Raw genomic sequence first — 72,089 nt, forward strand, 5'->3', positions numbered from 1 at the left:
TGGACCTAAGATTGTCTACTCTCCCTATCCCATATTCTTTCTATCCTTTCTTATAATGTGTAGTCATCGTTAAGTTACGTCAATATTTTATATTAATTTTTTATATAAATAATAAGACAAAAAATAATAAAAATATAAAATATTAATGTAACTGAACCGTGATCATAAAAATAAAAGAAGATGAGAAGAGTATGAAATAAGAAGGGCAGACCATCCAAGTTTGGGAAGCGAATCTTGTATTCTGATGATTTATTTTGTTTGGCTGCATGAGTCAATAGCACGTGTAAAGAATTATACTGTCGATGGAAACTTCAATGTCTCTGAGTATATTAGATTGCAACACAATTTCTTAACGGCATGGGTTACCCAACATTCCTAAATTCTATATGCTATATTCTTTCTTTTTCTTTTGGGCCACTTCAGTACTGCTTTTATGTGCTATATTTACCTTTTCACTAATTTTTCATTTAAGGTGATTAAGTGGTAAATCCAATTATCTCAACATGTATAGAATTACCTAGAACTTTGTGGCTTAGCCTAGTAACTGTGTCAGCTAGAAAATTAGTTTTACAGTACGTAACTCCATGAAAACTGAAGTAAAATCATTTAAAACCTAGCAAATGTCTTTCAGGGATGACACGAAGTCTCTACAGAGTCTCACACTTCTCAATAATGACTAACTAACCCACAATAAGAACTCTATATGCTTGCGGTTATGTTCTTTGTAAAGTCCGCACTCTACTTCAAATTAATAGGCCTATTTTTCAAGAATGAAGAAAGCCTATATAGTTGTTCTCCCCTTGGTGCTGGTTGTTAGAGGTTGGATTGTTGGTTGCTGTTGTTTTCAACCTTCCTGTATTTTTTGTTTTTAACTTGGCCTTTATTGCAGTTGTTGTGTTTGCTTCTGTTGGTTCTCTTTTTAATATAATCTTTTTTTTTTTTTTGGTAAAATCTTTTAATATAATCATTGAATATACTTAAACTCCTTTGTGTACGAAAACCATTTTCTTTGTCAATTTGCACCAAATAGAAAGATTTTAGGTCAATGGGGCCAACAATACATGAATTATCCGATACCGAAACCTAAAACACCACAGTACAAGACAAGTTTAGTTAATTGTCATTATATATATATATAATATAATGTTTCTAAAAGCCGCAGGAGTCGCTTTAAGTCGAGTGCGTGGACAACTCATATTTAAAGACATGGAGCACCTAGATCATTGGGTTCAATATATGGAGATAACCTCATTTGATACAATGAAAGAAATTAAGATTCTACTTAAAAATTAATTGAAAATAAAGGAAGCGATTCCACTGTTTGTAAGCTTATGCGAGATCCTTTGATTATCCAATGTGAAGTTCATTCTTAATATAGAAGACCACCACCAATTTCATTACATCGTTTAAGAACATTCACCACTCCACACAAGAATTTCTCTTTGTTTCCTCGTTCTCTCCGTATTAATTTTTATTTTAAATAAAAGAACAGATTCACTGCATCCAAAATTCATAATGTTACACAACTAAGCATGTAAATAATTCAGATTCATTACAAACGAAGCCAACTCCCAGACACATTAAGTAGAAGATTAAGGAAAAAAAAAAAATCAAGGCTCTGCTAATCAACACCTAAACTTACACAACTAATTATGTAGCAAGCTGGAATAATTTTCAGAAAACATAATGTAAAACATCATATGCTGCCCTGGAAACTATAATTACTACTACTTAAACCATAATTAGTTGTCTTTGTGCTTCAATCCTTAATTCTTCCTTCATTCTTCTAATGAAGTCTTCAACTTTCTTGTTCAATTCTTCAGTACTATTACCAAACCTTCCTGTTCCTTCTTCATCTTCCTCGGCAAGTTTTCCATCTTCTTCTTCCTCTTCTTCTTCTTCTGAAACTAACAAAATACTTTCTGGTTCTTGTTCTTTTTGTTCTTCATAATCTTCAATAACCTTCTCTGCATGTTTTTCTACTTGGTTGATCAAAGGCTCACTTTCATGTTCTTCTTCTGCAGCAACATTTTCTAGCGAGTCCATACTTCCTGCTTTCGCATCTTCCTTTGGCGAAACTGGCTCTTCTGTCTCTAACATTGGCGAACCGAATTCCAAACCACCTTCTCTATTCTTCAAGCTTGTTTCTTCATTGCTAGGATAAGATGACTGCGCCGGAGATCGGGTTAAGCCAGAGTGTTTTGCAAGGAAAACGAAGAGCAGGTTGCATATGAGGAATATGAAGTTCTTGTCAATGGTGTGGGTGAAAAGTTGGTAAGGGAATGTTGAGAAGTAGAAGTTGAAGGAATGGAGGAATGAGAGCATGGATGAGCGGGAAAAGCAGAATGAAAACACAGAAGCTGAAAGCAAAAACTTGGCAACTTTTTTCAGAAGCTGATTATCTATGGAGTTGTAGTAGTAGTTTGTCAAGGTTTGTTGGTTTTGATCATCCATTTTTCTCTTTAGCTAGTTTTAATTGCTAAAGAGGTCTTTGGAAAATTGAGAAAGATAATGGGGTGGTGGAGATGAGTTTGAACTTTCAATTGTTGGAGTCGTCTTTCCAAAGGTGTACATATGCTATATGTGGAAGTTATGGAATATGGAGAGTTATATATAGTAGTCTAGGCTTAAAGAAATTTTAGGTTGGGTGGGCGGTTTTTCAGCACGTGATGTTGTTGATTCAAGCGATATTTTAATTAATGTAATATAAATTATTAGGAGAAGAAATTTAAATTTGGGTATGGTGAAGAAGACATTATTTTAATCAATTTAGCTATGTTTATGTTTGCTTTTAAGATCTTCCTAGCCATCGTATATATGTAGCGGTGAATTCACATATTGAGGAGTCATAAATGAGATAACTTACATGGAACAAGTTCATCACTACCGTAGTGTTATGATACAATAATTCATTGTTATGTATAAGTTTAGAGACAAAACGTCATGGTAAATTCGTTTCATATAAATCATTATCTTTAAATGTTCATCCATTGCACAAGAATTCTCTCTGAAAGATAAAAACTTGCATGCAACCGTTGGATAAAGCGGTTGTTTCACATTCATATTCATGTACTCACATGATGATGTAGCAATTGTGAAACAATTTCATCTTATACAATGGGTGCATACTAAGTTTTGTTCTATTTGGAGGGAGGAGGGATGTTGACATGTTTTTTACTCGACTATGTGGAACTTTCTAGCTGTCAGCCCATTGAGGCATCAGGTAAGAGTAATCTTCACGTTCACCATTTGAGGTGTGACTGCTTTATAAAACTTGATTGAGATAGATGGCAACGACCAGAGAGTTGGGACCACGAAAGAAATTAAATATTGATCAAGTGTTCTATAACAAACCCATGATAGCACCATCGCTTAATTAATACGAGATTGACAGAAGATAACCTAATTAACATCATTGTCAAGTCACATAGTAATACAGTGATATTCTTCTTCACTTGTAAGTTAAAGGTCTTAAGTTCGATTATAGCGAAAGATAAATTTGAACTAAATTATTATGACTAGTCCATTGTAAAGTTTTATAGACACTCCCCTACTCTTATTGTAAATAATATCGAATGTATTACAAATATATCATTTTCATAGGTAAAAAAATGATAATTACACACAAATTTTTCCTCTTATATATATTTTGTCATATTTGACATCATATTGAATAAATCAAATATGAAAAAATAAGAACAAGATTATAAATAAGTGTTAACAAGAAGAAAAAAATGTGCTTAGATATCATTTCAATTAGAAATATATTTTTTTTCTTTCTTCCAATCAAAGATTCGAAATCTCTTCTAACACTAGAAAGAAAAATACAATTAAGCTAAGAGCTACTATCTTGAATATATAATTGACAACATACAATTTGTACTGGTGCAAATAGTATTATTCCTGTGACCCAGAGCAAAAGGTGATAGTTGGTGAAAAATATTGGTTTTTGCGGTTGTTGGAATTAACAGGTTATAGTTGTGGTTGGTTTTGAATTTCTATCGTGTTCAATCCTTCAACTCTAAGCAAATATCATGCAATTTACATTCAGAAATGCTAAGAGATAAAATTTGTAGATAAAATTTTGTAAATTAAATGATATGAAAGATAACGATTGAATTATTATTTAAGCGTTGATAAACGTGTTCATTTCTTATTGATGATACATCATTTGATTTGTAAATTTTAGCCATAAATTTAGTCTCTTTATTATTATCTTCCAGATGAGCTCTTTTCAGCTTCCAAGCTTCATTAATATACACCCAACCAAATCTTTTCATTTTTAAATTAGGATTTACCCTAAATCACTACTCCTTTTTAAGTTTGACCATGCCCACGTTCGAGTCGCGTACGTGTTTGGCATATTATAATTTCGGAGAATTAGTTGTCTTAATAATTCTACGGCATCAAAGAGCATTTTCAAATTAGATGTCAAAATGTCCAAATCAGTAATAACGTTAATGAAAGACAACATTAATGTTTTCCAACCGAGAAACCAAATCTGATGTGGCATGACATGTATTGACATCTCTCTCCATTGCTACCAAATTTGATAGCACCTTCAGATTTTTTAATTAATTATTAAATGCTTTTTATTAATTTTTTATTGGTTTAAACCATTATCATTTTGTTTCTTTTCATTACCAATGGTCCAATGCAAAGAAAATACATATGAATTATTATTATGTTTAAAATTTAACATATCGGTTGGAGATAAAAAATTTAAAAGATGCCAAAGTGCCACGTAAACCTTCAAATTTAAATTTTAAGTTTAAAATTTGACATCTCCTTTGGAGATGGTCTAAGTGCTAAACTAACTATTTAAATAAAAAGGGTCCATAAGAGAAAAATGTTGAGCTTATAAGGGTGATATGATGGATCTATAAGGGCGTTTAATCTTTTGTATACAATTTTACTTCGGCAATTGCAATAACGCTAATTTCATATCAATAAATCTAGGGGAAAAAAAAAGATGGAGCCTTAACGAAATATTTCTGATACTGTTCACTTTTAACGTTAATTACATTTTTACTCTAAAAAGTCACTCTTGATACTTTTCACTTACAACATCTTTTTGTCATTTTGCTTAAAACTTAAAGTATTCAAGCTATTTTCATTAGTTTTCCTAAAAAAAAACTTAGTTATAACTTATAAGTCCCAATTAAAGTTACATGTTGCACATGCTTTGTTGGGGAAGATTATTGCAGAACAAATTATTATTTAGGAAAACTAATGAAAATGACTTGAAAACCTTGAGTTTTAACGATAAAAACAAAATAAAGGGTAAAGTAAATAGTACCCGGATTAACTTTTTAGTGTAAAAATGTGATTTTTCATTAAAGTGAATAATACTAGGAGCTTTTCGTTAAAATTCCTTTTATTCTTTTCTAGTTGGATGTTTTGACTGATAATTTTGTAGTATGATTTTTATTTATTTGGCAATTTAAAATGTTGAGTTCAATGTATTTGGGCTTGGAATTATCTATATATTAATTGGAACTTCTCATGAAAATGGTTTTCCACAACATATTTTTAATAAAAAAACACTTGATAATTTTTTTGTTAATAATAAGAACAAAAAAAAGAGGCCATGACAATATTGTAAATAAATTAAAAGTAGAACTATTATAAATAAGTTGAACGTTGGTTGCAATATTGTGAATAAGTTAAAGTTTGGAGGATATGGTAGTATCGTAAATGAGTTGAAGTTTAGACAGTATCGTAAATAAGTTTAAGTTTGGGCCCATCTATTTCTTCATAATCAATTGTTTCATAAGAACAATTAGTAGTGTCTTTAGAAATAGTTATCGATGCAAACAAATTTTAATTTAATTACGATAATGCCAGAGTCTCCTGTGCATTATTTAAGCTAGAAGTCAATGTGGGTAGCAAGTCCTAGATCTTCTTCTATACTAGTAGTAGCAGTAATGGGTGAATCGCTATCTTAGGTAAGGTTTAGTTTCTTTATTAGAGCAGTAGCCGGCGAATCATTTTTATCAGTCTTCCAATTTCCCTCATCATCATTAAGGCCCTCTGGTTTCACTCTCAAATTGGAACTGGAACCGAGAAATATCAACGGTTTCGTTTGGTGCCGTTCCGTTTAAATTTATTACTAGAATCGTACGATTTGATTTACACTAATTCCGTTTCGGTTCTTGTCAGTTTAAGGTTCCGAATACTGAATCATTTGACTACCAAATCAAATTGGTATTCAAAGTTTACTTGTTTTTTTTCTTCTTGTTTTGCATGCTTGCATTCAAATACGTTTTGTAAAATACGGTTTACAGTTTAATAAATTAAAACATGCTATTGTTTTGTAGCAAATATCTTAAAGATATGTAGTCCCTTGGTGTGATGCCTACTCTATTTGTTCCTTCCCCTTGTTTATCCTTTTAGGTACCGAGCTTTTAAGTAAAAATACATTAACCATTCAAAGATCAAGCAAACCCAAAAGACCCAAATCCTAAGATCAATGAGTCTTTGCGACAATAAGAGAGAACCCAAACCTTCCTAAACACACAAAGTAAACCAAAATTCAACAAATTTGAGCCAACATAAACTACATGAAACGATAAACACCCAATTCAACTATTTAATTTAATTAATTATTTATATTTACTGTTCGGTCCGGTTCTAACTGGTTCTGCCAATATGAAAATCAAAATCGATATGAATGGTTTGGTTTGGTTCTTGAACCTAAGTTGACTTTCTTTTGTCAACAAGAGATTTTAAAGATTATTTTGTCGCAATTTGATTTGGTTTAGCACTTCCACGGTTTTTAGGCCCACCCCTGCTAGTAGACTCGTTTTTTAGACGAGTCCTGCTAGCATTTCTTAAAGATGAATTACTTCCTCTCAGTCCTAACATTTTTGTGGAATTGGAAATTTTTTTAAGTATTCAACTATTTATATTATTATATTTAGCATACTGGATCGTATTTTGGACACACTGAAAAAACTCTATAAGTCGGGAACCAAACAGAGAGTCTCTTGACGAAACTAGAAACAACTAGAGGATAACCGACGTACAAATACCCCTGGAAATGTTCATGACAAATTCCATTCCAATACCCAAACAGCCCCTTCTTTCTCTCTCTTTCACTTTCAGTCTCTCTCTCTCCTCAAAACCCTACTCCAATCCCAAACCCCCACACAGCGATCACAACCAAAACCTCTCTAAAACCCTAGCAATGTCCTCGATACTGCTTCGTTCCCGTTCACTCTCTCGGCTATTAAAGGCCAATGGACGCCTATTGAGCTCCGATGTGTCTTCAACGCCTCCCAAAGAACCACTCGTCGAAACCCAATCCCTAATCTCCAATCCCACATCTCCACCTCCGCCTCCACCGCCGCCACCAAGCGCTCCGGCTCCGAACGCTTCAAGTAGCAAATCTTGGAACTTCCTCAAGTACTCCCTCATTGGCGCGATCACTGGAGCCACTGCTGCTGTTGGTTATGTCTCGTATGGTATGAGCTATGCTGGTCTGGAAATGTTGGTTTATTTTTGTCTGCTTGGTGTTTTTTAAGGGTTTTGAAGTGAAACTTGATGTGGGTTTTGGCTGCAAAGATTAAGAAAGGCTCGCTTTTTGGTGTTTTAGATTAATTCGTGATAAGGAATTTGTATATATCGGCGAATTGATTGAACAATGTTGAATTGCAAGATTTGGGATTTGATTTGGTCGTGATAATTGGGTTTCTCATTTTTATTCTTTTACTTTTTGGTTTGTGGAAGAGAAACTTAATGTGGGTTTCTGATAAACAGTTATTCTCTGTGTTTGTAATATTGGGTTAATGTGGTCGGTCTTATGTTTCTTGGTGAAAGATAGAGTGAATCTTGGATTTGCATTCATTTTGCAGCATACTCTTTGGATGAAATTGACGAAAAGACCAAGGCTCTCCGAGCAGCACCTTCAACTATCAAGGTGGCAGATGATGCGTCTGCCCTTGAAGTAAGTATGACATAGAACTTTGTTTTAGGAACGCAATTACTTAGCTGTCCGCATGACTTAATAGTGCAAAATAACAATTTTATTCAAGTAACTTAACCTGAAAAAGACACGAGGAAGAGAAAGAATGTAAGGATTCATTTGTATTGTGATGCGGAACAAGTTTTTAGATGATTACTTTGGTTGTAGTTTTTTCAATTATTAATACTTCAAAACATGTTTGATATGAAAATGGAAAATTGCCTGCAAATTTAGATAAATTTAAAACATGTTTGAGATGAGTTTATGAGAAGAGTGAAAATAGTCTAAAGCATTTGATTGACATGGTTTGGAAACAATATCCCGTCATTTTCTTAATATTGAATCCATTCTAGTGGGTTTAATGCGCATCATGTGATTGTCAGACACATAGGACTTGAAAATTCTTGACCTGTACAGAGGATGTCCTTCAACTGGTAATAGTGTTTGGTCAACTACCTTTGGCCCGGTCATCTGAGCTAACTTTGGTCAGTCCAGTGGGAGGGCTTGAACCATGAAAAAAAGTATTTTGTTAAAATATGGTCCAAGCCTTTATTTAGGACTGTTTTTCAAGGATTCAAATCCGCCTATCCGGTTTTGGCAACTCTATATACACCTATTCTATGCTGTAGTTTGCATGAGCTGGGTTGCTTATTACTAAATCTTTGAACAGTTAGTTTATGTGTTCTAAGCTGTCTGCTACAGAAGACAGATAAGTAGTAGGTTGCATTTAGTTTGCATTGTATAGGTTGTTGGGCCTTGCTTTTTATTATACATTATATTATCATTATTACCTCCACAATTTGATGAGTCTTCAATAGACTAACATTTAGCGATCTATTTCTTCTGCAGAAATTTAAAAGTCGGGTATACTCTTCTGCAGTTACAGGTGAGATCCTTAACCATGCAGTCTGAGAACCTTTTCCAGTCTTTTTTTTTTTATCAATGATCGACTTTTGTTAATTTTCTTTATTCTGGGTCCTGTTACGTAGATGATGCATTGAGTTAACTGCAACCTCTTTTTCTTTTACTTTTGTATTCTAGTAAATATATGTTATCTCCTGAGCATATAGTTACCTATTTCATTATGACCAACATTAGAAAATGAATGACAGAACTAGTCATTAATCTTTTGATCCAACTCTTTATCACAGAGTGGTGAATTGTTTACCAAAGCATAATATGTTTATATATTTTGATGATATATTTTCAAAAAAGTATATTGATTGTACACATTCTATAGTGCTACTCCACGCTATAAAATTTGACAGAGCTCATTTGGTTTAACTTCTCACGGGATGAGCCTGACGTTTAGAAGCAGACGAATTAATTCTCATATTGTTGCTCACAGTATGATGATTGTTTTTTGTATATTTCAGTTCCTGCTAAAGCAGTTGAAGCTTACATTGATGCAAGGAGGACGATTGAAGAACAAATTCGAGTATGTTTTTATTTTCTTTTAACCTTTTTTCTCTGCTTCCGCGTTGTGATTTTGATTGTAACTCTTGTCTAAAGAGCTTATGGTTGCTTGATTCAAATGTTTCTTACTTTCATATAGGGCTATACTGAACCATATGCGGAGAAGCTTCTTCCAGATTTGCATCCCATGGAGAAACATGTTTTTACCCTTGTTCTGGATCTCCAGGAGACATTACTATACTCTTATTGGACGGTAAGGCTGGTTGAGGCATTTTTATCTCCAACACAAGACATTGCACTCTTATGCTGGCAAGATTTGGCATGTTCTTAGAAGATTTATTTGGTAGTCTTATGTACATGTTTATGCAATCTCATGATTTCTAAGCAATGAATTTTTTCCACATTTGTTCGTGTCTTCGTAAAGTGTTCTGCATTGCAGTTTGGTAGTGTTATGTTCATGTTTATGCAATCTCATGATTTCTAAGAACGATTTTTTTTCCACATTTGTTCATGTCTTCGTAAAGTGTTCTGCATTACAGTTCAGAGCCTTGAAGGCTTTTTTTTTTCTTTTCGTTTTGGTGTGGTTAATGACACTCATGTTTCTTTTTGGCATATAAAGCGAGAAAAGGGCTGGCAGACTATCAAAAGACCTGGAGTTGATGCTTTTTTGGAACATCTTGCTCAGTTTTATGAAATCATCGTGTATTCAGACTATTCAAATATGGTATTCAGTATTTCACTTATACGTTGTTGTTACTTGTTCTCTTGGAAATTACTGACAGAGTTGTACTGTATTTTGGTAAATGTAGTATGTAGATCCTGTAATGGAGAGACTGGACACCAAGCATTGTGTACGATATAGGCTGGGAAAGGCTGCCACTAGGTATCAGAATGGAAAACATTATAGGGTAAGTTTGTTGGGCACTTGTTTCATTACATGATGTTCAATTTCCTCTTTTCTGTACCTTTTTGTTGATTTACAGCTTTGAACATGGTATTTATTTTGTATGTTTTGTGGCTCTAGCCTTTGCCAATGCAGTATCTCTCTAAGCAAATTGCTATTAACTGTCTCCCGCAACCAATAAGCTTACTTGTGTGCCATGTCAAACCATGAAATAATTGATGAACTCCAATGTGCATTCATTCGAAACCAGTTTCCTCCCTTTCTTGGTTAATTCATATTCTATTCTGATTTTGACATATGTGATTAGTAAAGATATGAGATGTAGTTCCTCTTGGCAGGACCTTTCAAAACTTAACAGAGATCCAAAAAAGATCATCTATCTGAGTGCACACGCACGAGAAAATAGTCTTCAGCCTGAAAATGGTGCTATAATAAAGCCATATAAGAATGAGTTAGATGACACAGCTCTTGTGGATTTCATACCATTTCTTGAATGTAAGTCATCTGTGATTTTCATTTCTTGTAGCACCAGTGGACTTCACATTATTTCTATGTTAAATCAACTCCTGAAGCTTGTGAGAAATGCGTTACCACCTCATTGTGCTTGGTTTATGTGCAGTTGTTGCCCGCAATCCTCCAGCAGATATTAGGCAAGTACTAGCATCGTATGAAGGGCGTGATATTCCTGCAGAGTTCATTAGGCGATCTAAAGAGCATCAAAAGTAAGTCTTAGTGTTTGTATTTAATTTTGTGATTAAAAAGGTCAACTGTGTCATTTTCATGTTTATTCACTTAATGCTACATTAACAAGTCACTAACACAATAGCTGTTGCTAATCCTCTCCTATTTGTACATAGAAATCCTAGCATCCTCAATACGACATGTTTGAGATTCATTGTATAATTCTTAGGGTGAAGTGCCGATTTAGTCCTTGAACTATTACCTCAGTGAAAATTAGGTCCTTGAATTTATTTTTCGGTAAAATAAGTCCCTAAATTCATTAAAAATTGCTAATTTTATCCCTATTATTATATTCAAAGCTATTTTATCCAATTTTTCTTCAACTTAAGTTACTTGACACACTTTAGAGTGTAATACCGTCATTTTCTCGCCTATAAGCCCTTCACATTTCATATAGGTTGCGAATCTAACATCTAATTTACCCTCCAAAGTTAACTTACACTAATTCTTAAGTAAAACTATCAATTTACCCTCCAAAGTTAACTCCATACACTATTTCTTTATGGAAAACTACCAATCTACCCTCTAATGTGTATCACATGCAAGTAACGTGACTTAAATTGACGGAAAATTGAATATAGTAGCTTCAAATATAATATTATGGATGTAATTGGCAGATTTTTATAATTCAAGAACTAATTTTTCTGAAAAAATAGTTCAGGGACCTAATTTTCATTGAGGTGATAATTGAGAGACTAAATTGGCAATTCACCCTAATTCTTATACTACTGATGTTACTATTGTGTGATGTGAGAATCTGTCTCAATCTATGACATTGCAGGCGAATACAAGAATCGAAGCAGCAGGGTCGATTTTGGCGACGTTGAGATCAGGAGGCCGAGTCAAGAGTATTGTAAAGACTAGGTGATGTTTTCAAGTACAACTGGCTAAAGGATTTTCGAGTCAGTGTCAAAGTAGCTATCGAGAAAGTTCCGGAGAAATGAAATTTTGAATCGATCATAATTCTTTTGCGGCATGGATTTGACATTACAAAGTGATATTTTGGCGGAAAATTTCTATGAACAGCAGAATTTTGGCTCACAGCAATTGATATTTTGTAATGCCCTGTGAACAAAGGATTTGTAACTCGTTTATTTTCGTCGTTTCCAGCATCTGTGTTGTCTGGACTGATTAACTGGAAAAATCTGCTCAATTAGTCACTCAAGCTTATACGTTGTGGCAGATGGGACTCTGTCGTATTTTTATTTTTTATTTTTTATTTTATTCATCAAATGTCTTCCATTTGCTTAATGGCAGAAATAGGTACACCTTCCTCACCATTTTGTTTTCTTTTTGCAATCTTTTTGATTTTTCACCTACGTTACTAAACGATTACTACAGTAGAGACCAGTATTTCTGTAACTAGCCAAACTCATTTCATAATTAGGTAATTCAAAACTCTCCAACTCATTTTTAGTTTTCTTTCATAGTTCTTAGATCCTTAATCATGATTTATGTAAAGCCAACAGTAGCAGCTGAGGTATTGGGTAATATCAGAGTGCCTGGCGAATAACGAATACAAAATTATGATATTATTCATTCCATTGAAATCAAATGGACAAGAGTAAAGACAACTATAAACTAAGTTATTTCTCAAACTATATTACAAGCATTATATGTAGAGACTTAAATTTAAGAAACCCTACTGTGCAAAATTCCAAATATACCCTGATATAAAATCAAATCAAATCTTTAATTAAATTCTTAAACAAACTTACAAATTTCAACACCCTTTGTCACGCTCAGATCCCAAGATATGTTCAGGATCGACACATGATGTCACTTACCTATGTACTTATCCAGCTATCATGTCTTGCCTTTGGGACATGACCAAAAACAAACTGACAGTTCAACAGTTTCCTCTTATTTCATGGTTGCATCTAATATTTGTGTTAGACTGTTAACATACCCAAGACAGGATCATGCCATCGTAATTCACCAATCCAAACTTTCTTGTGGCATTTCATCTTCCACATATCTTATAATGATTTCCAACACAATCCTACAATCACAATAAATAATTGATTCAAGGGTCCACAATTAACATACAACTACGTTGATCAACCAACCAGATTAAATATCACTTGACTAGTTTTAATAAAGCTAACCTCCATAACGTTTGCCATATTTCTCTACTTGAAATCCAGATATCCAGCATTGTAACCCTAAGTTACAACCACAATTGGAAATTTGAGCAACTTCTGTCACGCCCTAATCCCAAAATATGTTCAGGATCGACACGTGACACCACCACACACATGTTCATCTTTCATGCCTCGCCTTTGAGACATGACCCAAACACAAATAAGTGGTTCGACAACACATTAATATTTTCTTTTTATGTTATGGCTGCATATAACCTCTGTGTTAGACTACCTATGTACCTTAAGGCAGGATCAAACCATTCGTAACTCTGACATTTGTCATGGTACTTTATAGCAGAAAACATAGAGTTCCAGAATCACTCAATGTAACCCGTCGAGCATAAATCACTAGATTTCAGACTACATAACAAAACCATATGACAACCAGGATTTTCATTTTGCTATCCACATCCATTACAATGTTTTTCAACATCATTCCATACTCACATCAATTAATCGATTTAATGACCCAAAGATGAATAATATAGCTATGCTAATCCACCAACCAAATTAAGTATTAATTCACAAAATTTAGTAAAGCCAATCGCTGTATTTCTTCACTTGGATCCCAAGCAATGTTGTAATCCCTAATTTACCAACACAAATATTTATCCTGAGCAATTTATGTTCACACTAATCTAGGGTTTTAGACTAACTCAACATAATTGACCAAAAGCTGGGATTTTGGACCGCTCAACGAAATCTCACTAGGAAGTGGTCGTCCATTGCAGATTTACCAAGCAAAACCATAGGTATGCATCAAATGGTGTGGCCCCCAATGCCGATTAACCAAGCAGGACCACCCATGAGCACCATGTAACCAAGTAGGTAGTGGCCCCCAATGCGGATTAAACAAGTAGAGTCACCCCTAGAATGTGTATGGTCCCCTGATGCAGATTAACCAAGTAAGATCATATCCTATAGTACTAGGTAGTGGTCACCCATCGCAGATATACCAAGCATGATCACGCATAGGATGTGTATGGTCCCCTATTGTAGATATACCAAGCAGAACGATAATCTATAATACTAGGTAGTGATCACCCATCGCGGATATACTAAGCATGATCACCCCTAGAATGCATATAGTCCCTCATCACGGATATACCAAGCATGATCAATCCTAGAATGCGTATAGTCCCTCATCGTGGATATATCAAGCATGATCACCCATAAAATATATGTGGTCCCCCATTTCGGATATACCAAGCATGACCATAATCTATAATACTAGGTCGTGATCACTCATCGCGGATATACTAAGCATGACCACCCTAGAATGCGTGTGGTTCCTCATCATAGATATACCAAGCAGACAGTGGCAAAGCCAGAAATTATCGGGAGAAGGGGTGGAATTTAAAAGGGTAAAAGATTCCAAAAATGACATGCCCCAACCCTGATATCCCTACATACCAGGGTAGGAACGTGCTGACCGACACTCGAGGGTGATGAAGCCATTTTAACATGCATGCAAGTAAAGAATAAGTAATTAGAACGATCATGCAAAAGCAGGAATGTGTTTAGAGTATACACCTACTAAAAATAATATGGAAGAATTACTAGGAAAAGATACGAACAAGTGAATGATACCGAGATTGAGGAGACTTGAGGATACCTTTTAGAGTCCTGACGCCGGGATCATATACCTTGATCCTAAATCCTGAGGGGGCGCAAAAACAGAAAAGGTGAGTGGACCAAAGTTTATAATAATACTAATAATAGGAAAACCATTTCTATTTTTGAACATAGTAACCTCCTGTTTTGAAAACTCATATATAATACTACATATAGATTTATGAAAAATCCTATTATGCCATACAAAACATTTGTAAAACATGTACGTGTAAAATCATGCTCAATAATGCTGAAAACGCCGCCCGAATGCAAATTCGTAAATCTCATCAATGATGTACTCAACTAGGGGTATCATAGTCACCCGAAGGCAGTACCTGTCCATCACCCGAAGGTGAAGTTGAATAACATGTCCATCACTTGAATGTGAAGCTGTATAAAATAGCATACATCCACACCGACACTAGTTGTGGCTAGTGAAACTGTCCGACACTGCTTTCGGCAGTGAAGCTGGGGGTATATCATATATCATATCTCTCTCCTCCTCATCAACTGTGTCCTATGGCCATAGACATCTATACCCGTGGTGTGCGGGTGTGTCGTATGATAACCCACTAGGTAAGTACCAAAAACATATCTCAAAATCTCGTATCAAACATCAGAGCTCAATAGCTCAAACCTTGTCTCATAAATCCATGATAAACCATAATCATAAATCCATAATAAACATATTTTTGAATCCATAGAATTTCATAACTAACAATCCAATGATTCATAACCCTTAGTAATATATAAATCCGATAAATCATAATTATTCGGTAAAAACAATCTAAATAAATTATAAGTATGAAAATCCGTAAAACATATTATAAATCATGCTCCATTCATAAAATATGCAATGCATGCTAGGCTACCACTCATAGATATTTTATTGCCTGATAGCCGCTCGAACTAGCATGAATGGGATCCCTTCCACCGATGCACCTAAAGGCACATAAAGACCATTTAGTAAAACTCTACTAAAAGGGTCGAATTTGGGAAAACGGACGGCGGATTCGGACTCGGCACGTTGAGAAACCTAAAGAGAGTCCTTGAGTTCCCCCCATACGCCATCAAGGGGAGGTGGCCGGAAGGCCACGCGCCGCCGCATGTGATGGTTTCCAACGAACGGAAACCCAATTTTTTGACTAACTCTAAAAATTACCAAATTTTACAGGCAAGTAGATCTCAATGAGAGACATAATTTTCATACCTGGGCCAAAGTCCAATTCGGTCAGGAAACACCTCAAATCACCCTCGATCTGCTGGAACCCTAGAAATGGGTGTTTTCCAATTTGTCTTCAAATCGAACTTTGACGCCCCAAAACTTATGGGTGGTGGTACTTGCAGAAATGGTGAATTTTTGCCGATTTCCCCACGGTGCTGCCAGCGCTATCCCCATGAAACCAAGACAAAAAATTGTCGGGTTTGTGGTGGAACTTGAAGAATGAGGGTCGTGGAGTCGAGTGCAGGTGGTGGCAAGCCTTGGATCACCGGAAAAACGACGGAAAAATTGACGGAAACCGTCATTAGGAACCAAGTCGCGACATGGAGCTGGTGGGGGGATCCGGTGCTTCTCATTCTCTCTCCCTTCCCTCCTTTATTTCTTTCCTCATTGGTCACTCTCTCCTTTCCTCCTTCCCGATTAGTCAGCACCTTCCTCATTTTTCTCCTTTCTCTTTTCTCCTGTCCATCCATCTCTCTTCTTTCTCTTCTTTCCTTTCCATCCCAGCCACAAATGTGGCATCATCTCATGGCTCCAACAAAATCTGGAGCCTTCCAGATTTATGGTCAAATGATCATTTTGCCCTCGACTTCGTTTGTTAATAACTCCTTCTTTATAACTCAAAATTACGTTTCGTTTACGCCCATGCGTTCGTAACGATGAGTACTATGAGGATACTCCAATAAAATGGATCTTACATGACACAACAAGACGGTCAACAAAAGTCAACGTTTTACCTCGGAGGGCATTTTCGTAAATTTACATATTAAAATTATAAAAACCGTAATCTTTGGGGATGGTTCGTTACAAAAAAAATTTAGACAACTAAATCCTTTTAGATAATGGACAATATTAATTTCGTTCAACACAAATTTAGACAATCGAATCATTTTTGTATACTCTGATCCACCATTACAAACCAATAGACATTATTGATGAACTTATAATTTCAAAACCCATTTAATTGAGAATTCAGGAGCAACAAAAATTAGCTAGGATATTAACTTCCGCTCAAATATAATCTCTCTCTTACCAAAAACAAATGGACTATCAAAATATCAACAAGTTGTAGCTATCCTAGCAACAAAAGGCTCCATTAATAACCGAGTCGAGAAGTAAAAAATGACACCCAAGATTAGAGATATGGGCAGAGCTGGCAAAGCTTGATGTTACACTGACCACAAAATAAGAGTGCACTCGAGTCCCAAAATAATGGCAAGATAACACTGTAGAAAACGAAATCCCCTAGACCAAGTTTAATACCTTTGTATTGAACATTTTGCTACCTTCCCTTCATCTCTATTACCGTCACTTTCCTCGTTCACTACCTCAACATTAACAACGGTATACTCAGAATTACCACCATTTTCATTCCCATTTTGATTCACATTGCCCCTGGAAATTGATTCTTTAGATAATTCTTTGAGGCATTAAATCAAACACATGGAGTGTGTATAAAGACTAGCAAAAAGCAGTACGAGAGATAGATGGAGGAAGATTATCAAACACCTAGAGATAGGTGGAGGAAGACTATCAAACTCTGTCGGCGACCCACTCCTAATTCCGTTGTTCGACGACGAAGCATCAGACGCCTAGAGTTTCAATATTAACTGATCAATTAAGCAATTGGCAATCCCCAAATGAAAAAAAAAAAAAAAAAATCTTTCAACTCGAAATTGCTTATGAAACACAAAATTCAAATACCCAAAAACCCATTTGTGCAAAAACTAATTGAATTGGAAAAGAACGAACCCTTGAGCTTTTGGGGTTGGGGGGGGGGGGGGGGGCCGAAAAGAACGAACCTCTGAGCGTTATGTGCTTTGATTTGTTCTGGAAATAGGGGAATGAGGTGAAAAGGTAACGGGCTAAAGGCTTACACGTCGTCCCACATACTTTTTTTAGATCACAAAACGAAACGGTGTCATTTTGCTTAAGGATTAAAAATAATAAAAAATTAACGCACTCTGCTGCAGCAGCAGAAAACCAAAGAGCGGGCTGAGCAACTATCACTTCTAACGGGACCAGAGGGGCAGAAACCACCACTCCTAGGCTTGATTTCCGGCGAGAAGAGGGGTGGCCATCCTCCTTGCTCCTCTGTAGCTTTGCCAGTGGAAGCAGAACCATAGGCATAGTCTAATAGCATAGGTAGTGATCACTCATCGCAGATATACCAATCATGATGACCCTTAAAGAACGTATAGTCCCTCGTTGCGAATATACCAAGAAAGACCATCCATGTACTACACTGCTACATGGTGCAGTCACATCATCACACATCACACCTCCTACTTCAACTCAACACCTATGATTTACACTTGAGTAAATACACTATCAATCCCACGTGACTAACAAAATATATTGTCATACAAACATATAAGTTCTACATAATACTTCTAATAAGGTTTCATGCTCGTCTTTCATACTAGCAATCACACATATCGTTATATCATCTAGAAGTTCAATAATCACATAAATTTCAGTAAGGTGCCAATCGCATACAAACCGAAGCATACATCCCTCAGGATGGCTCGCTGGCCAAGGTAGACCCACTAGGCTCTATGAGATATCTAGTAAGGTTAATTTCAGTACTTAAGAACGACTTAGAACATTTTGACTAGAAGTCAACCCTCAGTCAACTGGGTCAATGGTATGGTCAACAACCCTAGTAATCCAATCCGGAAGATTCGTATGTCAAATTTCCATTATGTAAATTTCTAAGGTCCTCATATAATGCGTATAGCAACATACTATAATTTCATAATGACCTAACTGTCAGATCCTCGTCTACTACAAAGGTTAATAATCTAAGATTATTCAATCCGGAAGATACGTACATCGGATTTATGATCCGTAAATTTCTAAGGTCCTCACATAATACATATAACAACATACTATAATTTCATAATGATCCAACAATCGGATCCTCGTCTACTGCAAAGGTCAAGTGGCGGCCATTTACGAAACTATGATCAAACAACAGAATCATGCCAAACGGACAACAGAATTGAATTCAGGGTATGAAACTAAGCATAGAAACACAAGGTCAGTTTTTTGCATCCATTAGTTCAGACTATTTATACAGAAACCAAAACTAAAAACGCGTTTATTCTTAAAAACAAATACATGGAACCATAGTTAATGGTAGAGTTTGTTCTTGTCGATTTGTTTATTGAAGAATTCCACACAGGGAATTAGCTTTGCCGTCAAGCAATGCATTTGCACAGTTGTGCCGTTGAGCCAACGTCCAATTGGTACTCCATCAGTTTTTTGGACATTGACATGATACATACTTTTCAATTGCCATCTTAACGTTATTAGTGATATGTATATTAAACGTCAAACAACCAAGTGTGTATTCGACAATGATTAAACATACGAAAATCATAGATAAGGGGCACATGTTCGGACAAAAATGACCAAAAAAATTATAGAAATTGTGTGTTGTGTCCCGACCCAAGAAAAAGTCGGGTGTGTGTCTACATTCTTAGAAAAATAAACCATTATTAAATTGAAAAAAGAAAATATTATAAACATTGTCGGTTTGGTTTGAGCCAGGCAATAGGTTCAAACCCTGTGATATTTCTTGCGGATCATCCCATAGTTTATAGGTGTAGCTGTGATATTCAACGTAAGTTGTAAATATGGTAGATATTATGTTTTAATATAATAGATTGCAATTTATACTCCACTTCATTGAATAAATAATATATATCGTTGTACGTAAAATAAATAAATAAAGGAGATTGGGTTTGTCAACTAGTTTTCTCAAAGGTAAAAAACATTTGATTAATTAAAAAAAACAGTGAACATCATCGATAAAGAATACAAGTCCATAATAACAAATGCAACATAAAAACAATACAAACCTAACTACATAACATCCAAGCAACCAAAAAATAACGCCCATAAAGACAAAACTTACATCACTTTCTAAAGAACTTGAAAAAAATGACGCTTTCCATAAAGATGTTACCTTATGATAATATTCTTATAGAAGTGGTAAGAAATGTTCCATCGAATTATAGAAAACAAGGCTGGTTCTTGTGAATTTTTTTTTTTGTTTGATGCTCTTGTGAATTTCTGTGTGTGACGAGATATTTGTCATTTTATAAAGAGTAATGCTATACTAACTACCTGGTTATACCTTCAATTGTACTCTCTCTCTCATCGAGATAGAGCCCATCAACGCATATGAGTCTCCTTTTTATTAGAGATGGTACAAATAATTATATAATTTGATGGTTAAAGTAGCATTTTTGTTTTACAAAATAGGGTTCGTGGAATCTTCCCCAACAAAACAAAAAATAAAATAAAATAAGTAATTCATAAAAATCTCCAACCCCACACAAGAAACAGAAAGCGATTGCGTCCGTTCATTCCAAGTCAAGTTGTGGATAGATGTTTGAAAACCAAAATCCACCACCCATTTCTTAAAGGGAATTGTTATTAGCACTCTAAAAATCTCATTTTACATTTCAAACTTTTTATATTTGGAAAGAAAAATATATTGATGAGAAGTGTAGAATGAGATTTTTGAAGTGCCAATAACATTTCCCTTCTCAAATCCTATGTCACAAAAGATTCTCCGGAAAATAACAACTGTTGAGTCGTTATCATACAACAACTGTATTGCATAGATTGTAGTACAAACCCCTCTTCCCATATTTTCCACTTTCATCTTCTTCGTACAACTCTTTTTTTCTTCCACCCAATAAGTATGTACTACAACCAAACCTTCACACTTCAACCCCCACCATTTATAACCACACCCACAACTAAATCCGTTTAACCCAATGCCCCTCTCTCCGTCCTCTCCAAACCCAAAAGTCAACAACGATGGCTCCACCTCTCCCTCGCTTACTCCTCTTCTGTTCTCTCCTCCTCCTTTGCCTCACCATCCCCGTTTTAGCCCACAGCGGCCACGACGACGACGACGAAACTGAACCCGCCACCAACGACAGCGAAACCCCGCATGACCTCCGTTCGAGGCCTCTAATACTAGTCAAGATTTGGTGCCTCATCATAATATTTTTTGGGACGTTCGTACCCGGAGTTTCGCCTTATTTCTTCAAGTGGAATGAAGGGTTCTTGGTTTTGGGTACGCAGTTTGCTGGAGGTGTGTTTTTTGGTACGGCGATGCTGCACTTTCTAAGTGATTCCAATGAGACTTTCAAGGACTTGACCAAAAAAGAATACCCTTTTGCATTTATGTTGGCTTGTGGGGGATTCTTGCTTACAATGCTTGCTGATTGTGTCATTTCCTATGTGTTCCTCAAGAATAAGAGCGGTGTGTCTGCTGCTGATCTTCAGGTTCAGGGTAAGTGCTTTTGGTGTTTTAGATTTTGTTCTCTTTGCTTGCTTAGTGAGTGAAATTTCTTGAACGGGAAATGATTAAGACGCACGCTTTTCAGCCTTTCACACGCCCTCTTTAATCATTTCCGTCGATTTTGTTTGATTCTTTCAAATCCGATGGCTAGAAGTATAGAAATATACTTTCTGCCTGTTTTCGTTTGAATTATTCAGTTCGATGACCAGAAATATAAAATTATAAAGGGACTAAAAGTGTGTTGAAAATCAGTCCTTGAATAAACAACTGTTTGATGTTGGATTTTTGTTTTTTGGTAACAACTGTAGTCTATGAGATTTGAACTCCGACCTCCTCAAACTTAACAAAGTGGAGATGGGGGTGCCACTAAACGAACTGTATGTGTGTTTTTGCTGAGAATTGTGATTGCGACAATAATTTATGAAGCAAAACTAAGCTTGAGGTTGACTGTAAAACTAAGACAGTCGTGATAGTTTATTTTTCACTACAGGTAATATTGAGCAGGGAAAGGGTGGTCAATATGGCACTCAGGTAAGATATATACTTGCTAATTTCATATATCTTCTGGTGGTAATCGTATCAGGATTTCCATACGTATTGGGGGATTACTTGGTGGCCGTTCTGACACTAACTCGAAACTTGTTTTTGATTGACCCGGCAGAGCCATAACCACTTTGCAAATGCAGTGGTTGCAAGCGCTACTTCACTTGGGGACAGCATCTTGTTGATAGTAGCCTTGTGTTTCCACTCTGTGTTTGAGGGCATTGCAATTGGAGTCGCTGAGACTAAAGCCGATGCTTGGAAAGCCTTATGGACAATTTCTCTTCACAAGGTATTTGCGGCCATTGCCATGGGCATTGCTCTCCTTCGAATGATGCCTAACCGTCCCTTCTTATCATGCGCTGCCTACGCTTTTGCATTTGCTATTTCAAGTCCTATTGGTGTGGCAATCGGAATCCTAATAGATGCGACAACCCAAGGAGCTGTGGCTGATTGGATATTCGCGATTTCAATGGCTCTAGCATGTGGAGTGTTCATATACGTAGCAATAAACCATTTATTGGCAAAGGGCTATACACCCGACAGAGCAGTTTCAGTTGACAAGCCCCAGTACAAGTTTCTGGCAGTTTTGTTAGGCATTGGAGTAATAGCTGTTGTGATGATTTGGGACACTTGAAGTCATTGTTCGTGCATGATTTGTTTGTGGAAGATTGCGTTCGGAAGTATAGATTCGTTAGTAGCAAGGCAAAGGGTTGATATATGTGATTTTGGTTTTATTTTGATTTTTGCAATCATAAGTTATTAGTTCAGGATAGAGAGCAGTGTTGTAATGATCGCCAAATGTTTTTAATTCGTATGCATATTGATACAGTTATAAACAGATGCTTTCCGGGTTTATATATATAAGCAATATCTGGGGCAGAGGATTCGAGCTCAGTACCTCAGGCGCAGGAGTAAACATCCTTAACCACAAGCTCTCGTGCACTTTTCAGGTTGATTCAAACAACACTTTCTGTGGTTTCGTATGTGTATACTAAGCAGGACAGTGACCCTCAAGTTTAATGTTTCTGGACCATCCCTTCTTATCATGCCCGGCATATGGTTTTCTGCCTCCATTTCCATTCCAACGGGTATCGGAGTTGGGCACAACTCAAGGTAGAAGGCAGATTGGATCTCCGCCATTTCGATAGGTGTGGCATGCGGTCTGTTCATATACGTATCCATAAACCATCTGCTTTCAAAGGGCTATACAGCTCCCATGGCAGTCTCCGTTGACACACCCCATTACAAAGTTTCTGGTTGTGTTGTTTGGGATTGTAGTAGTAGTATCGGTTGTCACAATCTGGGACACTTGATATAATCGTGCCAAGCTCGATGTCTATTTGATTCTATCCTCGATATCGCTGGTAAAATGAATAAAAATAATGCTAACTATTGATTATCCTGTTCACCTTGATTCATGACTAGATTCCCACTAAAGCACAGATTCAGAATGGAAAAATTGGCATATATATGCAGCACAGACAATCAATGCAGTCTGTTCTTCAACTAATCACACAACTCATGATTATTAACACCAAAGTGAAACAGTTTATTTGAAAAGCTTCGCCGTAAACAAACGGAAAGACATAATTTCAGAAAGGAGAAACTCCCAACGGTTGCGAAACTTCTCCTTCAATACCTGTTTTAACTGATTTCAAGCAGGTGGTATTGCTGTTAAGAACTCTATCATCGTATTGTAAAAACTGTCTCGTTTAGCCACTAAAAAAAATGACGCTCCGAATGAGAGATTCTTGATATATTCTTATAAAAATAGTAAGAAATGGGGTTTGGGGTTTGTGGAATATTCTTCAAGAAAACCAAAAAATTACAAATAAATAATTCATGGCAAATCTACAACCCCACACAAAATATAGAAAGCGATTGCGTACGTTTACTCCAGGTCAAGTCGTCGATGGATGTTTGAAAACCAAAATCTACCACCCATTTTCTCTTCTTCTATGTCATCAAATATTCTAATAGTCCTCCGAAATATAGTCATTAAATCTTTATTTTTTTACGTTCTAACTAAAAACTTGGAGTTTAAAAAGTTAGAAGTATCCGACAATTCAGATAACCATATTAAATCCTGTCAATATCATACAATTGTATTGGGAGTGTATTCAATTTCATCTTCATAGTACAACTCTCTCTTTTTCTTCCCCCCATAAAGTACGTACTACAACCAAACCCATTAAAACCAATGCCCCTTTCTCCCTCCTCTCCAAACCTACAAGTCAACAACGGTGGCTCCACTGTTGGTATATGGTCCAGCCCATGATGAATGTTCTAGATTATCTAGTAAGCAAGTGAGGTGGCTGGAGCATGCTAGACAATTCGAGCATGTTATTAAGTTGATGGAGAGTACTAGCTTCCTTGGTTGCAAATGGAAAGATCTAGAAGCTACAATTTTGTAGCTAGTCTAGAATTATCTAAATTAGAGGTTGGTAGAATATTCTAGAAACTAGAAACTAGTTCTAGTTTGTAGAAGGAATTATAAACTAGTAGAATGGCAAGCCCTCACCTATAAATATGGGTGTAGTGTTGTAATCAAGTAACCAAGTGTGAGTAGCAAAGGATCAAGTCCAAAGCTAGAGTTCCACTCCAAGAGTGAGAGTGAAAGTGTTCCACTACACATTGTGCGAGTGAAGTTTAGAGTGATAGAAAATGTGTGTTATACTTTCTTGTATTCATCAAGCCTTGTCTTTGGCTTGGTAAGACTACTCTTGTTGTACTCATCATTTTCATATAGTGAAGATTGATTGTTGTTCCATGGACGTAGGCATAAATTGCCGAACCACGTAAATTCTTGGTGTCCATTTTCTACTTTACTTTGTGCATTCTCTATCTTGTAGTACCGACATTCCTAACATCCACCTCTCCCTTGCTTACTCCTCCTCTCTTCTCTCCTCCTCCCCTGCTTCACCGTCACGCCTTAGCCCACAACGGCCACCACGACGACGATGAAACTGAACCCGACACCAATGGCAGCGAAACCCTGCATGACTTCCATTCAGGCCTCTAATACTAGTCAAGATTTGGTGCCTCATCATAATATTTTTTGGGATGTTCGTACCGGGGTTTCGCCTTATTTCTTCAAGTGGAATGAAGGGTTCTTGGTTTTGGGTATCCAGTTTGCTGGGGGTGTGTTTTTGGGGATGCACTTTTTGAGTGATTCCAATGAGACTTTCAAGGACTTGACCCAAGAAGAATACCCTTTTGTGTTTATGTTGGCTTGTGGGGCCTTCTTGCTTACAATGCTTGCTGATTGTGTCATTTCCCATGTGTTCCTCAAGAACAAGAGTGTTGTGTCTGCTGCTGATCTTCAGGTTCAGGGTAAATGCTTTTGGTCTTCTAGATTTTGTTCTCTTTGCTTGCTGAGTGAGTGAAATTCCTTGAACGGGAAATGATAAACACACACGCTTTTTAGGCTCTCACACACTTCTTTTTAATCATTTCCGTTCATTTTGTTTGATTTACTCAATCCACTAACAACAACAATAACAACAAAGCCTTTTCTCACTAAGTGGGGTTGGCTATATGAATCCTAGAAAGCCATTGGGCTCGGTTCCGTGTCATGTCTTCCGTTAGATCCAACTGCTCTTAAGTCTTTTCTTAGAGTCTCTTTCAAAGTCTTCTTAAGTCTTCCTTTACCCCTTCGGCCCTAAAACTCTGTCCCGTAATCGCATTTTCTAACTGGAGCGTCACTAGGCCTTTGTTTGATTTACTCAATCCGATAGCTAAAAATAAAGAAATTTATAGGTTTGTGTGAGTAGCTAAAAAGGTGTGTGAAAATCACATTCCCACCAGTTTCCGTTTGATTTATTCGATTCGACGACCAGAAATATAAAAATATAAAGGACTAAAAGTGTGTTGAAAATCACTATCCTTGAATAAACAACTATTTGGTGTTGGATTTTTGTTTAGGGCATGAATAAACAACTATTTGAACTCCGACCTTTTCACGCTTAACAAAGTGGAGACGGGGGTGCCACTAAACGAACTGTATGTGTGTTTTTGCTGAGAATTGTGATTGCGACCATAATTTATGAAGCAAAACTAGCCTTGAGGTTGGTTGTAAAACTCGGACAATCAAGTGATAGTTTATTTTTCACTGCAGGTGTTCGGGCATGAATTTCGCTAGAAAGGGTCCCTGGCTCGAGCACACAGCTCCCCGAGGAGTTGGCATTTTGGTTGTTTGTTGGCTTCCTACTTGTCAGAATGCTGCAAGAGGAGGACATAATTAGTTATGAAAGGTGCATTTGTGGGGCCTTAGGTGTAGGCCTTGAGGCTCACAATTAAAACTAACTGAGTGCGAAGGCATGCCACTACCATCTTTGTATGACAGACGTGGAACAAGTGTATTTAAGCCGATTACTTGCATCCGAAGTTATTATGACTTCTTGTTATCAAAGGATTGTCATCGATGGGTTAAGTCCACATTAATTCTTCTATACATGTGCCTTCTAACAACAACAATTTCCACACATTAATTCCCACACTTGATAATATTTTGGTTTCGACATCATCTGGAGGCTCCATTTCACACCATACATATCATGTCTCTATAACTCAACAGTCCTTGCCACTTGTCACCATTTCTCCTATAATTCCCTCTTCACATTCTCTTCAAAGTCCATTTGTTTCTCAACTACAATCACAACCACAGTCCATTACTGCTGGTAACAGTTTTTCATTTACACTCCCTGTGGATTCCATACATAGTCCTAAGGATTATGTGAGCTCATCATTTAGTCCTGAGAATCTGTAAGTGGTTCTTCCTTTTGCTCCCATTAGTTTGCATCCTATGCAAACTAGAAGCAAAAGTGGTATTATCAAAAGAAAGGCATTACTTACTACTTTGGCTGAATCTAGTGAAATGGATTTGTCAATTATTAAACCTACATCTTATAAAAATGCTCTTAAGGTTCCAATTTGTACAAGGCTATGCAAGAGGAAATATATGCTTTTCATTCTCAAGGGACTTAGTCTTTAGTATCATTACCATCTCAGAAGAACCTTTAGGTTGCAAGTGTGTTTTTAAACTCAAAAGGAACTCTGATGGCTCAATTGCAAGACATAAGGCTCGTTTGGTTGCAAAAGGTTTTAGTTAAGAACCTGGTTTAGACTTTGGTGAGACCTTTAGCCCTGTGGTCAAGCCAACAACAATGAGATTAGTTTTGTCCTTTGTTGCTCATTTTGGCTTGCCTCTTAGGCAATTAGATATGAAGAATGCCTTTTTACATGGTTTTTTTGCAAGAGGAGGTTTATATGTCACAGCCTTCGGGGTTTGAAGATTCTAATCATCCACATCTTGCTTGTAAACTTCATAAGTCTCTCTATAGCTTGAAACAGGTCCCTTGAGCGTGGAATGAATAGTTCACTGCATTTCTTCTAAAACTTGGGTTCAAATCAACATATTCTGATTCTTCTCTATTCATACATACAATTGGCAGTGATGTTGTGATTCTATTATTATATGTTGATGATATTATTATTATTGGAAGTTCAATGACTGTGATTCAACATGTTATATGTTCTCTTACTTCTGAGTTTGACCTAAGGATCTTGGGGATTTGCATTATTTCCTTGGCATACAAATCACTAGAACAACTTCTAGATTGTTTCTCTGACAGTCCAAGTATATTCAAGACTTGTTGCAGAAAACAAAAATGCTTGAATCCGCCTTATGACACTCCTTGCTTACCTTATAATAGACTTTTGAAGGATGATGGCATTCCATACAACAATCCTACTACCCATCGAAGTATTGTGTGTGCCTTATAATACCTTACATTCACTCGTCCAGATATCTCATTTTTTGTGCACCAAGTTTGCCAATTTATGTAGAATCCTATGGTGTCTCATTTTACTGTAGTGAAAAGAATATTAAGGTATTTGAAAGGCACATTGCAGCTTGGACTTACTTATCCCAAGAGTGATCTGACCATAAGTGCTTTTAGTGATGCTAATTAGGCACGCAATCCGAATGATCGAAGGTCAACCACTGGATTGGTGGTGTTTCTTGATTCAAATCCTATCTCTTGTTCTTCCAAGAAATAGCAAACTTTCTCTCGTTCCTCCACAGAGGCTGAGTATAGGGCTATGTCGACTACATCTGCTGAGATTGATGGGATATTACAACTTCTTGCATTTCTGTAGGTTAAAATACCTTATCATCCTGTTCTCTTTTGTGACAACTTGCTTGCTATAGCATTATCTTTTAAGCATGTCTAGCATCAAAAGATAAAACATATCGAGGTGGGTGTTCACTTTGTTAGGGAGAGGATTGCAAAGAAGCAACTTGGAGTTTAGTTTGTGTCTTCTCAAGAACAATTTGCAGATATCTTCACTAAGGGTCTCAGTGCACATTTATTTCAAACTCATTGTAACAATCTCATGCTTGGGTTATCCAAACATGAGATTGCGGGGGGATGTTAGAGTATAATAATGGTAGATCAATGGTAGATATAGTGCCACTTGTCAACTTAATGTAGGAGTAGTTAGTTACGATTGTTGGTAAAGTGGTTATGATGTATGGCTTTACTATAAATAACAGTTGTGATGCAATAACTTCTTAGTTAAGTAATACTAATACAATTTACAGAAACCTTTCATTTTTCTCTCCAAGCTCTCTCTTTCTCTCTCTAAATTTCATCATTTCTTGATTAATGACTGATGCTTAACAATAAATGGGGTTTGTGGAATATTCTTCAAGAAAACCAAAAAATTAAAAATAAATAATTCATGGCAAATCTACAACCCCACACAAATTAAAGAAAGCGATTGCGTACGTTTACTCTGAGTCAAGTCGTCGATGGATGTTTGAAAACCAAAATCCACCACCCATTTTCTCTTCTTCTATGTCATCAAATATTCTATAGTCCTCCGAAATATAGGTATTTATTAATCGTTAAATTTTAATTTTTTTACGTTCTAACTAAAAACTTTTAAAAAGTTAGGAGTATCCGACAATTTAGAGAACCATAATAAATCCTGTCAATATCATACAACTGTATAGTAAATTGTAGTACCAATCCTATTTCCATATTAAACTCTGAACGGGACTTGGCTGCTGAAAAATCAGCAGCAGCTTCTGCTGTTGATCAATCATAGCTGGACATGTGTCCAAGTGATTGATTTTTTAATCACAACTTAAACACGTCCAGAGAATGTTATTATTTAGATTTTTAAGCATTCGAAAATATAGATTTGTAAGTAGCAAGCCAATGGATTGATAGATGTGATTTTGGTTTTGTTTAGATTTTTGCTATCATATGTTAATAGTTCAGGATAGAGAGCAGTGTTCTAATGATCTCCAAGAATGTTTTTATAGCTTATGTGGCTTGGCAATCATCTGGATGATGATCATCTTACATAAAAATATATAAAATTGTATGTGTATTGATACAGTTATAAACAGATCGCTTTGCGGTTTATATATACAAGCAATATTTGGGGAAGAGGATCGAACTCAGTACCTCAGGTGCAGGAGTAAACATCCTTAACCACTTAAGACAAGTCACTCGGGCTTTCCAGGTCAAGCAGCGTATCCTAATGCCATTGAACTACAGCCAAATGCCATCGTCTTGTGTATTTTATTTCTTCTGTTTGATTCGCACAAGATTCACTTCTCAGAATCTTTCGCATCATGCAGATTCATTTGTTAGAATCTTTAGATTCATTACTAGGATTCTGTCCAAAAAACAAGCTGTATAATAACACCCTGAACCCTTCAATTTTTTTCATGCACCACTGCAGAAAGGCTTGCTACAATCTGCTCAATCTCTCTCCCCTCCTCTGCCTCATCCTGAGCCAACAGTGCCCAAGACGACGATGAAAGCAACAAGAATGACAACGTTCACATCCTTTCCTCTAAGATTCTGATACTGTTAAAGATCTGGTGCTTGATTTTGGTGTTTGTTTGGACATTTGTAGCCCATATGTCGCCCTACTTCTTTAAAATAACGAGAGTTCTTGGTTCTTGGCACGTAGTGTGCCCCGGGGGTGTATTTTTCGGAACAGTTCTCGTGCACTTTCTGAACGATTCAAACAAGACTTTCCACTGAGCAAGCCTTTTGGATCAATAATTTCACCAAATGTCTAAGGGTTCTTGATTCATTGAAAGGCCACCGAAAATATATTGCGACAAGAAGATTTCAACTTAGATCTCTGTAATAGGCGGATTAGTAGGGAACCTAGCACTATATGAAGGTTGTCCCTGCACTCACGACATTCAGTCTCTTCGTGTGCTAAAACCTTTCATTTTTCTCTCCATGCTCTCTCTTTCTCTCTCTAAATTTCATCATTTCTTGATTAATGACTGATGCTTAACAATAAATGGGGTTTGTGGAATATTCTTCAAGAAAACCAAAAAATTAAAAATAAATAATACATGGCAAATCTACAACCCCACACAAAATACAGAAAACGATTGCGTACATTTACTCCAAGTCAAGTTGCCGATGGATGTTTGAAAACCAAAATCCACCACCCATTTTCTCTTCTTCTATGTCACCAAATATTCTAATAGTCCTCCGAAATATAGCCGTTAAATCTTTATTTTTTTACGTTCTAACTAAAAACTTGGCGTTTAAAAAGTTGGAAGTATCCGACAATTCAGATAACCATATTAAATCCTGTCAATATCATACAACTGTATTGTGAATTGTAGTACCAATCCTATTCCCATGTTAAAGTCTCTGTTTTTCTTCCCCCCAAAAAGTACGTAGTACAACCAAACCCGTTAAAACCCATGCCCCTCTCTCCCTCCTCTCCAAACCTACAAGTCAACAACGATGGCTCCACCTATCCCTCGCTTACTCCTCCTCTCTTCTCTCCTCCTCCTCTGCCTCACCATCCCCGCCTTAGCCCACAGCGGCCACCATGAAGACGATGAAACCGAACCCGACACCAACGACAGCGAAACCCCGCATAACCTCCGTTCGAGGCCTCTAATACTGGTCAAGATTTGGTGCCTCATCATAATATTTTTTGGGACGTTCTTACCTGGAGTTTCGCCTTATTTCTTCAAGTGGAATGAAGGGTTTTTGGTTTTGGGTATCCAGTTTGCTGGGGGTGTGTTTTTGGGTACGGCTATGATGCACTTTCTGAGTGATTCCAATGAGACTTTCAAGGACTTGACCCAAGAAGAATACCCTTTTGCGTTTATGTTGGCTTGTGGGGGCTTCTTGCTTACAATGCTTGCTGATTGTGTTATTTCCTACGTGTTTCTCAAGAACAAGAGTGTTGTGTCTGCTGCTGATCTTCAGGTTCAGAGTAAGTGCTTTTGGTCTTCTAGATTTTGTTCTCTTTGCTTGCTGAGTGAGTGAAATTCCTTGAACGGGAAATGACAAAGACACACGCTTTTTAGCCTCACGCACTTCTTTTTAATCATTTTCATTCATTCTGTTTGATTTACTCAATCCAACAACAACAACAATAACAACAAAGCATTTTCTCACTAAGTGGGGTCGGCTATATAAATCCTAGAACACCATTGCACTCGGTTCTGTGTCACGTCTTCTGTTGGATCCAAGTACTCTAAGTCTTTTCTTAGAGTCTCTTCCAAAGTCTTTCTAGGTCTTCCTCTACCCCTTTGGTCCTGAAACTCTGTCATGTAACCGTATCTTCTAACTGGAGCGTCAGTAGGTCTTTATATGATTTACACAATCCGATAGCTAAAAATAAAGAAATTTACAGGTTTGTGTGAGTAGCTTAAATGGTGTGCAAAAATCACATTCCTACCTGTTTCCATTTGATTTATTCGGTTCGATGACCAGAAATATAAAAATATAAGGGGACTAAAAGTGTGTTGAAAATCACTGTCCTTGAATAAACAACTGTTTGGTGTTGGATTTTTGTTTCTTTAGTAACAATTGTCATCTATGAGATTTGAACTCCGATCTTTTCAAACTTTAACAAAGTGGAGACGGGGGTGCCACTAAACGAACTGTATGTGTGTTTTTGCTGAGAATTGTGATTGCGACCATAATTTATTAAGCAAAACTAGGTTTGAGGTTGACTGTAAACCTAGGACAATCAAGTGATAGTTTATTTTTCACTGCAGGTAATACTGAGCAGGGAAGGGGTGGTCAATATGGCACTCAGGTAAGATATATACTTGCTAAATTCATAATCTTCTGGTTGTAATCGTATCAGGATTTCCATACGTATTGGGGGATTACTCGGTGGTGGTTCTGACACTGACTCGAAACTTATTTTTGATTGACCTGACAGGGCCATAACCAAAACGTGGTGGTTGCAAGCGCTACTTCACTTGGGGACAGCATCTTGTTGATAGTAGCCTTGTGTTTCCACTCCGTGTTTGAGGGCATTGCAATTGGAGTCGCTGAGACTAAAGCCGATGCTTGGAAAGCCTTATGGACAATTTCTCTTCACAAGGTATTTGCTGCCATTGCCATGGGCATTGCTCTCCTTCGAATGATGCCTAACCGTCCCTTCTTGTCATGCGCTGCCTTTGCTTTTGCATTTGCTATTTCAAGTCCTATTGGTGTGGCAATTGGAATCCTAATAGACGCAACAACCCAAGGAGCTGTGGCTGATTGGATATTCGCAATTTCAATGGCTCTAGCATGTGGAGTGTTCATCTACATAGCAATAAACCATTTATTGGCAAAGGGTTATGCACCCAACAAAGCAGTTTCAGTCGACAAACCCCAGTACAAGTTTCTGGCAGTTTTGTTGGGTATTGGGGTAATAGCTGTTGTGATGATTTGGGACACTTGAAGTCGTTGTTCGAGCACGATTTGTTTGTGGAAGATTGCGTTTGGAAGTATAGATTTGTAAGTTGCAAGGCAATCGATTGGTAGATGTGATTTTGGTTTTATTTAGATTTTTGCTATCATATGTTATTAGTTCAGGATAGAAAGCAGTGTTGTAATGATCTCCAAGAATGTTTTTATTGCTTATGTGGCTTGGCAATCATCTGGATGATGATCATCTTACATAAAAATACATAAAATTGTATGCGTATCGATACAGATATAAACAGGATTGCTTTGCGGTTTATATATACAAGCAATATTTGGGGAAGAGGATCGAACTCAGTACCTCGGGTGCAGGAGTAAACATCCTTAACCACTTTAGACAAGTCCCTCAGGCTGTCCAGGTCAAGCAGCGTATCCTAATGCCATTGAACTACAGCCAAATGCCATCATCTTGTGTATTTTATTTCTTCTGTTTGATTCACACAAGATTCACTGCTCTAATCTCTAACATCATGTCTACCTCTGAATAGGCGTGGAGGTTGCACCTTTGTAATAGTACCATGATCAAAGGGATATAGCATTTCCGGCTTTTGGTGTTGCTGCGGAAGCTGTTAACAGGGCCGGCCTTAAGAAATTGGGGGCCCTAGCCGAGCCTTGAAATGGGGGCCCTAAAGTTCTTTGACACTCGACTCGTTGTATATTTATATGTATAAGAAAATGTTTCGCTAAATATGTGAAAAAGCTCATTTCTACATAAAAAATCATTAGAATTCATATCCAAAGAAGAAAGGTATGCAAATATTACTTAAATATTACACGTCTTGCGTTTTTAGACGCAAATGTAGTAAGTAAGTTTACATAATCTAACTTTTCAACCAATTCTTTTTCTATTGACAAAATAGCTAACCCATTTAATCTTTCTTGTGACATAATTGATCGAAGATACGATTTGATCAACTTTAATTTTGAGAAACTTCTTTCAGTAGAGGCAACTGTAACTGGTATAGTTAACAAAATACGATAAGCAACCCATGCATTCGAGAAACAACCATCCATTTGTCTTATATATTTCAGCACTTCCATTGCCCGATTTATTTCCTTCAGCAAAGTTTCTCTCAAGATTATTAGCTCTATAAATAAGTCATTTCTATCAATATCAGAATGCTTACCATGTTTCAGAAATCCTTCAAGATTAATACAAAAACTCTTCAAGCTATCATTATCTACATCTTTTAACTTCTTTAAATTAATTAACTAATACAAAAACCATATTTATATATATTATATATATACACATACTTAAGAAATATTTTGGGCCTTCCGGCCCTTCCCAAGGCCAAAAGCTACACAGCAAGTTCCAAATTTTTTTTTTTTTTTATAATTTCATATTGAGATATTTTACTCAAACTACAAAATTATATATATATATATATATATATATATATATATATGTATATATAATTGTTATTGGTATTCCAAAATTCTAGTGGAGTACGTTCCAAACTTTTTATATTTGGAAAAAAAAAATATACTTGTAAAAAGTGTAGGACGAGATTTTTAAAGTGTTAATAACACTTATATATATATATATATAAAATAAAAAAATTTGGGGGCCCCCCGAAGTGGGGGCCTTAGGCGCCCGCCTACTCGGGCTACTCCCAGGACCGGCACTCGGCCCAATGAACTTGACTTCTTTGCTTTCTTTTCTGGTTTATTTGCAAGTATTGTCTTCATTCACTTCTTGATGCATGTCAATAACTATGATCCTATTCTATGTTATTATATGCTTTCAATCCAAACCTTAAACTTTTTATCATGCACCACTATAACATGGCTTGCTACAATCTTCTCAAGCTCTCTTTCTCTTCCTCTTCCTCACCCTCTCCACATTGGCCTACAGCAGCCATGACGATGATCAAAGTGAAACCAACAAGAACAATGGCATTCGCAGCCTTCGCACCAACCCCCTAATACTCGTAAGGATTTCATGCACAGTTTTCTTTTTGGGGACATTTTCAGCTGGAATGTCGCCCTACTTCTTAAAGTGGAATGAGGGGTTTCTGGTTCTAGGCACACAGTTTGCTGGTGGTATATTTCTGGGAACAGCTCTCATGCACTTTCAGAGTGATTCAAACAAAACTTTCTGTGGTTTTGTATGTGTATACTAAGCAGGACAGTGACCCTCAAGTTCAATGATTCCGGACCGTCCCTCCTTATCATGCCCGGCATATGGGTTTCTGCTTTCATTTCTAGTCCGACTGGTATCGGAGTTGGGCACAACTCAAGATAGAAGGCGGAATGGACCTCCGCCATTTCAATAGGTCTGTCATGTGGTATGTTCATATACGTATCTGTGGAGGATAAAATCCGGTTTCAACTCATGGGGCAATACCAATCACCCAAAGATGGTGTTGTGCAAGATAAACTGTGAGGAAGGCTTATAAGGAGTATACAGACGCATGTGTCTAGATAACTGCCTCCACTACGGAAGACCATTGAGGAAGTGGGAAAGGAAGACATGACATGGTACTTGTTCCCAAAGCATGAAGTTATATTACGGAGGACCACTAAGGAAGTGGGAGAGGAAGAAAGGTCGTGGTACTTGTTCGCTAAGAATGAAATCCTATAAATATGGAGAGGAGCCAAATAGCCGGGAAAAAAAAGAAAGAAAGGAGTCTCGGAGAGAAACCAGAGAACAAAAATTAATTGACTGACTTGAATGTCGGAGTATCTTTTGCAGGTACCCCACCCGCACAAGCTACGGAGGAAGATAGTTCGGGGACGCCTCTTACAAGGGATTTGGCGAATGTGAGCGTGAGGATTTCAGTCAACGAATTTGTGGAGGTATTTCTTCTCGTAAGAAATTTTGCTCCAACAGCATCCATAAACCATCTGCTATCAAGGGGTTACACAGCTCACAAGGCAATCTCTGTTGACACACCCCATTCCAAGTTTCTGGCTGTGCTGTTTGGAATTGTAGTAGTATCGGTTGTCACGATCTGGGACACTTGATATAATCGTGCCAAGTTAGGAGCTTGTCGTTCAAGTAGTTAACTGCATTTACCCTGTACTCGATGTCTATTTGATTGTATCCTCAATATCGCTTGTAAAATTGTAAAAATAAAAATAATGCTAAATATTGATAATCTTGTTCACCTTGATTCATGACTAAATTCAGGGACCAAACTGTGTACTTTAAAAGGTTCCCACAAAAGCACAGTTTCAGAATGGAAAGACATAATTTCAGAAAGGAGAAACTCCCTACGGTTGTGAAACTTCTCCTTCAACACCTGCTTTAACTGATTTCAAGCAGGTGGTATTGCTGTCAAGAACTCCATCATCGTATAGTTAAGAACTGTCTCGTTTAAGCCACTTAAATTTGCCCATGTGCAAACAATACGTCAGACAAGTCATCCCCAGGACTCAAAGTTCTCCATGGTAAACTCTCCCAAGGCAAGCTGTTACAATTAAAGGCCCTGCCAAATCCCCCAAAAGACAGCCTGCGAAAAAAGAAAGAAAAATTACATGTACACTTACAGATGATTCACTTACTAATGGATACACCCCGATTAGGTAATTCACTTACCAATCCACTGGCCAGATGAAGGGCGGATAAGGGAGGCACCAATACCGGCCCCAATGGAAGCAAAAACTAGTGATGCACCACACCTGATGGTAGTAACTGTAACCTTCTTCCCAAGAATCTTAACTTGTTCTGCCGTATCGATGTCATCAACTTCTTCTCTAGACTTTATTGTACAAGAAATATATCGGTAGACATCAATGCCAACTTGGATGAGCCATGACGCTGCCACACCTAGAAAGTGCCCTGAGTAAACATGGACAGCACAGTGAGAATGAAAGCTCAATCAACCAACAACAGTGACCATGCCATTTTTTCTTGCATATGTGACAGAATACATGAATAGAATATTACCTCTGAAAGTTGTTTTGCTAACACTACAGAAGAAAACTAAAGTAGGCAATCTTCTTCCAGCTTTCCGCATGGCAGACTTAGGAACATCTGTAGATTTTGTTTGTCGGTCGCGTATTTGAAGAAGCAAAACATATAACTAATTAATCAATCATATTTACACGCTTGTTTTTTGAACTTAATCTTCTCAAATAAAAGTAGATTTGGGATTATTGTGGAAAGAAATTACCTTTGAGAAGTTTCCATGCCATTCTCTCTGATACATAATGGACACAAATTCGTTCCAGAATCCGTCTAGTGGTTACAACAGAAGTCTGCAATGGATGCAAAACGTAACTCAATTGGAAGATGCAAAACTTTGTTGAGTTCAACAATAGAAGTGCAAAATTTTGTATGCTGTTTAATTAAGTGGTTATATTTGGGAAAGAGAAAACCCTAGAACTGCTTCAGGTGAAAGCTGTATTGTGTGTTGTGGGGGGTGGCAGGGAGAGAGAGAAGAAATTTCCTGTGCTAAAATGTAAATAAAGAAGAAAAAAATTGAAAGGTGAATGCAAAGAGGTAAATCAACTGGTTGCTGATTCAACAACTAATGAACATTTCCATCACATTTCAGAAATAACTTGTTTCGTGATCAAATTGATTTTCAAAATAAACATGATTAGTGGTACACACTTGCATCTGGTCTATAAACCAGCAGAACTATACATGTCGACGAACAAGACTTAAACATCCGAGCACCTAATTCTGTTTAAATTTATCCACCTTTAAAGATCCATAGAATTCAAATAACTGTCAAGCTACTTATGATGTACAAGCAGCGCATACTGATTTAAAAGTATAAAAAAAAAGAATGAAAATAAGCACTAACTGTTAACGTGGAATCCTCCTTCAAAGATCCATCAATTGCTAATAACTGTTATGGATACTTATGATGCTTTAGTGCATACGGTTTTAAAAGTATCATAATTTCAGCAAGGCGTTCCTCAAAATTAATGCTATCTTCACCGGATAAAATTTCCAATAAGGTATCTTCATTCTACAATGAGTCCTTCACAGAGGGTTGAGTCAAACTATCTGAGGCATATTATGTCTGGTGTTATGACCAACAAAGTATAAAAAATAATCATTACGGTTTTTAATTCCGAAAACCACTGTTCAGAGACACCATGGAACCAATGGAAATAATTTAAAGACGACGTGTATGGATGGAACTTCTTAAACTAAATTCAAAACAGAAACAAGAATGTAGGAAAAAACAACTGACCTCACGAATAATCTGCACTACTGATTTTTTTAGAGGAACAACATAATCTATAGGTTGCTTTTCTTCAGTGTCCGGCAGGAAGTCATCATCATCCTCTTCCAAGTTTGTACGAGGCTCCAAAAGAGGTAAAAAGAACATTAAAAATGACCTCAAGGTTGTCATAGTTAGAGTCCTCAATTCAAAAGCTGAGAATAGAGGCTTTAACTCAATTTTGTATTCCTTGGTACTGTAATTATGAGAGTCACTCTGAAAGATTCGTTGAGATGAACTTCGTATATTAGAAACATAATCTTCAGACCATGCTGTTCCAGCATCACAATGGGCAACCGGCACCCTGAAATTACTGTTGCATACTAAAAAGTTAGTACACAGTCAAACTTCAGCCGACAACAATCCTCAAAGTACTAATGAAATAACATTGACATGGGAAAGTAAGAAAAGGAAAGTATAATATGAGCTGTTGATTTTAAATTTATGCAGCAAGCTCAAGAAAGGATATGAGGGCAGAATCAACTGAAAACAAAAACCAATGGCGCAAAAGTTTTAGCGTCCTGATATCAACATTTTGTACTACCTACACCAGAAGAACAATCCCGAATATATTTCTCCAGCTTCAACCATATAAAATACCAGTAATGAACTGTACCCCAGAAGGTTATTAATCAAACACAACCAACCATAATCACAGAGGGCAACTCTACAGATTCGAAAAGTTTAGAACTTCCCCGCATTGTTCGATTGAAAAATTAGCCGACTGAACCTTTATCCGCACTCAAACTTGTTCACATCCTATAGTTTGTCATCAATCAATGTGAAACCGACCCGAAATCAAGTTTCAGGGTATGATCAAATCCCCAGACTCACCATACAATAACCACCATGAATACTAATGGCGAAATAAGAAAAAAAATTGAGATCACTGATTTCCGATTCTCAAATACAAATGCACCAACGAGCTATAACACTTACCCAAATCGTATCTAAATTTCATATCAAAGAATTCAAATCGGAATAGCATTATACAATACAAAATCTCCTCCATATCATCGAAACCGAATTCATCATAACAAAAACACACACAGATATGTAAAAGAAAACACAATTGAGAGAGAGAGAGAGTACCCGAATAATGCCTTATAAGCATAAGGAGCACCGGCGGCGACAGACGCAGCAGCGGCAGAAGCGGCGGCTTTGGCCGAAAAATACCCAGCAGAGTGTAATGCTTGGACTGTACTGGGACTTGGTTTTTTCCGCAACAGATCTAGGATTATTGCTATTCCCGCCATTGTTACGCCCTCCAAAGCAAAAACCAATCCGACACCACCAACACCCTCAAACCGAAACTACGAAAATTAAACAAAATAAAACACGCCTTTTATACCTTCTCACTCAAATTTTCCCGGAAAATTGACTGGATTATATGTCGCATGATTAAGAAACCCAAAAGATGGGATTTTATATACAGTGCTTGGGGCGGAGAGAGAGAGAGAGAGAGAGGGCGTGTCGTTTGAGTCCTTGTACATGTTAGGCCTTGTGTTTTGTGTTATGTTCGTATAATACTTGTTATCTTAAAAGGTTGTGTCATGTTACATCTGTTATCTTAACGGGTCTTTAATAAGTTAGGTCACTTTGCCCAATAGGTAAAATGACCCAACCCGTTCAGAAAAAAATTTTCTTCTTAAATTTGCACATACCACATTGCCACATAAATATTATTTCAAAGCATAAAATCACATTTGTTGTTAGGCCATCTCCAACTGAGGGCTGGCTAGAGGGCTCATTTTAACCTTCTAGCTCTCCAAGAAATTAATATTTTAATGAACAGTACCAGGCCATATTTGCCTCCGTCTCCAACTAAGGGCCAAAGGGCCATATGACTTGTTTTAGCCCTGTCACAAAAAACCATCTCCAACCAAGGGCCAAACATAATTTATTATTTAAAAACTACAACTTAAATTCAAATCCAACGGCTAAATGACATCAGCATGATGTCAGATAGCGGTTGGTAGCTGACATCATGCTGACGTTAGCTAGCCGTTGGATTTGAATTTTTCTTTTGCTATAAATAGGGTGGATATTGGGTTATAATTCACACAACTTTGAATTCAATCTATTTCAATTCAATCTCTTTCAATTCAAGTTTGCAATGAATTCCAACTTTGTATCCTCTTCGGATTCCAACTGGGGGTCCTTATCCAATTCCAAATTGGAAGCAAAATGGGCGCAAATGAGACGAGAAGATAAGGAGTCTGATGAAGAAGTTCAAGTAAGGCGTAACAAACAAAACAAAGCAGCAACCATAGCTACGGCCATGGTGTGTCAGCCAACTGAGGAACAACCTCAATGAGGTGACTCTATTGCTGGTCGTTCTTACAAACCACGAAACAGAGCGATGTCGCATGCCAATGTGATGAATAACTACTTCAACCCCAACTCGGTGTACACATAAGGATTTCAAATTTTGTTTCCGGATAAAGCGCTATGTCTTCGAACGTTTACTTCGTGATGTCCAGCAGGTCAATCTATACTTTCGACAGAAGCGGGATGAGTAGGTCGCCCTGGTTTCTCGCCTCATCAGAAGGTTACTGTTGCACTCCGAATGATAGCCTATGGCTCCCCAGCTGATTCGATGGATGAAACCCATGGTATGTTTGAGTCTACATGCCTTGATACTTTTGAACAATTCTGTGACACAATTGTTCAGGTTTACAAAGACGAGTACCTCTGCGAGCCAAATCAAGAATATCTGAATCGGCTCATTCGCAAAGCGAAAGATCGTGGGTTTCCGGGCATGATAGGGTCATTAGACAGCATGCATTAAGATTGGAAGAACTGTCCCACCGGATGGCAATGAGGCTTTAGCGGAAGGTCGAGAAAGCCAATTGTTGTGTTAGAGGCGGTTGCCTCCTATGACACATGGATCTGGCATGCTTTCTTTGGAGTCCCTGGATCCCAAAATGACATTACAGTTCTTGAGCATTCACCCCTCTTCAATAACTTGACGGAAGGTAAAACACCTCAACTTAACTACTACATCAACAACCGTCAAGACAATATGGGGTATTACTTTGCAGATGGCATCTACCCAAAGTGGGTGACACTTGTCCAAGCAATTCCAAACCTTAGGAATGACGCAGAAAAATTGTTTACCTTACACCAAGAGGCATATCGGAAAGATGTTGAGAGAGTTTTCGGTATTCTACAAGCACGATGAAAGATCATTAGCGAACCGGCAAGAGGGTCGAGTCAAGAAAATTTGGACTCCATCATGATGTCTTGCATCATATTACACAATATGATAGTGGAGGATGAGCGAAATGAGTATATTGATGGAGAGTTCGATGACGACCAAGAAGATCCAAATAGGTTAAGAAGGGCTCGTGCAAAAATATATGATGGGCCTAATTTGCCTTTCAATCCAAGAACTGGTAGTATCTCTATAAATGAGTACATGAGGCTATAGAATGATACGTTCTCGTGCCACAAACAAGTACCTACAATAGGATCTTGTTGCACATCTTTGGGCCAAAAGAAGCATGGAGTAGGCGTTTAAGTTTTATGTTGTTAAATGTTTTTTAAAATGTTGTTTAAGTTTCATGTTGTTAAATGTTTTTTTTTTATTTTTTATGTTGTATAATTTGTATGTTGGTTAATGTTATTTAATGTTGTTTCATGTTACTTAATTTAATTTAATGTTGTATAATGGCTTAGGAAGTTACAAGAAAAAAAATATAATTTAAAAAAAAATATGAAACAAATTTTGTAAAATATAAGGTATAGGAAAAAAATATAATTTAAAAAAAAATATGAAACAAATTTTGTGAAATAGAAGTTATAGGATAAAAATAGAATTTAAAATAAAATAAAACAAATTTTGTGAAATAGAAGTTATAGGAAAAAATGGAATTTAAAAAAAAAATATGAAACAAATTTTGTAAAATAAAAGTTATGGGAAAAAAATAGAATTTAAAAAAAAAATATATGAAAAATAGAAGTTATAGGAAAATTTTGTAAATAAAAAATAATAATAAAACTTAAAAAAAAAAAAATTCAAATGCAACGGCTAGCTGACGTCAGCTAGACGTTGCATTTGAAATTTTTTTCTAAAGCATTCATGTCAGTTATAACTGCCAAGAAAGCTGATTTTTCTGGCCATCCCTCTAGCCCTCCAACCCTCTCTGATTCCATGGCCCTCTGGCCTAGCCCTCGGTTGGAGACGGTTTTCGGGCTATTTTCGGCCCTCTGGACCCTTCGGTTGGAGATGACCTTAAGTACCACATCTACACTTGAAAATACACTACTAGTTTACTACAAAATATCAAATGTGCAAGGATATACAAAATGAATGAATTTTTTTTTTCAAAGTTATGAAGCCTTTTTCCGAAATTAAAACATTGTCAATGAAACTCAAAACCTTGCATGTTATTCCTTTTACAAAATCCTTCAATTTTCATCGATCATCATGGAGAAATTGTATTGAAATTTTGGCTTGATCTATTGCCTTCAAGAGTTATGTTGATGATGTTTTCAGTAAGGTTTTCCACATCAGAACTCTCTTCCACATAAACTAAGTATAGAAAAATCAAACATTATAACCATTCAAATTATGAGAATTTTATCAAAAGAATTATGAAAAGAAATAAAATAATAATACTAGACCATATAAAAATGGGAACTTTAACGAAAAGTTTCCGGTACTGTTCATTTTAACGAAAAACCATATTTTTACACTAAACTATTCATTTTACCCTTTATTTTGTCTTTATCGTTAAAATAAAGTTTTCAAACATTTTTCATTAGTTTTTCTTATAAAAATATATTACCTCAATTTTTTGAAATTTTCTAAAATTTAATTATATATATATATATATGATATAGTATTTTTAAGGTATAAAATTATTAAATTAATATTTTACTTATCGTGCATTGGGTTACTTATGTGTACCAACTCGTTATCTTAACATGTGTTTATCAGGTTATCCGATAACGATCCAATTTGTTATCATATTGATCTGATAACCTGTTAATTTTGTATCATATGATGTCAGATTAACAGACCGTGTCAAAACTTACCAAGCCCAGCACACGCCATGCACAATACTCGTACACAAATATGATTTTTTTTCTACGTCTTAAAATGATCAAATTGCTATAAATGAGTCAATTCTTCACATTTTCTGATTTCTCTCCTCTCCCCTCTCTCTCTATGACATCTACACAGTCTCCTTCTTCCCAACCCGCATTCAATTTCTTGACAAATTACTAACCCTAGCCCTAACCCCTTTCAATCTGCGATCTAGGTTTAAACGTGCAAGAGTTGTACTTGAGTTTGATAGCAGATAGCGATCTGCAAAGTTCAAACCCATTTCCAATTTCTGTGAATGCTCTAGAGTCTCTCTCTCTATCTTAATTCTCTGAAGGAAAAAGACAATGGAGTCCACCGAGTCCTCCTAGATACCGTCACCGGAGGCCTCACGGAGACGCTTGTCGCCGTCGCCACCCAAATCACCTTTGGCAATTACATTCGTTTTCATATGAGTACATCTCCTGATTCTCTCATAATTCGCTTCTTTTTCCCCAATTCTTACATTTTGCTAACTCTAAGTTTCATCCTAATCTGATCCAATTTTGTAAGTCTGAGCAATCATATTTCTGTAAGTATTTGAGTATCTGATTGCGGTGTTTGTGGGTGGTTACTTTTGTTGCTTTCTTAAGAATTTAACATTGAGAAGCTGCATGTGGTTAGAGGTTGAGACGAGAAGATTAAGCACAGGTTTGATAATTTTTTTTTTGTCAAAAAGAAAAGCATGTGATTTTTGTTGCTCTGTTAACTCTCATTCGGCATGTATAATTGTGTTTATTTTAAGTATTGATTAGTTTTAATTTTAAGTATTGTAATCAAACTTGTTAACTGCACTTGTGCTTGAACGAGTTGAGGACATAACAGAACAAATTCAATAATAATTTAACCAAGTACAGAATATTTGTACCGGTGTGCCGCATGGTGATTGGCGTGATTATTGTTGTGCTGCATGTTTATTCTTAACTTTTAGTGTAATGATCCGTCCCTAATTACTACGAATTTTATAATTTTAAAATGTGAAATTTCGAAAATACCCTTCGAGGCAAATGTGTTGAATTTTGTTGACCTCTTTGTCGTAGCACGTAAGATCTGTTTTCTTAGCGTATCTTCGTAGTACTCGTCGTTATGGACGTGTGGGAGCAAATGGAACGCAATTTGGAGTTATAATGAAGGAGTTATTAACGAACGAAGTCAAGGACAAAATGGTCAATTGATCATTTTCTGGAAGGCTCCAAAATTGTTGAAGAAAATTTGGGAAGCCACGTGTGTGGCTGTGAATGGAAAGATAAGGAGAGAAATGAGGGATTGGGGGCTGCCCAATCAGAAATAAAGGAGGAAGTGGGAGCCAATCGGAAAGAAGAGTTTCAGGAGAGAAAAGAAGAGGAGGTTGTGGCGAATTGGGAGAGGAGAGAGGAAGAGGAGGCTGACCAATGAGGGAGGAGAGAAGGGAGAAACAGGAGGGAAAGGAGGAAAGGAGAAAACCAGGGGATTTGGGTGACCCGTTTTCCCCCCCATCGCGAGCTGGTTGCCCGACGAAAAATTCCAATGTTCTTCCATCGTTTTTCAGGCGAATTTCACCAAACTATCACCTAGAAACTTTCCACCGGCCTTCCCTCTCCATTTTACACCCAAGATTGTTGGGCTTTTGGCCTGTATCGCGAAGAATGGAACCGTGGGTTTCAGGGACACCACGACGGCGATCCGCCCTATTCTGAAGGCAATCATGTCGATCTCCACCACCATTAGACTCCCCTTGAGCCCAGGAACAAGGCCCAAACAACCTTAGGGGCGGCGGAGCACCGACGACGATGAATCAAAGCCCACCCTTTCTAGGTTTTCCTGCAGGTTTGAGTGAAATTGGGGCTTTTCTCGGCCAAATTGGACTTGGCCACAAGTATGAAACTTAGCTCCACTCATTGAGATCTTCATTCTTATAAAATTTGAGAATTTTTGGAAATAGTTGAATTTTCCGGCAAGTCAGGGTGGCGGCGAGTGGACAAGGACACCACTTGACCTTCCTAGGCTAATATGGGTGCCCCGATTCCATATTAGACATCCGATTGACAAAATTTTGTTGTTTGGTTATATTTCTGTTAAGGGCCGCCACTTGATTATTATATGATTCGACAATCCGACTATTGGATCGTCACCAAACTTTAATATGTAATAGTACATAATATTTAAGGGCATTAGGAACTGACGGATCAGGAATCTAACGTACGGATCTTCCTGGGTAGGTTTTCTAAGTTTGTAAATCTAAACCTCGGACGCCACTTAATTTTAGCAATTGGTGGAGATCCGACCGTTGGATCATTTCAAAACTTTAGGATGATCTAGAAGCTTATTGAAACTCTTAGGAAGTTACAGATTGGAAATCTAAGGTGTGGATCTTCTAGATCGAGTTGCGTAGGGTTGTGGACCCTACCTTCAACCTTTGACTGACGGTTGACTTTTGGTCAATGGGTTACAAATCATTCTAGAACGTCCTTAGGGATGTGTTTTATGTAAGTTACATGTTCTATCGATATGAATTCTGAGATGTGATTTGATATTTGTTCTAGGTGACGAACGTTCATGATGCCTCGATATTCATGTTAGGGAGTTGTAGCATGGACTTTAGGTGAGTGGGTCTTTGCTTTATATATATATATATATATATATATATACATATAGGTTAGTTTCCATATATACAAGCATTAATAAATTCTTCATGCGTATGCCATGATTAAATAATGTTATAAAAAATGTTGTACTGTTGTGAAATGCTAAAATAATACTACGGGATGCGTAGGTAAGTTTATTATGTTGACTAGAATTATTGAATCATTATGGCATGCTTATATTTATGTAGTCTGCTCATCATTGTTGTACCTGATGTTAGTGCTTGCCCAGGGCCATGGCCAATTTTTCACGTGTATGTTCACATCCACACCGCACGCTCGCCTTGGATCCAAGTAGGTGTCAGTCATGTTGTATAGGTTGCAATAGGCAACTCCGACTCGTATGTGACTGCGAATAGGGTGTATATTATGATTACACCCAGTCCTGTCGTACATGTTGCATTAGACAACACCGACTTGTGTGCTAGCATAGATTGATGAGCATCAGTCCAATCGTATAGGTTGCATTAGGTGACTCCGACTTGTGTGCTAGCATAGATTGATGGGCACCTGATTCTATTATGTTACTGTTGAGATGTTATGATTGGCATATTTATGAATTTATTGTTGATTTGCATTGATTTCATACTTATACGTAATATGATTTTCTTGAAACTATACATGTTTTACAGCGATGGGTCTTAATGTTTCGAAAGGTTTTTACTAAAACTTTATTTTCTGGCCCACTCACCCTTGTTTTTCGCCCCTCCAGGTTTTAGTTGCTAAACTTTTGTATCGACGAGGATTCTTGGCAAATCTCAGTATAGGTGGCTACCTTTGAGGGTATAATCTTTATCCTATCTTACTGTACTTTACTTATACTCTGACATCACGTGTGATGGGTTCATTCCCGTTCACCACGGACTCCTGTATTTAGGCACTTTTAGGTTTAAATGTATTCACATTTTCCACATCGCTACACTTTATGGCTTCGTCACCTTCCAGGTGTCGGCCAGCACAACTCGATTCGAAATCCAAGTGAACATTTCGGGTCATGATGTGTCATTTAGTTCTTGTGGATGGAGAATTATGGGTTTTTTTTAATTATAAGTGGTCCTTGAACCAGTTTTATGTTTAGATGTGCCTAATATGTAGTTTAATGAACTTTCTACACTCGTACTGGTTCTTTATGAGCTGATATGGTTTTCATAATGGTGCATGTTATTGATTTCAGTTCAATAGAATGAGCATATGGTGTTATAAGAATCCAATATTTACCTTAATAATCTTAATATTAATAAGGATATGACTTCTAAGTTTGGGGTGATGCAAATAACTAAAGCTTATAGTTTTCTACTTGTTTCTTATCTCTGTCATTTGTGATGGACCAACCTTATCAACTTTTAGGAGTAAAGACCTTCTGACAATCATCAAATACCAACGGTCATGACTTGGTTAGTTTCATATATGTTAGAGTCAATGTTAGTCAAAGAATATGTTAGAGTTTGTTAACTTTGTTTAGCTGTGTTGTCTTCTAGTTAATCTATGTGTATCTGAGTATTTAGACCTGGTTTGGTACTGAGGTGATTCTGAAAAAAGCTGCTATAAAAAAAAGCTGTGAGCTGTTTTTGTGTTTGGTAAACACTCAGCTTCAGCTTTTTTTCACAATTTTGGATGAAAAAAAGCCAAAAACAAGAAGCTGCAAAACCTAGCTTTGAAAAACCGGCTTTTTTTCACATCTGTTTTACATAAAAGTTTACCAAACACTCTAATACTGTTTTTTTTTTTTCAAAAGCACTTTTACAAAAAAGTTTACCAAACACTCTGCTGCTTTATTTCACAGCTGCTTATTCTCCCGTAATGTAAAAATCATCTATCTCACACGTTTTGACTAGTTGAGTTTAATATCAATAACTCGATCATCTCCCACTGAGGGACTGCTGCATGGTTCAAATGAAGCATGTCATCTGAAAGAGATTGTTTAATCAGGAAACCCGAAGCCACCTATGCACAAGAGCGTACAGGAGCGTGCTCGTATGCAGAAGGTAAGGATTGTGTATTTGTAAAGTGTGATTAAGACTTAGTTGAGTTTATATTGCTTTTTATGTCTGCTACTTTCTGGGGGACTGATGATTTCATTCTTCCTCAAGTCCGGATAATAATATTTTATTTCCATATAAGATTTCTTGTGCATGTAATTCATGTTTTATTACTTCTATCTGAATCTAATTGAAACATGTTGTGTTGTCACATAGGATGGTGGTAGTGTGAGTTCAAATGGACGACTCCAGGGGCGCCTTGAAGTTTCTAGGGCCTTTGGAGATTGCCAGTTCAAAAAGGTTCTATTTTCTCTTCTTTAACGCTTCCCCTTTCATTATTTGTTTCCTTTGTTTTGAATGTAACATAAAACAATTGTTTATATATATTGAAAAAGATCAAATCTGTAAAACTTTTGCTGTTATAAATAAATATAGCTCAAGTTATTATAAATTGGAAATTTTATTTTTAGAAAGAAAGCATGTGTAAATGATTCATTTGTAATTACTAAATATGCTTAAGTTTATCCATCCACTTCTCTGGGAACAAAACCATATTACTTTACTCTGCAAAAGATTGTTGAATTGGATGTTAATGTACTAGATGCTTTGATTGTATTATCTCTGTTTTTCCATTGAATGAATTAACTGCTCAGTAACTTGAGTTGAATGTGTCGGGCTGTGACAACCATAAATTATCAACAACTACTAGAATGTTAAGCAATGTAACATAGTTGTCCAATGTATTTGTTAACTATTATATAATAAATAAACATGAGGACTATGTATCCTTGTTATCTTGAGTGCCTACCATGTCCTAAACTTTCTTAATGCGAAGAGTACCAAATATCTTGAGTGCATTTGTAGGGCAAGTATTTTTGCGAATTCAAGTGGTGGATTTGTGATTTTGTTTCTCTAGTGTATCTAACAAATTTTATTTGATTGCTTTAGGCAAACTAAGATCCACAATATATGGGCAAGGCTTGTAGGTGTTGAGAGTGTTGGCAATAAATATTATGAGAAGCTTGACACTCAATATGCATAGTGTTTTCTACATTTCCCCCCTTCAAATTCAGTATAATTTCAATGACGTTCTTCTTCAAATTCTGTTGCAGCTTTTGATGCTAAAACCAAAGATGTACGACATTGAACACAGAGAAAATTTCACCAGGGAAGGTGACGAATTTATTTACCATTCCAAAGGGCAAGCCTCAATCCAAGGCAGAGAGACTGGACCACGCACTAACCTTGGGAACTAGCCAAGGAGTGAGTAGTTTCTATGACACGTGCGTGCTCAAACTTGAAAAAATTCGGCTGTATTGTGCTGTGTATTCCATTCAGTTAATAAATGGAATTTGATAGTTGTAAATCTTTTGGGATGCTTCTTGTATGTAAATAACACTCCTAAACTTGATAGTTTAATGAAATGCTGGTATTTTGAATTGGCAGGGGTAAATTATCTCAGTTCAAGTCAAAAAGGTTGCGTTTCACATTTCATAGTGTTTGTACTTAGCATATCGGTGTTTGTCTTGCAATGTGCATGTTTTTAGTATGCAGTGTGCATATCATGTGCATGTGTTCAACATGCAATGTGTAGACATAAACATGAGCATGCAACGTGCATGATGTGCATCCTTTGAGCATGTGCATGTTTTCAGTATGCAGTGTGCATATCATGTGCTTGTGTTGAGTATGCCATGTGCAGACATGTGCATCTTTTGAGCATGCAGTGTGCATATTCCACATTTACTGGGTCATGATCGTAATCACGGTGGCTTGAAAAGTATAAAAAGTTATTAATGCAATTATCCGGGAAATATTTTTCGGCAAACTACCATCGAAAACGATACCAGAATTGCATTATACTTAATAAAGGCAAACCAATATGGGAGGGGCAATAACCCATTTTTAGGGGGCAGTTTGGTCGTTGGATCAAGTTTTTCAAAATAAAGGCACTAACAAACCAACTTTCGGAGAAATTTTTTGGGAAACTTACATTTGGATTATAAAAGATAACAAATAAAGGCATGCTTCATTACACCACCAACTTGCAATTGAATTCCAAATGCAAAGAATAGGGAAAAAAAGGGTTTTCAAGGAAGAAGACAATTAGTTTTCAAGGAAGAAGACAATTAGTACCCTCAACTATGACTACAGGTATGACAGAACCACCATGGATTGGAACCCCATTAGTTGTGCTAATCTTCGGAGTTGCGTGAAATCCATTTCCTAGGCCAGGATGGACCTCCCAAACAACACCAGTAGATGGGTTTACTATTGGAACACCTGCGACATGCAAGGCACTATAGTCTGTTATGATAGCATCAACTACCATGGTCCCACTAGGCCCAGCACCCAAGAGTCCATTGCTTGTTTGAAACCACTTTTGTGCAGCATTAGTTTGATTAGGAGGATACTGGGGCCAATGAAGCTGAATGGAGCTTGAAGAGAAATCAGAACAGACACACAGAAAACTGGGCCACCTAGCTGAAACAAATAACAAAATATTGCAACAGATAACAATAACACACATTATGAGAGGTTGCATTGAAGGAAAAAAACCTAAATTTTGAGACTGCTGTGAAAGAAATTTTTCTTCAAGGGTGAGGCAGCCTGCAATGGATCTCACGACCTTCCAAGCATATAGCACATGGATGACAGAACATGCGTTGCAAAATCACAGGTAGCGGATTCAGATTCGGCACATCGAAAAATCTGAGGGGGGACCTCGGGTTCTCCCATGCGCCGCTGCATGTCGCCACAAGGCCGCAGCCTAGGAGGCCACGCACCATCGCACGCGCAGAGATGGGTTGCCGAACAAGTCACATGAAAAGTTGCTGGTGCTGCTGTGGTAGCAGCCGTCCACGGCAGCGAAGCACAGTACCTTCGGCGGAGGTGCATGTGCTCAACGCGTCGGCCATGACAGCCTCCCACGCGCAGCCCACGCATCGACCATGGAAACTAGGATTGGGTCTGGACTTTGAGTTGCTAGGTTGGGCCGGTTTATTGGATTGGGCCCAATTATTGGGTTGGGTCCGGTTTTGGGTTGGGCTTGGTTGTTGGTTTTGGATCCGGTTTGGGTTACGGGTTGGGTCAACCCGGTCCCAGTCACAAGCGTAAGGGAAGGCCGGAATAATTTTTGGCTCTGATCAATCCCAAATCTTCACTAAACCTAACCATCCAATATATCAAAATGAAGCCCAAGAAACAAGGAGTCGGATTCTACCTTTGGTTTCCTCGATCGTGGCCGGAATTGGTCGAAAATTGGCTTGAAAGTCGTCAAGTTTCTTGCCGGAAATTGGGAAATCTGTCTTAGAAGTTTATGTATCCCAAGCTCACCAAAGCTTACATAAGTCGTGAACGGCGAGATTTGTCGGACATGATGGTGGTCATGATGCCGTTGCACAGTGAGGTGAGGGATAAGTTTCAGAAGCGTTTTTCTTCATTTTCTAGGTTTGTAAAACTCACAGAGGTGGTGAAGTTGTGACAATGGTGCTGGTGGAGATCGCTGGAGCGGCGGGGGTGTGTCGAGTCTCGGTAAGGAGAGAAGTGTAAAGATGGAGGAAAGAGACAATGAGAAAGGGAGAGGGTTCTAGATAGAGAGGAGTCAAAGAAGGACCAAAATGACACCCCAGAAATGGGGAAAAGCTGCCATTTGTCAGCCTAGGGGTGGTCCAAAGTGGAAAATATCTCTACTTGGAAAATTACCAAAATACCCTTACGTTTCGAATTTCATAAAATCTTCATTTTAGCTCTAAATTTAATTCTGCTTACGCCCACGCGTTTGTAACAGTGAGTACTACCAGGATATGCTGAGGAAAAGAGCCTTACATGACATGATAAGGCAGTCAACGTTTTTACCTTGAAGGGCATTTTCGTAAATTCACGCTTTAAAATTATAAAAATTGAAATATTTGGGGACGGGTCGTTACATTGCATGTAGAAAAATGCCAGTAGGTGTAGAAATCCCAAGTTGCATGCGCCTGTAGAGTTGTTTCCCAATTTGAACTAGATATCCTTCCTTGATTTGGAGATAAACTTCTTCTAGGAAAAGGAAATCATTTGCCTCCAATACCTATTTAATTTTGCCTTAAGCAGGGGATTAAATAAATTTGGAGAACAATCATCATTCCAACAGGGAAGAGAGAAGCCATAGGAAATTTGTTCCCCCTCCCCTAGTTTTCTTCTTCTCTTGCCCTTGCAAAGAGTCGTCTCTCGTTGCTGTTCTTCTTCTTCGTGCCACACCAAGGTAAGAAAACTTTTAATTTTCTTCTTCTTAATTTTTGGGAGCCTCGAGGCTTGAAAAATTGGCTCAGCGAGGGCCGATGAGGTGTGAAAATTGTGGCATAAGTGCCACGGTGCTGCTGTGTTGTGGTGGGCAGTGTGGGCTGCTGGTGGTGTGGCAACAGAGCTCAGCTAGGCCAAGGTGATCGGTGCGCTGGGACACAGGGAGGCCAGCTAGGGCTGGGCTTTCATGGCTATTGGCCACGGGCCTGTGTAGGCAAGAAGGGAATAAGGGAGAGAGACCGGCGTGGGTTGGCTATCTGGTTTCTGCAACCTGGGCTGAGAGGCCTAGGGCCTACTTGAGTTGCACGTGTGAAAGAGAAGGTAGGAAAAAGCCGCGGGCTTTCTTCCATCATGGGCGTCGAGGACTGCTGGAGCAGCATGTAGCCGGGCTTGGGCTCGCTTGAGCTGAAGGAGAGAGAAAAAGGCACGGGGTGTTAGCCCTTCATTACTGGTGGATTTGCGCCGAGGGGCACTTGGGGCCTATTGTGGCTTATTGATGAGCTGGGCAATGAGGCTTGGCGCTAGGGCGCTAGGCTTTGCGGTCTTCCTTTATTTTTATTTATTTTTTGTTTTTCTTCTCACGAGCTGTTGTCCAAATATTTTTCTTTGTACTTTCTTGCAGAAATTTTAAGATGTCTTCCACCTTTGCCCGTCAATGCGATTCTTCCGACAAGGTGGGCTACTGCAAGCCTGTACATGTCAAGATCAATTCTAATGAGCTATTTCGAGATTTTCTCGAGACGTACAAGCATGCGATTCCGTCAAGGGTTTGCATTAAGCATGTGAAGGATAATAACGGGCATGAACTGTGTGGTGAAAGTGCCACTGCTAGGAAGAGGGCTATCAAATTCCATGAAATACATGCATGCTTAGTGCTTCCTGAATGCAGTTCGTGCAATGGTGGGATTTTCATCTTTCTCAACTTAGACCTCTTAAAAAAATAAGGAAGACACGTATGACTGTTTCTAGGAAGATCGCGATCATATAAGTAGCCATATAGCGGACAACAATTTCGTACATGCTTCAAATGGGACGAGCAACACAAGTTTCTAGAAAAATAAGCATTACACATCAATAAGCAGTGTAGCTGCAATAACCGAACGTAATGCATAGGTAAAGGGCGAACAAATGTAAAACTGTTCGCTATTACTTACGATGTTTCATGAATTTTTTTAAATTGGCATGGTAGTAGTTTTATTACTATTGTTCATTCCTCAATCATTTAGAAAATGCTTTACAAACTCAAAGCAACAAAGTGCAGTCGTAATAGGCATCAAAGCAAATACATCAAAATTTTATTCGAACTCATGAAATATCGCACAAATTTGTTAGCCCTAGAGAAGTTCAATTCTCTGTTTAAGATAGCGAAGAAGAAGGTGGGACAAAAGTTGGAATTATACAATGATTAAATACTCGGTCAGCTCTGGCTTGAATGGCAGTTCTGTTCCCGGTGTGTTCGTAAGTAAAGGTGCTATTAACGAAAACATTATGGCACGGTCTTCCCAATACCACAAGGTCCCGGCAACTAAAGTCACCAATTTTCTTCCCTTTGAAAATATAGTTGTACACGTCGAATGTATACTTTATGTTGAAATGTTTTTTGCACTTAACCACGAACGGCAAATCATCCAAATGCACCAACATTGGAAGTGCACAATTCGCGAAAAGCAAAAAGACCACAATTGGAAACATGTTTAGTCAAACCATAATGGTGGAAAAAATGAATAACTTTTGATTTTCTTAGAAAATAATCCCTTAGATGCAGTTGAACTTTGATGCAAGGAGTTCTACACTTATAAGGGATGAGGCAAAGGTGCGAGTCATTGGTAAAATGAAAAACCCATTTTCCTTTAAAACTACTTTAGCAACGTATTTACTGATGTGAGGTATCAACTACAAGTAGCCATATTTGGGTAATACGCCATGGCGAAGTTTTCACTTTTCTCAACTTGGACCCGGAAACAATGAAGAAGACACGTATGACTGTTACCAAGAATATCGCGATCATACGAGTAGCCATATAGCGGATAATAGTTTCGTACATGCTTGAAATGGGACTAGCAACATAAGTTTCTAGAAAAATAAGCATTACACATCAATATGCAGTGAAGCTGTAATAATCGAACGTAATGCATGGGTAAAGGCTGAACAAATGTAAAACTGATCTCTATTACTTACTATGATTCACGAAGTTTTTGAAATCGGCGTGATAGTTATTTTATTACTATTGTTCATTCGTCAATCATTTAGATAATGCTTTATAACTCAAGGCAACAAAGTAAAGTCGTAACAAGGCATCAAAGCAAGTACATCGAAATTTTATTTTGACTTATGAAACATCCCATAAATTTGTTAGCCCTAGAGAAGTTCAATTCTCAAGTTAAGATAGCGAAGAAGGAGGTAGGACGGAAGTTGCAATTACACAATGATTAAATACTCGGTCAGCACTAGCTTGAATGGCAGTTTTGTTCCCGATGTGTTCATAAGTAAAGGTGTTGTTCACGAAAACATTATGGCATGGTCTTCCCAACGCCACAAGGGCCCGTCAACTAAAGTCACCAATGTTCTTCCCTTTGAAAATATAGTTGTACACTTCGAATGCATACTTTATGCTGAAATGTTTTTTGCACACAACCACGGCCAACAAGTCATCTAAATGCACCAACATTGGAAGTCCGCAATTCGCCAAAAGCAAAATGACCATAATTGGAAACATGTTTAGTCAAGCCATAATGGTGGAAAGAATGAGTAACTTTGATTTTCTTAGAAAATGATCCCTTAGATGCAGTTGAACTTTGACGCAAGGAGTTCTACACTTATAAGGGATGAGACAAAGGTGCGAGCCATTGGTAAAATGAAAAACACTTTTTCCTTTAAAACTACTTTAGCAATGTACTTACTGATGTGAGGTATCAAATACGAGAGTTTCTAATTTAGTATTTATTTTGGTACCATAAATGCAACTTACAAGTTCCCATAAATTGTTTAATTAATCTCAACAGTAACATAGCTATTTAGTACATTGCACAAAAATTACTTGTTTCAAATTAATACACTGACTAGTTTGTTACAATAGAGTTGCCAAAACCGTAAACTGAACTTGCATGTCATGTTAGTGACTATTATTGCGTGAAAAAGAGATGACAAGCAGGAAAAAGAACGCGACTAGCCTTAATTGTTCTGCAGTGAATGGACAAACGTATTTCTCGGCATTATTATTCCTACTATATCAAAATGAAAATGTGAGGAAAGAGATCAATTTGTTAAGAAGCAAAGAATTGTTGAAGTACAATAGATTAAGTAAATGGGCACCCCTTTCTTGGTAAACTCATTTTAGCACAAATATTATTTCACACCCTACTGCATATAGAGCAATAGTCATGCCCCACACGCCCGAATATAACGTTAACGAACTAAAGTTGCATCAATGATAAGTTTCAAATCAGTCAACAAATATTCTAGTTTCGGTTATTCAGACGAAAGACAAAAAGATGAAAAAAGAAGAAGATACAGAGGTGTGCCAAATGAACAAACTTTTTACAAAGTGTAGCATGTCCATAACAACTTGAACCAAAAGGCCAGAAAGAGTGGATCAAGAGTCTTTCATAAGCTTATTCCAACGTCGTTTTGCAAGAATTTTGGGTAATACGCCTTGGCGAAGTTTTCATCTTTCTCAACCTAGTCCCGGAAACAATGAGGAAGACACGTATGACTGTTACCAAGAATATTGCTATCATACGAGTAGCCATATAGCGGACAATAGTTCCGAACATGCTTGAAATGGGACGGGCAACATAAGTTTCTAGAAAAATAAGCATTACACATCAATATGCAGTGTAGCTGCAACAACCGAACGTAATGCACGGGTGAAGGCTGAACAAATGAAAAACTGATCTCTATTACTCACGATGTTTCACGAAGTTTTTGAAATTGGCGTGGTAGTTGTTTTATTACTATTATTCATTCCACAATTATTTAGATAATGCTTTACAACTCAAAGCAACAAAGTGAAGTTGTAACAAGGCATCAAAGCAAGTACGTCGAAATTTTATTCTGACCCTTGAAGCATCCAACAAATTTGTTAGCCCTAGAGAAGTTCAATTCTCAATTTAAGATAGCGCAGAAGGAGGTGGGATGGAAATTGAAATTATACAATGATTAAATACTTGGTCAGCTCTGGCTTGAATGGCGGTTCTATTCCCGGTGTGTTCATAAGTAAAGGTGTTGTTCACAAAAACATTATGGCACGGTCTTCCCAATGCGACAAGGGCCCGACAACTAAAGTCACCAATTCTCTTCCCTTTGAAAATATAGTTGTACACGTCGAATGCATACTTTATGCTGAAATGTTTTTTGCACACAACCACGGCCGGCGAGTCATCCAAATACGTCAATGTTGGAAGTGCGCAATTCGCCAAAAGAAAAATGACCATAATTGTAAACATGTTTAGTCCGGCCATAATGGTGGAAAGAATGAGTAACTTTTGATTTTCTTAGAAAGTGATCCCTTACATGCAGTTGAACTTTGACGCAAGGAGTTCTACACTTATAAGGGATGAGGCAAAGGTGCGAATCATAGGTAAAATGATAAACGCATTTTCCTTTAAAACTACTTTAGCAACGTACTTAATGATGTGAGGTATCAAATACGAGAGTTTCTAATTTGGTATTTATTTTGGTACCATAAACGCAACTTACAAGTTCCCATAAATTGTTTAATTAATCTCAACAATAACATAGCTATTTATTACATCGCACTAAAATTACTTGTTTCAAATTAATACACTCACTTGTTTGTTACAATATAGTTGCAAAAACGGTGAACGGAACTTGCATGTCGTGTTAGTGACTATTGTTGCGTGAAAAAAGAGAAGACAAGCAGGAAAAGAAACGCGACTAGCCTTAATTGTTCTGCAGTAAATGGACAAACATATTTCTCAGCATTATTATTCATACTATATCAAAATGAAAATGTGAGGTTTAAGAGATTAATTTGTTAAGAAGCGAAGAATTGTTGAAGTACAATAGATTAAGTAAATGGGCACCCCTTTCTTGGTAGACTCATTTTAGCACAAATTTTATTTCACACCCAACTGCGTATGGTACAATAGTCATGACCCACAGCCCGAATATAAAGTTAACGAGCTACAGTTGCGTCGATGGTATATTTGAAATCAGTCGACAAATATTCTAGTTTTGGTTATTCAGACCAAAGCAAACAAGATGAAAAAAAAAAAGATACAGAGGGGTGCCAAATGAACACACTTTTTACAAAGTGTAGCATGTCAATAAAAACGTGAACCAAAAGGCCAATAAGTGTCGATCAAGAGTCTTTCATAAGCTTATTCCAACGTCGTTTTGGAAGAATTATGGGTAATACGCCATGGCGAAGTTTTCATCTTTCTCAACTTGGATCCGGAAACAATGAAGAAGACATGTATGATAGTTACCAAGAATATCGCGATCATACGAGTAGCCATATAGTGGACAATAGTTCCGTACATGTTTGAAATGGGACGAGCAACATAAGTTTCTAGAAAAATAAGCATTACACATCAATATGCAATGTAGCTGCAAAAACCGAACGTAATGCACGGGTAAAGGTTGAACAAATGTAAAATTGATCTTTATTACTTACAAAGTTTCACGAAGTTTTTGAAATTGGCATGGTAGTTGTGTTATTACTATTGTTCATTCGTCAATCATTTAGATAATGCTTTACAACTGAAAGCAACAAAGTGAAGTCATAACAAGGCATTAAAGCAAAATACATCGAAATTTTATTCTGACTCATGAAACATCCCACAAATTTGTTAGCCCTAGAGAAGTTCTATTCCCAATTTAAAATAGCAAAGAAGGAGGTGGGATGGAAGTTGCAATTATACAATGATTAAATACTCGGTCAGCTCTGGCTAGAGCAGTAGTTTTGTTCCCGGTGTTTTCATAAGTAATGGTGTTGTTGAAGAAAACATTATGGCATGGCCTTACAAACACAACAAGGGCCCGGGAACTAGTCACCAATTTTCTTCCCTTTGAAAATATAGTTGTACACGTCAAATGCATACTTTATGCTGAAATGTTTTTTGCACTCAACCAAGGCCGGCGAGTAATCCAAATGCGCCAATGTTGGAAGTGCGCAATTCGCCAAAAGAAAAATGACCATAATTGTAAACATGTTTAGTCCGGCCATAATGGTGGAAAGAATGAGTAACTTTTGGTTTTCTTAGAAAATGATCCCTTACATGCAGTTGAACATTGACGCAAGGAGTTTTACACTTATAAGGGATGAGGCAAAGGTGAAAGTCATTGGTAAAATGAAAAACGCATTTTCCTTTAAAACTACTTTAGCAACGTACTTACTGATGTGAGGTATCACATATGAGACTTTCAAATTTGGTATTTATTTTGCTACCATAAACGCAACTTACAAGTTCCCATAAATTGTTTAATTAATCTCAACAATAACATAGCTATTTATTACATCGCAAAAAAATTACTTGTTTCAAATTAATACATTGACTAGTTTGTTACAATAGAGTTGCAAAAACCATGAACTGAACTTGCATGTCGTGTTAGTGACTATTGTTGCGTGAAAAAGTGCTGGCAAGCAGGAAAAGAAACGCGACTAGCCTTAATTGTTCTATAGTAAATGGACAAACGTATTTCTCTACATTATTATTCCTACTATATCAAAATGAAAATGTGACGTAAAAGAGATTAATTATTTAAGACGCGAAGAATTGCCGAAGTACAATTGATTAAGTAAATGGGCACCCCTTTCTTGGTAAACTCATTTTAGCACAAATATTATTTCACACCCAACTACGTATGGTACAATAGTCATGCCCCACACGCCCGAATATAAAGTTATCGAGCTACAGTTGCATCAATGAAAGATTTCAAATCAGTCCACAAATATTCTAGTTTCGGTTATTTAGACCAAAGGAAAAAAGATGAAAAAAAAAGATGCAGAGTTGTGCCAAATGAACACACTTTTTACAAAGTGTAGCATGTCCATAAAAACTTGATCCAAAAGGTCAATAAGAGTCGATCAAGAGTCTTTCATAAGCTTATTCCAACGTCGTTTTGCAAGAATTTTGGGCAATACGCCATGCAAAAGTTTTCATCTTTCTCAACTTGGATCCGGAAACAAGGAAGAAGACACGTATGATAGTTACCAAGAACATCGCGATCATTCAAGTAGCCATATAGAGGACAATAGATCCGTACATGCTTGAAATGGGACGAGAAACATAAGTTTCTAGAAAAATAAGAATTACACATCAATATGCAATGTAGCTGCAATAACTGAACGTAATGCACGGGTAAAGGCTGAACAAATGTAAAACTGATCTTTATTACTTACAATGTTTCACGAAGTTTTTGAAATTGGCATGGTAGTTGTTTTATTACTATTGTTCATTCGTCAATCATTTAGATAATGCTTTACAACTGAAAGCAACAAAGTGAAGTCGTAACAAGGCATTAAAGCAATACATCAAAATTTTATTCTGACTCATGACACATCCCACAAATTTGTTAGCCCTAGAGAAGTTCAATTCTCAATTTAAGATAGCGAAGAAGGAGGTGGGACGGAAGTTGCAATTATACAATGATTAAATACTCGGTCAGCTTTGGCTAGAATGGCAGTTTTGTTCCCGGTGTGTTCATAAGTAAAGGTGCTGTTCACGAAAACATTATGGCATGGCCTTCCCAACGCCACAAGGGCTCGGCAACTAAAGTCACCAATTTTCTTCCCTTTGAAAATATAGTTGTACACGTCAAATGCATACTTTATGCTAAAATGTTTTTTGCACTCAACCACGGCCGGCGAGTCATCCAAATGCGCCAACGTTGGAAGTCCGCAATTCGCCAAAAGAAAAATGACCATAATTGTAAACATGTTTAGTCTGGCCATAATGGTGGAAAGAATGAGTAACTTTTGATTTTCTTAGAAAGTGATCCCTTACATGCAGTTGAACTTTGACGCAAGGAGTTCTACACTTATAAGGGATGAGGCAAAGGTGCGAGTCATTGGTAAAATGAAAAACGCATTTTCCTTTAAAACTACTTTAGCAACGTACTTACCAATGTGAGGTATCAAATACGAGAGTTTCTAATTTGGTATTTATTTTGGTACCATAAACGCAACTTACAAGTTCCCATAAATTGTTTAATTAATCTCAATAATAACATAGCTATTTATTACATCACACAAAAATTACTTGTTTCAAATTAATACACTCACTAGTTTTTTACAACAGAGTTGCAAAAACCGTGAACTGAACTTGCATGTCGTGTTAGTGACTATCGTTGCGTGAAAAAGAGATGACAAGCAGGAAAAGAAATGCGACTAGCCTTAACTGTTTTGCAGTAAATGGACAAACGTATTTCTCAGCATTATTATTCCTTTTATATCAAAATGAAAATGTGACGTATAAGTGAATAATTTGTTACGAAGCGAAGAATTGTTGAAGTACAATAGATTAAGTAAATGGGCACCCCATTCTTGGTAAACTCATTTTAGCACAAATATTATTTCACACCCAACTACGTATGGTACAACAGTCATGCCCCACACTCCTGAATATAAAGTTATCGAGCTACAGTTGCATCAATGAGAGATTTCAAATCAGTCCACAAATATTCTAGTTTCGGTTATTCAGACCAAAGGAAAAAAGATGAAAAAAAAAGATACCGAGCTGTGCCAAATGAACACACTTTTTACAAAATGTAGCATGTCCATAAAAACTTGATCCAAAAGGCCAATAAGAGTCGATCAAGAGTCTTGCATAAGCTTATTCCAACGTCCTTTAGCAAGAATTTTGGGCAATACACCATGGAAAAGTTTTCATCTTTCTCAACTTGGATCCGAAAACAATGAAGAAGACACGTATGATAGTTACCAAGAACATCGCGATCATACAAGTAGCCATATAGCGGACAATAGTTCCGTACATGCTTGAAATGGGACGAGCAACATAAGTTTCTAGAAAAATAAGCATTACACATCAATATGCAATGTAGCTGTAATAACCGAACGTAATGCACAGGTAAAGCCTGAACAAATGTAAAATTGATCTTTATTACTTACGATGTTTCACGAAGTTTTTGAAATTGGCGTGGTAGTTGTTTTATTACTATTGTTCATTCGTCAATCATTTAGATAATGCTTTACAACAGAAAGCAAGAAAGTGAAGTCATAACAAGGCATTAAAGCAGTACATCAAAATTTTATTCTGACTCATGACACATCCCACAAATTTGTTAACCCTAGAGAAGTTCAAATCTCAATTTAAGATAGCGAAGAAGGAGGTGGGACGAAAGTTGCAATTATACAATGATTAAATACTCGGTCAGCTCTGGCTAGAATGGCAGTTTTGTTCCCGGTGTGTTCATAAGTAAAGGTGTTGTTCACGAAACCATTATGGCACGGCCTTCCCAACGCCACAAGGGCCCGGCAACTAAAGTCACCAATTTTCTTCCCTTTGAAAATATAGTTGTACACGTCGAATGCATACTTTATGCTGAAATGTTTTTTGCACTCAACCACAGCCAGTGAGTCATCCAAATGCGCCAACGATGGAAGTGCGCAATTCGCCAAAAGAAAAATGACCATAATTGTAAACATGTTTAGTCAGGCCATAATGGTGGAAAGAATGTGTAACTTTTGATTTTCTTAGAAAATGATCCCTTACATGCAGTTGAACTTTGACGCAAGTAGTTCTACACTTATAAGGGATGAGGCAAAGGTGCCAGTCATTGGTAAAATGAAAAACCCATTTTCCTTTAAAACTACTTTAGCAAATACTTATAAGGGATGAGGTATCAAATACGAGAGTTTCTAATTTGGTATTTATTTTGGTACCATAAACGCAACTTACAAGTTCCCATAAATTGTTTAATTAATCTCAACAATAACGTAGCTATTTATTAGTTCGCAAAAAAATTACTTATTTCAAATTAATACACTTAAAAGTTTGTTACAATAGAGTTGCCAAAATCGTGAGCTGAACTTGCATGTCGTGTTAGTGACTATTGTTGCGTGAAAAAGAGATGACAAGCAGGAAAAGAAATACGACTAGCCTTAACTGTTCTGCAGTAAATGGACAAACGTATTTCTCAGCATTATGATTCCTTCTATATCAAAATGAAAATGTGACGTATAAGAGATTAATTTGTTACGAAGCGAAGAATTGTTGAAGTACAATAGATTAAGTAAATGGGCACCCCTTTCCCGTTAAACTCATTTTAGCACAAATATTATTTCACACGCATCTGCGTATGGTACAATTTTCATGCCCCACATGCCCGAATATAAAGTTAACGAGTTACAATTGCGTCAATGATAGATTTCAAATCAGTCGACAAATATTCTAGTTTCGGTTAATCAGACCAAAGAAAAAAAGATGAAAAAAAGAAGATACAAAAGTGTGCCAAATGAACACACTTTTTACAAAGTGTAGCATATCCATAAAAACTTGAACCAAAAGGCCAATAAGAGTCGATCAAGAGTCTTTCATAAGCTTATTCCAACGTCATTTTGCAAGAATTTTGGGCAATACGCCATGGCGAAGTTTTCATCTTTCTCAACTTGGATCCAGAAACAATGAAGAAGACATGTATGATAGTTACCAAGAATATCGCGATCATACGAGTAGTCATATACCGGACAAAAGTTCCGTACATGCTTAAAATGGGACGAGCAACATAAGTTTCTAGAAAAATAAGCATTACACATCAATATGCAGTGTAGCTCCAATAACCGAACGTAATGCATGGGAAAAGGCTGAACAAATGTAAAACGAATCTCTATTAATTACGATGTTTCACGAAGTTTTTGAAATTGGCATGGTAGTTGTTTTATTACTATTTTTCATTCCTCAATCATTTAGATAATGCTTTACAACTCAAGGCAACAAAGTGAAGTCGTAACAAGCCATTAAAGCAAATAAATCAAAATTTTATTTTGACTCATGAAACATCCCAGAAATTGTTACCCCTTGAGAAGTTCAATTCTCAATTTGAGATAGCGAAGAAGGAGGTGGGACGGACTTTGCAATTATACAATGATTAAATACTTGGTCAGCTCTGGCTAGAATGGCAGTTTTGTTCTTGGTGTGTTCTTAAGTAAAGGTGTCGTTCACAAAAACATTATGGCACTGGCTTCCCAAAGCCACAAGGGCTCGGCAGCTAAAGTCACCAATTTTCTTCCCTTTGAAAATATAGTTGTACACGTCGAATGCATACTTTGTGCTAAAGTATTTTTTGTAATCAACCACGGCCGATTAGTCATCCAAATGTGCCAATGTTGAATTGTGCAATTCGGCAAAAGCAAAATCACCATAATTGGAAACATGTTTAGTCCGGCCATAATGGTGGAAAGAATGAGTAACTTTTGATTTTCTTAGAAAATGATCCCTTAGATGTAGTTGAACTTTGACGCAAGGGGTTCTACACTTATAAGGGATGAGGCAAAGGTGCGAGGCATTGGTAAAATAAAAAGCGCATTTACCTTTAAAACTACTTTAGCAACATACTTACTGATGTGAGGTATCAAATATGAGAGTTTCTAATTTGGTATTTATTTTGGTACCGTAAACGCAACTTACAAGTTCCCATAAATATTTATTAGTTCACACATAAATATTTAATTAATCTCAACAACAACATAGCTATTCATTAGTTCACACAAAAATTACTTGTTTCAAATTAATACACTGACTAGTTTGTTACAATAGAGAGTGAACTGAACTTCCATGTCGTGTTAGTGACTATCATTGCGTGAAAAGGAGATGACAAGCAGGTAAAAGAAATCGACTAGCCTTAATTGTTCTGTAGTAAATGGACAAACGTATTTCTTGGCACTATTATTCCTACTATATCAAAATGAAAATGTGACGTAAGAGATTACATTTGTTTAGAAGCGAAAATTTGTTGAAGTACAATAGACTAAGTAGATGACCTTTCCCTTCTTGGTAAACTCATTTTAGCACAAATATTATTTCACACCCTACTGCGTATGGTACAATAGTCATGCCCCACACGCCTTGATAAAACATTAACGAGCTACAGTTGCTTCAATGATAAGTTTCAAATCAATCAACAAATATTATAGTTTCGGTTATTCAGACCAAAGAAAAAAAGATGAAAAAAGAAGATACAGAGGTGTGCCCAATGAACACACTTTTTACAAAGTGTAGCATGTCCATAATAACTTAAACCAAAAGGCCAATAAGAGTCGATCAAGAGTCTTTCATAAGCTTATTCCAACGTCGTTTTGCAAGAATGTTGGGCAATACGCCATGGCGAAGTTTTCATCTTTGTCAACTAGTACTCGGAAACAATGAAGAAGACACGTATAACTGTTACCAAGAATATCGCGATCACACAAGTAGCCATATAGTGGACAATATTTCCATACATGCTTGAAATGGGACGAGCAACATAAGTTTCTTGAAAAATAAGCATTACACATCAATATGCAGTGTAGCTGCAATAATCGAACGTAATGCACAGGTAAAGGCCGAACAAATGTAAAACTGATATGTATTACTTATGACGTTTCACGAAGTTTTTGAAATTGGTGTGGTAGTTGTTTTATTACTATTGTTCATTCCTCAATCATTTAGATAATGCTTTACAACTCAAAGCAACAACGTGAAGTCCTAACAAGGCATCAAAGCAAATACATCAAAATTTTATTCTGACTCATGAAACTTCCCACAAATTTGTTAGCCCTAGAGAAGTTCAATAATCAATTTAAGATAGTGAAGAAGGAGGTGGGACGGAAGTTGCAATTATACAATGATTAAATACTCGGTCAACCCTGGCTTGAATGGCAGTTCTGTTCCCAGTGTGTTCATAAGTGAAGGTGCTGTTCACGAAAACATTATGGCACGGTCTTCCCAACGCCACAAGGGCCCGGCAACTAAAGTCACCAATTTTCTTCCCTTTGAAAATATAGTTGTACACGTCGAATGCATACTTTATGCTGAAATGTTTTTTGCACATAACCACGGCCGGCGAGTCATCCAAATGGGCCAACGTTGGAAGTGCGCAATTTGCCAAAAGCAAAATGACCATAATTGGAAACATGTTTAACCTGGCCATAATGGTGGAAAGAATGAGTAACTTTTGATTTTCTTAGAAAATGATGCCTTAGATGCAGTTGAACTTTGACGCAAGGAGTTCTAAACTTATAAGGGATGAGGCAAAGGTGCGAGTCAATTGTAAAATGAAAAACGCATTTTCCTTTAAAACTATTTTAGCAACGTACTTACTGATGTGAGTTATCAACTACAACAGTTTCTAATTTGGTATTTATTTTGGTACCATAAACACAACTTACAATTTCCCATAAATTGTTTAATTAATCTCAACAATAATTTAGCGATTTATTAGCTCACACAAAAATTACTTGTTTCAAATTAATACACTGACTAGTTTGTTACAATAGAGTTGGCAAAACCGTCAAGAACTTCCATGTCATGTTACTGACTATTGTTGCGGGAAAAAGTGATGGCAAGCAGGTAAAAGAACGCGACTTGCCTTAATTGTTCTGTAGTAACTGGACAAACGTATTTCTCGGCATTATTATTCCATGTCGTGTTAGTGACTATCGTTGCGTGAAAAAGTGATGACAAGCAGGTAAAAGAAATCGACTAGCCTTAATTGTTCTGTAGTAAATGGACAAACGTATTTCTCGGCATTATTATTCCTACTATATCAAAATGAAAATGTGACGTAAGAGATTACATTTGTTTAGAATCGAAAATTTGTTGAAGTACAATAGATTAAGTAGATGACCTCTCCCTTCTTGGTAAACTCATTTTAGCACAAATATTGTTTCACACCCTATTGCGTATGGTACAGTAGTCATGCCCCACACGCCTGATATAACATTAACGAGCGCAAGTTGCTTCAATGATAAGTTTCAAATCAATCAACAAATATTCTAGTTTCGGTTATTTGGACCAAAGAAAAAAAGACGAAAAAAAAAAGATACAGAGGTGTGCCAAATGAACATATTTTTTACAAAGTGTTGCATGTCCATGACAACTTAAACCAAAAGGCCAATAAGAGTCGATCAAGAGTCTTTCATAAGCTTATTCCAACGTGATTTTGCAAGAATGTTGGGCAATACGCCATGGCGAAGTTTTCATCTTTGTCAACTTGGGCTCGGAAACAATGAAGAAGACACGTATAACTGTTACCAAGAATTTCGCGATCACACAAGTAGCCATATAGTGGACAATATTTCCATACATGCTTGAAATGGGACGAGCAAGGTAAGTTTCTTGAAAAATAAGCATTACACATCAATATGCAGTGTAGCTCCAATAATCGAACGTAATGCACAGGTAAAGGCCGAACAAATGTAAAACTGATGTGTATTACTTATGACGTTTCACGAAGTTTTTGAAATTGGTGTGGTAGTTGTTTTATTACTATTGTTCATTCCTCAATCATTTAGATAATGCTTTACAACTCAAAGCAACAACGTGAAGTCATAACAAGGCATCAAAGCAAATACATCAAAATTTTATTCTGACTCATGAAACTTCCCACAAATTTGTTAGCCCTAGAGAAGTTCAATTCTCAATTTAAGATAGCGAAGAAGGAGGTGGGATGGAAGTTGCAATTATACAATGATTAAATACTCGGTCAGCCCTGGCTTGAATGGCAGTTCTGTTCCCAGTGTGTTCATAAGTGAAGGTGCTGTTCACGAAAACATTATGGCACGGTCTTCCCAACGCCACAAGGGCCCGGCAACTAAAGTCACCAATTTTCTTCCCTTTGAAAATATAGTTGTACACGTCGAATGCATACTTTATGCTGAAATGTTTTTTGCACATAACCACGGCCGGCGAGTCATCCAAATGGGCCAACGTTGGAAGTGCGCAATTTGCCAAAAGCAAAATGACCATAATTGGAAACATGTTTAACCTGGCCATAATGGTGGAAAGAATGAGTAACTTTTGATTTTCTTAGAAAATGATGCCTTAGATGCAGTTGAACTTTGACGCAAGGAGTTCTAAACTTATAAGGGATGAGGCAAAGGTGCGAGTCAATTGTAAAATGAAAAACGCATTTTCCTTTAAAACTATTTTAGCAACGTACTTACTGATGTGAGTTATCAACTACAACAGTTTCTAATTTGGTATTTATTTTGGTACCATAAACACAACTTACAAGTTCCCATAAATTGTTTAATTAATCTCAACAATAATTTAGCGATTTATTAGCTCACACAAAAATTACTTGTTTCAAATTAATACACTGACTAGTTTGTTACAATAGAGTTGGCAAAACCGTCAACTGAACTTCCATGTCATGTTACTGACTATTGTTGCGGGAAAAAGTGATGGCAAGCAGGTAAAAGAACGCGACTTGCCTTAATTGTTCTGTAGTAACTGGACAAACGTATTTCTCGGCATTATTATTCCATGTCGTGTTAGTGACTATCGTTGCGTGAAAAAGTGATGACAAGCAGGTAAAAGAAATCGACTAGCCTTAATTGTTCTGTAGTAAATGGACAAACGTATTTCTCGGCATTATTATTCCTACTATATCAAAATGAAAATGTGACGTAAGAGATTACATTTGTTTAGAATCGAAAATTTGTTGAAGTACAATAGATTAAGTAGATGACCTCTCCCTTCTTGGTAAACTCATTTTAGCACAAATATTGTTTCACACCCTATTGCGTATGGTACAGTAGTCATGCCCCACACGCCTGATATAACATTAACGAGCGACAGTTGCTTCAATGATAAGTTTCAAATCAATCAACAAATATTCTAGTTTCGGTTATTTGGACCAAAGAAAAAAAGACGAAAAAAAAAAGATACAGAGGTGTGCCAAATGAACATATTTTTTACAAAGTGTTGCATGTCCATGACAACTTAAACCAAAAGGCCAATAAGAGTCGATCAAGAGTCTTTCATAAGCTTATTCCAACGTGATTTTGCAAGAATGTTGGGCAATACGCCATGGCGAAGTTTTCATCTTTGTCAACTTGGGCTCGGAAACAATGAAGAAGACACGTATAACTGTTACCAAGAATTTCGCGATCACACAAGTAGCCATATAGTGGACAATATTTCCATACATGCTTGAAATGGGACGAGCAAGATAAGTTTCTTGAAAAATAAGCATTACACATCAATATGCAGTGTAGCTGCAATAATCGAACGTAATGCACAGGTAAAGGCCGAACAAATGTAAAACTGATGTGTATTACTTATGACGTTTCACGAAGTTTTTGAAATTGGTGTGGTAGTTGTTTTATTACTATTGTTCATTCCTCAATCATTTAGATAATGCTTTACAACTCAAAGCAACAACGTGAAGTCATAACAAGGCATCAAAGCAAATACATCAAAATTTTATTCTGACTCATGAAACTTCCCACAAATTTGTTAGCCCTAGAGAAGTTCAATTCTCAATTTAAGATAGCGAAGAAGGAGGTGGGATGGAAGTTGCAATTATACAATGATTAAATACTTGGTCAGCCCTGGCTTGAATGGCAGTTCTGTTCCCAGTGTGTTCATAAGTGAAGGTGCTGTTCACGAAAACATTATGGCACGGTCTTCCCAACGCCACAAGGGCCCGGCAACTAAAGTCACCAATTGTCTTCCCTTTGAAAATATAGTTGTACACGTCGAATGCATACTTTATGCTGAAATGTTTTTTGCACTCAACCACGGCCGGCGAGTCATCCAAATGGGCCAACGTTGGAAGTGCGCAATTCGCCAAAAGCAAAATGACCATAATTGGAAACATGTTTAATCTGGCCATAATGGTGGAAAGAATGAGTAACTTTTGATTTTCTTAGAAAATGATGCCTTAGATGCAGTTGAACTTTGACGCAAGGAGTTCTAAACTTATAAGGGATGAGGCAAAGGTGCGAGTCAAATGTAAAATGAAAAACGCATTTTCCTTTAAAACTATTTTAGCAACGTACTTACTGATGTGAGTTATCAACTACAAGAGTTTCTAATTTGGTATTTATTTTGGTACCATAAACACAACTTACAAGTTCCCATAAATTGTTTAATTAATCTCAACAATAATTCAGCTATTTATTAGCTCACACAAAAATTACTTGTTTCAAATTAATACCCTGACTAGTTTGTTACAATAGAGTTGGTAAAACCGTCAACTGAACTTCCATGTCATGTTACTGACTATTGTTGCGGGAAAAAGTGATGGCAAGCAGGTAAAAGAACGCGACTGGCCTTAATTGTTCTGTAGTAACTGGGCAAACGTATTTCTCGGCATTATTATTCAATGTCGTGTTAGTGACTATCGTTGCGTCAAAAAGAGATGACAAGCAGGTAAAAGAAATCGACTAGCCTTAATTGTTCTGTAGTAAATGGACAAACGTATTTCTCGGCATTATTATTCCTACTATATCAAAATGAAAATGTGACGTAAGAGATTACATTTGTTTAGAATCGAAAATTTGTTGAAGTACAATAGATTAAGTAGATGACCTCTCCCTTCTTGGTAAACTCATTTTAGCACAAATATTGTTTCACACCCTATTGCGTATGGTACAGTAGTCATGCCCCACACGCCTGATATAACATTAACGAGCGACAGTTGCTTCAATGATAAGTTTCAAATCAATCAACAAATATTCTAGTTTCGGTTATTTGGACCAAAGAAAAAAAGACGAAAAAAAAAAGATACAGAGGTGTGCCAAATGAACATATTTTTTACAAAGTGTTGCATGTCCATGACAACTTAAACCAAAAGGCCAATAAGAGTCGATCAAGAGTCTTTCATAAGCTTATTCCAACGTGATTTTGCAAGAATGTTGGGCAATACGCCATGGCGAAGTTTTCATCTTTGTCAACTTGGGCTCGGAAACAATGAAGAAGACACGTATAACTGTTACCAAGAATTTCGCGATCACACAAGTAGCCATATAGTGGACAATATTTCCATACATGCTTGAAATGGGACGAGCAAGATAAGTTTCTTGAAAAATAAGCATTACACATCAATATGCAGTGTAGCTGCAATAATCGAACGTAATGCACAGGTAAAGGCCGAACAAATGTAAAACTGATGTGTATTACTTATGACGTTTCACGAAGTTTTTGAAATTGGTGTGGTAGTTGTTTTATTACTATTGTTCATTCCTCAATCATTTAGATAATGCTTTACAACTCAAAGCAACAACGTGAAGTCATAACAAGGCATCAAAGCAAATACATCAAAATTTTATTCTGACTCATGAAACTTCCCACAAATTTGTTAGCCCTAGAGAAGTTCAATTCTCAATTTAAGATAGCGAAGAAGGAGGTGGGATGGAAGTTGCAATTATACAATGATTAAATACTTGGTCAGCCCTGGCTTGAATGGCAGTTCTGTTCCCAGTGTGTTCATAAGTGAAGGTGCTGTTCACGAAAACATTATGGCACGGTCTTCCCAACGCCACAAGGGCCCGGCAACTAAAGTCACCAATTGTCTTCCCTTTGAAAATATAGTTGTACACGTCGAATGCATACTTTATGCTGAAATGTTTTTTGCACTCAACCACGGCCGGCGAGTCATCCAAATGGGCCAACGTTGGAAGTGCGCAATTCGCCAAAAGCAAAATGACCATAATTGGAAACATGTTTAATCTGGCCATAATGGTGGAAAGAATGAGTAACTTTTGATTTTCTTAGAAAATGATGCCTTAGATGCAGTTGAACTTTGACGCAAGGAGTTCTAAACTTATAAGGGATGAGGCAAAGGTGCGAGTCAAATGTAAAATGAAAAACGCATTTTCCTTTAAAACTATTTTAGCAACGTACTTACTGATGTGAGTTATCAACTACAAGAGTTTCTAATTTGGTATTTATTTTGGTACCATAAACACAACTTACAAGTTCCCATAAATTGTTTAATTAATCTCAACAATAATTCAGCTATTTATTAGCTCACACAAAAATTACTTGTTTCAAATTAATACCCTGACTAGTTTGTTACAATAGAGTTGGTAAAACCGTCAACTGAACTTCCATGTCATGTTACTGACTATTGTTGCGGGAAAAAGTGATGGCAAGCAGGTAAAAGAACGCGACTGGCCTTAATTGTTCTGTAGTAACTGGGCAAACGTATTTCTCGGCATTATTATTCAATGTCGTGTTAGTGACTATCGTTGCGTCAAAAAGAGATGACAAGCAGGTAAAAGAAATCGACTAGCCTTAATTGTTCTGTAGTAAATGGACAAACGTATTTCTCGGCATTATTATTCCTACTATATCAAAATGAAAATGTGACGTAAGAGATTACATTTGTTTAGAATCGAAAATTTGTTGAAGTACAATAGATTAAGTAGATGACCTCTCCCTTCTTGGTAAACTCATTTTAGCACAAATATTGTTTCACACCCTATTGCGTATGGTACAGTAGTCATGCCCCACACGCCTGATATAACATTAACGAGCGACAGTTGCTTCAATGATAAGTTTCAAATCAATCAACAAATATTCTAGTTTCGGTTATTTGGACCAAAGAAAAAAAGACGAAAAAAAAAAGATACAGAGGTGTGCCAAATGAACATATTTTTTACAAAGTGTTGCATGTCCATGACAACTTAAACCAAAAGGCCAATAAGAGTCGATCAAGAGTCTTTCATAAGCTTATTCCAACGTGATTTTGCAAGAATGTTGGGCAATACGCCATGGCGAAGTTTTCATCTTTGTCAACTTGGGCTCGGAAACAATGAAGAAGACACGTATAACTGTTACCAAGAATTTCGCGATCACACAAGTAGCCATATAGTGGACAATATTTCCATACATGCTTGAAATGGGACGAGCAAGATAAGTTTCTTGAAAAATAAGCATTACACATCAATATGCAGTGTAGCTGCAATAATCGAACGTAATGCACAGGTAAAGGCCGAACAAATGTAAAACTGATGTGTATTACTTATGACGTTTCACGAAGTTTTTGAAATTGGTGTGGTAGTTGTTTTATTACTATTGTTCATTCCTCAATCATTTAGATAATGCTTTACAACTCAAAGCAACAACGTGAAGTCATAACAAGGCATCAAAGCAAATACATCAAAATTTTATTCTGACTCATGAAACTTCCCACAAATTTGTTAGCCCTAGAGAAGTTCAATTCTCAATTTAAGATAGCGAAGAAGGAGGTGGGATGGAAGTTGCAATTATACAATGATTAAATACTTGGTCAGCCCTGGCTTGAATGGCAGTTCTGTTCCCAGTGTGTTCATAAGTGAAGGTGCTGTTCACGAAAACATTATGGCA

At 37.0% G+C, this 72,089-nt stretch overlaps 6 protein-coding genes across 6 annotated transcripts; 4 read left to right on the plus strand and 2 right to left on the minus strand.

The window, feature by feature from the left end:
* Positions 1–1,731: 1,731 nt before the first annotated feature.
* On the minus strand, positions 1,732–2,454 carry LOC137714466 (uncharacterized). Its single transcript, XM_068453675.1, has one exon. It carries the CDS (start codon positions 2,452–2,454, stop codon positions 1,732–1,734), a length of 723 nt encoding a protein of 240 aa, XP_068309776.1.
* A 4,601-nt stretch (positions 2,455–7,055) lies between these two features.
* Positions 7,056–12,094, plus strand: LOC137715942 (mitochondrial import inner membrane translocase subunit TIM50). The gene is made up of 10 exons (XM_068455308.1): positions 7,056–7,466; positions 7,857–7,948; positions 8,816–8,852; positions 9,343–9,404; positions 9,522–9,635; positions 10,002–10,106; positions 10,192–10,290; positions 10,625–10,781; positions 10,906–11,008; positions 11,809–12,094. Exons 1-10 carry the CDS (start codon positions 7,190–7,192, stop codon positions 11,852–11,854), a joined length of 1,092 nt encoding a protein of 363 aa, XP_068311409.1. The 5' UTR covers positions 7,056–7,189; the 3' UTR covers positions 11,855–12,094.
* An 8,658-nt stretch (positions 12,095–20,752) lies between these two features.
* On the plus strand, positions 20,753–22,773 carry LOC137716053 (zinc transporter 11-like). The gene is made up of 3 exons (XM_068455447.1): positions 20,753–21,324; positions 21,824–21,864; positions 21,995–22,773. The coding sequence occupies exons 1-3, from the start codon at positions 20,844–20,846 to the stop codon at positions 22,508–22,510; spliced, it is 1,038 nt and encodes a 345-aa protein (XP_068311548.1). The 5' UTR covers positions 20,753–20,843; the 3' UTR covers positions 22,511–22,773.
* A 7,838-nt stretch (positions 22,774–30,611) lies between these two features.
* Positions 30,612–32,903, plus strand: LOC137716180 (zinc transporter 11-like). Its single transcript, XM_068455589.1, has 3 exons — positions 30,612–31,152; positions 31,943–31,983; positions 32,113–32,903. Exons 1-3 carry the CDS (start codon positions 30,672–30,674, stop codon positions 32,620–32,622), a joined length of 1,032 nt encoding a protein of 343 aa, XP_068311690.1. The 5' UTR covers positions 30,612–30,671; the 3' UTR covers positions 32,623–32,903.
* Positions 32,904–34,627: 1,724 nt separating this feature from the next.
* LOC137714468 (zinc transporter 11-like) lies at positions 34,628–35,615 on the plus strand. The gene is made up of 2 exons (XM_068453676.1): positions 34,628–34,727; positions 35,344–35,615. The coding sequence occupies exons 1-2, from the start codon at positions 34,628–34,630 to the stop codon at positions 35,613–35,615; spliced, it is 372 nt and encodes a 123-aa protein (XP_068309777.1).
* A 127-nt stretch (positions 35,616–35,742) lies between these two features.
* On the minus strand, positions 35,743–39,304 carry LOC137715344 (uncharacterized). Its single transcript, XM_068454636.1, has 6 exons — positions 38,924–39,304; positions 37,802–38,144; positions 36,767–36,851; positions 36,541–36,627; positions 36,190–36,432; positions 35,743–36,103 (listed from the first exon to the last, which is right to left on the minus strand). The coding sequence occupies exons 1-6, from the start codon at positions 39,085–39,087 to the stop codon at positions 36,027–36,029; spliced, it is 999 nt and encodes a 332-aa protein (XP_068310737.1). The 5' UTR covers positions 39,088–39,304; the 3' UTR covers positions 35,743–36,026.
* Positions 39,305–72,089: the final 32,785 nt, after the last annotated feature.

Source organism: Pyrus communis, chromosome 14 (assembly GCF_963583255.1).
Source record: "Pyrus communis chromosome 14, drPyrComm1.1, whole genome shotgun sequence".
Taxonomy (NCBI): Eukaryota; Viridiplantae; Streptophyta; class Magnoliopsida; order Rosales; family Rosaceae; genus Pyrus; species Pyrus communis.

What these genes read in the sequence shown, in the direction of transcription:
- LOC137714466 (XM_068453675.1), bottom strand. Translation starts at nt 2,454, where the DNA reads ATGGATGATCAAAACCAACAAACCTTGACAAACTACTACTACAACTCC.
- LOC137715942 (XM_068455308.1), top strand. Translation starts at nt 7,190, where the DNA reads ATGTCCTCGATACTGCTTCGTTCCCGTTCACTCTCTCGGCTATTAAAG. An exon ending in TGTTGGTTATGTCTCGTATG is followed by an intron (nt 7,467 to 7,856) that starts GTATGAGCTATG and finishes TTCATTTTGCAG; the next exon opens with CATACTCTTTGGATGAAATT. An exon ending in ATGATGCGTCTGCCCTTGAA is followed by an intron (nt 7,949 to 8,815) that starts GTAAGTATGACA and finishes TTTCTTCTGCAG; the next exon opens with AAATTTAAAAGTCGGGTATA.
- LOC137716053 (XM_068455447.1), top strand. Translation starts at nt 20,844, where the DNA reads ATGGCTCCACCTCTCCCTCGCTTACTCCTCTTCTGTTCTCTCCTCCTC. An exon ending in TGCTGATCTTCAGGTTCAGG is followed by an intron (nt 21,325 to 21,823) that starts GTAAGTGCTTTT and finishes TTTTCACTACAG; the next exon opens with GTAATATTGAGCAGGGAAAG. An exon ending in GTGGTCAATATGGCACTCAG is followed by an intron (nt 21,865 to 21,994) that starts GTAAGATATATA and finishes TTGACCCGGCAG; the next exon opens with AGCCATAACCACTTTGCAAA.
- LOC137716180 (XM_068455589.1), top strand. Translation starts at nt 30,672, where the DNA reads ATGGCTCCACCTATCCCTCGCTTACTCCTCCTCTCTTCTCTCCTCCTC. An exon ending in TGCTGATCTTCAGGTTCAGA is followed by an intron (nt 31,153 to 31,942) that starts GTAAGTGCTTTT and finishes TTTTCACTGCAG; the next exon opens with GTAATACTGAGCAGGGAAGG. An exon ending in GTGGTCAATATGGCACTCAG is followed by an intron (nt 31,984 to 32,112) that starts GTAAGATATATA and finishes TTGACCTGACAG; the next exon opens with GGCCATAACCAAAACGTGGT.
- LOC137714468 (XM_068453676.1), top strand. Translation starts at nt 34,628, where the DNA reads ATGTCGCCCTACTTCTTAAAGTGGAATGAGGGGTTTCTGGTTCTAGGC. An exon ending in AGCTCTCATGCACTTTCAGA is followed by an intron (nt 34,728 to 35,343) that starts GTGATTCAAACA and finishes TATCTTTTGCAG; the next exon opens with GTACCCCACCCGCACAAGCT.
- LOC137715344 (XM_068454636.1), bottom strand. Translation starts at nt 39,087, where the DNA reads ATGGCGGGAATAGCAATAATCCTAGATCTGTTGCGGAAAAAACCAAGT. An exon ending in GCTTATAAGGCATTATTCGG is followed by an intron (nt 38,145 to 38,923) that starts GTACTCTCTCTC and finishes AGTATGCAACAG; the next exon opens with TAATTTCAGGGTGCCGGTTG. An exon ending in TAGCAAAACAACTTTCAGAG is followed by an intron (nt 36,433 to 36,540) that starts GTAATATTCTAT and finishes ATGTTTACTCAG; the next exon opens with GGCACTTTCTAGGTGTGGCA.